Source organism: Malania oleifera, chromosome 2 (assembly GCF_029873635.1).
Source record: "Malania oleifera isolate guangnan ecotype guangnan chromosome 2, ASM2987363v1, whole genome shotgun sequence".
NCBI classification, from domain to species: Eukaryota; Viridiplantae; Streptophyta; class Magnoliopsida; order Santalales; family Ximeniaceae; genus Malania; species Malania oleifera.
This window is the reverse complement of record NC_080418.1, coordinates 119603829-119675917: the sequence shown is the minus strand read 5'-3', so window position 1 is coordinate 119675917 and position 72089 is coordinate 119603829. Positions and strand designations below refer to the sequence as shown.

The following is a 72089-nucleotide window of genomic DNA, read 5'->3' as shown; positions in this document are numbered from 1 at the left end:
TGGAATGATGTCAAATGACAAGGCTAGCCCTGTGGAAGACTGACTGGTTTATTTCGAGCAACATTTTTAGGTGTAGGAGCAGTAGTTGCACTACTAGTAACTTAATATTAAACATTTTGGACCATGCTTTTAAGGCCTGTTTCATTCAAGTTCCTAGGTACTATGGGCAGTGCATGTCAAATAGAACATCATAAGAAAAGACAATATTATAGGCATACGTGTAGATACGTGATTATAAATTTTTGTAATAATGTTTCATATGTGTAGGCATGTCGCCTAAAAAAGATAGCCTTTTGGTTTGAAATTTGACTTCGTTTGGTACATGCTTGAGCATGAATGTTGAGTTTTGTTTTTTTTTGGGGGGGGGGGGGGGGGGGGGTGGGGGAGGAGGGAAGGGAGATATAGGGTTCAAATTTCAGGAACAAAGTTCTGCGCTCTAATTATTTTCAACCTTCATGTATGCAGTTCCACTAACATGCTATGCTCATTTTGCAACAATTTTCATTGACAATTCATGAAATTTGACGTCATTTTCTTTTTTCTTTTGTGGTAAGTATGCAGTTCTTGACCTACTATACAGACATGAATTGTTTTCACATAAACCATGGTATATGTCCAATGAGTTAGTGTATATTTATAACATATGATTGTTATATTGAGTTCTTTAGTTGTTGTTGACTCAATATTCTATAATATAAACAATAGTAATCTGAGTATTGGAAGTCAAAAGAAAACATTTATCCAAGACACTCGATATTAGTATGTTCACAACGTTACATTCACCAATTCCATACACATCTAACCTATCAAATTAATGTAAAAATTTTGACAGAGTCCCCTTTAAAAATTTAGCATTTCCATCCACACACCTATTCAAATAAAACATTTATCCTACACAAGGCATACCAGTACGTTCACAACGTTACATTCACCACTTTTATACACATCAAACATATCAAATTACTATAAAAATTTCAGCAGAGTCTCCTTTACAAATTTAGCATTTCCATCCACGCACCTGTTCAACGAAAACATTTATTAAATACAATTGATACCAGTATGTTCACAACGTTACATCCACCAGTTACATACACATCCAAGCTATCAAATTACTATAAAAAAATTCGGCAGAGTCCCCTTCAGAACATTCAGCATATCCATCCATGCACCTGTACAAAGAAAAAATTTATCCTACATACCATTTGGCATACATGTTTGTTCACGACGTTACATCCACTAGTTACATACACATCCAAGCTATCAAATTACTATGGAGAATGAATAAATATTGGAAATTATACATAAATAATACAACAATCCTTTCAGATCAGAAGAAAAAAATATAATGTCATAGAAATGAAATAATAGACCGTTCATTTATGCAAATGAAATAATTGACATCCTCATGCTGTACAAAAGAATTAATACAACGTTCTATACAAGTTAAAAAATGAACAAATAGATGCTTCTAACTTCAAATAATACGATGAACTATACAAATGAAACAATGAACAAACATATGATGTACAAATTAAGTAATGAACAAATACATGATGTACAAATGAAAGAATGAACATATACATGTTGTACAAGTGAAATAATATGACAATGACCTCCTACTCAGTGCCGCAAGGAGGTCATCTCCGATGTCGGGGTGGCTGTTGTCTGTGTCTACCCTCTCCTGGCTACTCCTCCGCGTCTGGTGTCCGACCTCTTCGATGTGCTACATGCTCGTCATCTCCACCCATAGGTAGTGGATCATCTATCCCCATGCGAAGCGGACGGGGAACTAAGTCATATGAAGTCTCTGGATGTGACAACCCGAATAATATGGAATTTAAATAATAAAGAGGAAAGGAAATTACCAGAGGACTCGTCGACGAACACAGGGGATTCGTCGATGAGGGTATAAGAGAATTCATCGACGAAGACTGAATTTTGTTGACAAGGAAATACCGAGAGAGTTTTTGAGCCAACTGAATTTCGTCGACAAAATTATTAAAGGATTCTTCGATGAATGACGTGGCTCGTCGACGAAACTAGTTCTATAAATATTAAAAGTCTGAATTTTTAACTTCACCATTAAGCAATCTCTCTCCTCCCTTTGATTTCTCTCTCTCTCTTTCTTCGATTTTGGGATGGATTTATGCCGGTTCGACAATCCGCAGCCACCATGACGCTCCTGGGGAAGTTCTCTCCAAATCTGCCAGAGCGGATCGCTGGTGAAAGCAAGTTGGAAGTCATCCCTAAGTTGAGGTAAGATTTTTTAAGGCAAATTTGATCTTACAGTAGTTATAGGAAATGACGTACACGTAAAAATACTGAAGTTTAGTACTAGGGGTTTTCATTTTCAGGGTATTGATTAGGAAATTCTACGGGTGTTAGACCATGATATTTTAGGGGCTTTCTCAGTAGTCAGGTAAGGGAATAAAATAAAGCAGTCATTTTTCACACAAATTATTATTATTTATAAGCAAACTGATTTCCTAAAAATATGTGCGATATTTGAATATTATGGAATTAACGCACATTTGGGAAAAATACTATTATTATGTTGAAACGTGTATATATGTACGAGATGCTAGAAATTATGATTTTCAGAATACAATGTATAGTTTTATATAGCAAATGTGTGGCATGAATATTATTTTACGTGGAGAAATATTATGATATCATAATGATATGAATGCAATATGATTTGAGAAGTGTCACGCCCCGAACCCGAAAATGGGACCGGGGGTGAGAATGTAATCTAACTTGTCCCTGTATCCATTCAAACATCCAAGGATACAATACAATGGATGAGGGTCCGACCCCGTGGGGTTCCCATACACCCTAAACACATCCACACACAATCATATACGCAACGGAAAAAGGTTATCTATACACACATATGCAATACCATACCAGAGTCTATACACGAGCCAAACACAGCTCTATCAAAATGTACAACCGAGTGCCAAAATACAACTCAAAATGGCAACCCAACAAAATTATAGTCCTAGAACTTACCCAAACACTAAACGCAGTACACCGGCCACTACGCTCCCTACACCAGGACACTAGTTTCGGTTACTCGAAGGACCTGTAAAAATGTACGTATAGCAGGGGTGAGACACCTCTCAGTAAGGAAGAACATAGGTTATATCGGTGTGTGGCATTTGAGTGTTATCATGATACAACATACACGCAGTTGAATGCAATCCAGTACTAATTCACACAGTGCATACATGCACACACACCCACATGATTAGCAACTCGGTGTCGTCACACCCTTCTGCCCGAAGCCGGTTCGCGACATCTGGCATTCGTCTGGCCAACCCGTGAAGCACAGCGCCACCAGCACATGGCTAGTCCCCGACTCCCATGGCATCGTACCGATGCTAACTAGTGGATCCACACCCTTCAGCCTGATCTGCCGGTATAGGCTCACACCCTCGGATATAGAGTCAAACACTCTTGTCTACGTGGCAGGCGATAAACACACGCCCTCGGATATAGAACCGGACACTCTCAATACCTGGAACAATTTTGGAACCCAGTTCCTACTAGCATTTCAACATATCACACACATACCCGATCACCAGAAGGTCTCGCGCAACTCCCGATACATCTTTGTACTACCAGGATGTACCGTCAACATAGAACGATGCGCCTCCTCTAGAATCGTCCTTCTGATCTCATCAACGTTTGGAACACATAGTTTGGTCCCAAACCTCAACACACCTCCCTCAGAGATGTTAAACTCTGTAGTCAGTCCCTGCTGTACCTTTTCCATAACCTCTGCTAACTCTACATCACTAGCCTACGTGGCTTTGATACGCTCAAACAAAGTCAGTTGGACCACCAAAACAGCAAGATAAGCCTGATGATCACCAACTACCAACTCTATACCTGAGCTCTCCAAATCCCGTATGATATGACACTGAATTTCAATCATAGATACAGCCGTAGGCCCTGACTTTCGACTCAACGCATCAGCCACCACATTAGCCTTCCCTGGATGATAACTGATCGTGCAATCGTAGTCCTTAATCAACTCTAGCCAATGTCTCTGCCTCATGTTCAACTCCTTCTGCGTGAAAAAATACCTGAGGCTCTTATGGTCAGTGAAGATCTCACACTGCACCCCGTACAGATAGTGTCGCCAGATCTTCAGTGCATATACCACAACAGCCAATTCCAGATCATGCGTAGGGTAATTCTTCTCATACTTTTTCAATTGACAAGAAGCATACACCACCACCTTACCCTGCTGTATAAGCAAACATCTCAAACCTTTCAGATACGCATCGCTATAAATCACAAATCCACCATCCCACGAAGGAATGGTCAACACTGGAGCAGTAACTAGCTGATGCTTCAACTCCTAAAAGCACTGCTCGCAATCACTGGTCTACTCAAACTGAACTCCCTTCCTGGTCAATCATGTCATAGGTCCAGACAATTTAAAGAAGTCCTCTACAAACTGACGATAATAACCCGCCAGTCCTAGAAAACTCTGAACCTCTTACACATTCTTTGGCCTTACCCAGTCGACCACAGATTCAATATTGCTAGGATCAACTGATATACCATCCGCAGTAACCACATGGCCTAAGAATGCAATCTGACTCAACCAGAATTCACATTTCTTTAGCTTAGCATACAGCTTCTTCTCTCGCAGAATCTGAAATACTAACCTCAAATGTTCCATGTGCTCTTCCGTACTCCTCGAGTATACCAGAATGTCATCAATGAACACCACCATGAACTGATCTAGGTACTCATGGAAAACCCTGTTCATCAGATCCATGAACACCGCCAGTGCATTTGTCAACCCAAATGGCATGACTAAAAACTCATAATGGTCATATCTGGTTCGAAAAGCAGTCTTCACTACATCCTCCACTCTAACCCTCACCTAATGATACCCTGACCGCAAGTCGATCTTCGAAAAGACTCGTGTTCCCTGCAACTGGTCAAAAATATAATCTATACAAGGTAAAGGATAGCAATTTTTCATAATTACCTTATTAATCTCATGGTAATCAATGCACATTCGCATCGACCCATCCTTCTTCTTCACAAACAGTACTGGAGCTCCTCAGGGCGAAACACTAGGTCGAATGAAACTCCTGTCCAATAATTCCTGCAATTGCTTCTTCAACTCCCAAAATTCTACTGGATCCATCCGGTACAGAGCTTTAGAGATCTGTGCCTTACCGGGCAACAACTCTATCGCAAACTCCACCTCACGATCTAGAGGTAAACCGAGTAAATCATTTGGAAACACCTCTGGGAACTCATTGACTACTTGAATGTCTTCGATTCTTAACTCATCCCGCGGCGGTTCTTTCATACAAGCTAGGTACCCCTGACATCCATCCAAGAGTAGCCTCCTCGCCTGTAGTGTCGACAAAATCTGTGGCACTGGACGCACACACGATCCCACGAATTCGTACTCTTGCTCCCCAAGAGGTCTAAAAACTACCACCTTTCTACGACAGTTGATCACAGCATAACTAGAGAACAACCAATCCATCCCCAGAATGACGTTGAACCTCGACATGTCGTATACCACAAAATCCGCTGGTAGCAGCTTTCCTTGAATTTCCACTGGGCAGTCCACCAACATCTTCCTACAAAAAGATATACTCCCAGATGGCGTAGTAACAGATAAAACCTCATTCATATCTCAGGTCTCAACCCCACACTGTCCAACAAAATTTGCAAACACAAAGGAATGGGTCGCACCCGAATCAAACAAAATAGAAGCCTTATTCAAAAGCAATAATAAAGTATTTATCACCACATTACCTGCATGCTCAGCGTCCTCTCGAGTAAGTGAGTATACTTTGACCAAAGTTGTATTCACCTGAACGGTCCCCTGAGGTATCAAATTGCTCCCTTGGTTCCCACTGAATGCAGGCACATCTCGCCTCAGTGCTCGACAATCACGAGCCATGTGACCTGGTTGGCCACAGTTTTAGCAGTTACCCTCAAATGACTGGCACTCACCCTTGTGCCGGCTGTGGCACCTGGTACAACGACCACCAGTCTGACTCCCCTGAGAATCCTGGAGCTCAATATTCTGACGGTAGCCCGAGCCCTTGTTCCTTTTCCTCCACGATCCCTGATGAGATCCTGTTTGAGAACCAGAAGGTACTATCCTCTTCCTTGATTCCTCATCCGCCTCATCCTCTCGGATACCAGTCTCAATAACCGTGGCTTTATCCACCAATATTGAGAACTCACAGATCTGAAGCATACCCACCAGTCTGTGGATATCCTTCCTCAAACCCTTCTTGAACCTTCGAGTCTTCTCATACTCACTCGAGATCATACATGGTGCAAAAAGGGACACTTCTACGTACCGAGCCGCATATCCCTGCACCGTCATACTCCCCTGAGTCAGCGCAGAAAACTCATCTGCCTTTGCATCATGTACTGAAACCGGGAAGTATCTATCGAAGAACACCTCCTTGAAATAGCTCCACGTCATCTCCTCAGGACCGGCTCTTTGCTTCTCCAACAGACTCACCGCAGTCCACCGTCGACCCGCCTCCCCAAATAGCTAGAAGGTGGCATAAAGGACTTGTTGCCTATCCGTGCAGTGCAGGACCTCCAAGATCCTCTCAGTCTTCTCCATCTAATCCTCTACTATCGTCGGGTCAGGTCCTCCAAAGAACGTCGGAGGATACATGCGTGTGAACCTCTTAATGGTGCACCCCGCAGTAGTAGGAGAGCGCTCGCATCTCCTCACACTCCACCCGATCTCCCGCAATACCTACCTCGTCAAACCTCAAGGCACAGAAGGAGACTCATCACTCGCAGTCTCCTCGGAGCCACTTCCCAGGTTATTATCCTTGGGCTCCATGCTACAACACAACAGGAATCTATCAGTGTCCCTACAGCACATACAATTAACACAATGATCTACACTAATTGTATTAACTACTTACTGCCAGGTCTAGGTCTGTCCTATCACACCGACATGAAAGTCATCAATGATCTGCCCTGCTTTTACTGGAATCGTCATTCCAGGAAAAATACGGAATACTGTCAACAAATCCTGGTCTAACAACCGAACAACCCTCAACCAACTCTATCCATTTCCATATCCTATACTCTGGTATGTACTCACAACTAAGCCTAACCAAGTCTACAAGATCTAGTAACCTGGTTAGCTCTGATACCAAGTTGTCACGCCCCAAACCCGGAAATGGGACTCGGGGGTGAGAATGTAATCTAACCTATCCCTGTATCTCGTCAAACTTCCAAGGATACAGTACAATGGATGAGGGTCCGATCCTGTGGGGTTTCCAGGCACCCTAAACATATCCATACACAATCATATACGCAGCGGAAAAAAGGTCATCTATACACAGATATGCAGTACCATACCAGAGTCTATACACGAGCCAAACACAGCTTTATCAAAATGTACAACTAGGTGCCCAAATACAACTCAAAATGGCAACCCAACAAAATTACAATCCTAGCACTTACCCAAGCGCTAAACGCAGTACACCGGCTGTCGCGACGTCCCCTGAGCGCGTGTGCCCCGGGTGGCAAAATAAAAATGCTTTTAAAATTTTCAACAAAAAATATGGAATGTTGGAGTCGCCACTAACCTTTTAGTGTGGTTAGAACACATGATTACTACCCCGTTAGGGGTAGAATGGGTCTACGTTACCAGAGCTGGGGTCAGGAGTTCGATTACTCGAGGGGAAGGTACGAGCACCCCTTACGCGCCCGTTCTTACGAACGGTACCTAATTAATTTAGAATTATCCCTACATTAATCTAAAAAGTCTTTAAACTTACTCCTCTAGTAAATTTATTAATACACGTGCAAAGTGAATAAATAAATAAATAAGTAAATAAATAATACAAAAATTTATGTAAAATCTAAATATTTACATATTCCCTCAGAACTAAAGGTACGTGATGCCCGAAGGCTCATACCCCAGCATTAAAATCATAGAGATAATACACACAAAAATAAATAATGAAAATAAATACCGCAATACCTAATACAAAATATAAATACACCAAATAAGCAAAAATATTAAGAATATGTAATAATAGTAATAATAAAAAAGTAATAATGATAACAATAATGATAATATATCATATTAATAATAACAGATACTAAAATAATAACAACACATCACAATAATATCGTAATACCAATAAAAATAACTCTAAATATATAACATGGAAACACATAAAGCCCTATAATTAATATGTAAATATACAATATTATATATGAAAACAAATCAATCCTAAAATTAATATACCACATACAATAATAAGTATGGGAGCAACTAATGCAATTATGGAGACAAATCAACCCTAAAACTAATGTGCAAAGTGCAAAATGATAAATATGGAAATAATTGAAATTATGGACACAAATCGACCTAAAAATTAACAAATAAATACACAATAATAAATATGGAAAACAACCAATGAAATTAGGAAACAATCCAATCCTACAATCAATGTGCAAGCTATACAATACGGAGACAAACCAATTCTAAAATTAATACACAAGTCATATGGAAACAATTAAGCCCTAAACATGGAAACTAATAAAAATATTAAACACGCTTAAATAATATCATAGCATAATTACAATCATAAATGATGATAATCAAAAACCCTAAATGCTATGTAAATAACAAACACAGTGAAAGAAAAAAATGAATATATAATCAATAAGTATTACAATAATAATAATAAATATATGACAATGAGGAAAACAAAAAAAAAAACAAATTTTAACAACAATATACAATATCAAATACCACTCACACATATACCAGAAAAACTCAAACTTTAAATATTAGAACCCACATATAGATATTTTAATAATAATACAAGATAAATATATATAATAAAAATAGAAATTCTATATGGAAGACAACATGAACATAATATTGATAAATTTGTATAATAGCAATAATAATAACCATATACAAAATTAAATATCATAGACACCTACCCTTAAATATTAACTTCTAAACAAAATCAAAACATATGTATATCTATATGTATATGTGCCTGCAAAAATAAATAGCCATTTCAGTATCTCAGAATAAATTAAAATAAACAAGAATGTACAATAAAAAAAATAAATAAATAAAATAAAAAAATACGTGCTTGTGTGTGTTGGGTCAGTACAGTGTGTGCGTGTGTGTGTGTGTAGTAGGGGACTTACATAGGGACTTACTGTGGGAGATCTGAACAGGGAAGCGTGGAGTGGTGGTGGTGCTCGGCTGCGGTTGTGTTGCAGAGGGAAGCCTCGGGTCTGTTGTAGCAGATGGAGGTGCTCGGGTCTCGGTTGTTCACGGATGGTGCTGAAGCTGTAGCTGGTGATGGCTCACGGTTGCTGTGGATTTGCAGTGGCCAGGAGCAGGGGGCGACAGCGACAAGGCTGCTACTGTTCTGGTGTGGCGTGGATGGGCGGTCTGACGGTGTGATTCTGGTGTGGAGACGGTTCTCGGTTGCTGTGGAGAGGTCGGAGACAGCCTCGACTGGAGCTGTTGCTGGTGGCCGCCGCTGCTGGCGGCGTGAAGAGGGGAGGCCGAGTGATTGGTGCTGGGACTGATGTTGCTACTTTCGGCCGGAGATGGAGAGTGATGGCAGCTGCAATGGACGGGCTACTGGATGCGGGGCAGCGACAGGATAGAGGAATGAGATGAAAGAGACAGAGAGGATGGAAGACGAAGAAGAAAAAGAAGAAGAAAAGAAACAGCTTTTTGTTTTCTTGGTTTTCCTGGCCTATTGCGTGTTCGCCCCCCTTTGCCTTGGCCTGCGTCCCCTTTATAAAAAATTTAGAAACCCTAGACCCTTGTTCCTTCTTTTCCTTTCCTTTTTCTTTTTATTTTTTTTATACTTTTATGGTAATAATAGATATAGTAATAAATACTAATAATAATAGTGATAAAATAATAATAATAATAATAATAATAATAATAATAATAAGGTAATAATAAAAATAATAGTGGTAATAACAATAATAATAGTAATAATCCAAAATAATTATAGTAAATTAATAATAATAATAATAATAATAATAATAAATAAAAATAATTATAAGAAAGTAATAATAAAATAATGATAATAAAAATACTAATAATAATAATAATAATAAGAATAATGTTAATAATGATAATAAAAATACTAATAATAATAATAAAAAAATAAAAGGGAACCCTTTGTTCTATTTGGTTAGGGCAAAAATAGGATGTCTACACCGGCTACTACGCTCCCTACACTAGGACTCTAATTCCAGTTACAAAAATAACCAATATAAACATAGTTCCCCTTACCTTTTCCTCGGATAACAAATCCCGAACTCCAAGGTTCCTAGACAGCGAACCGAATTCCAAAACCTACAAATCATAGTACAAAATATGTTCACAAGACCGTTACCTACAAAACTACTGGATCATAATTGAAAATCGAGCCTTACATCGATTTTACGCCGAAACCCGAAAATCTTCGAAACGAGATTCCGATCCATAGAAATTGTAGAGAATCCTTCCACGATCCTCATGGTAACTTCAGATTTCCGATTCCATCAACGATCGGCGAAGAAATCTAGAGAGAGAGAGATTAGGGAGAGTTTTAGTGAGAGGGAGAGAGAGATATTTGAAGTTACTTAGCTTGGAAGAAATGAAAAATCCTATTTATAGTCCTTTGACGCGACCCAATTCATTGACGAAATGGTGCCTTCGTCGACGAATCTTTCACTAAATTCGTCGACGAATCGGTGGCCTCGTCAACGAATCCTGATATTCCTTTTTTCCGAAACTCCTCGACTTCATCTCGTTGATGAGAAAAGCATACACTTCATCGAAGAAATCTGGCTTCGTCGACGAAGCCTAGAAAATTTTCAATTTTGCCCCTCTCTTAATATTTAAACCCAGTTATCATGGTTCGGGTTCTTACAAGAAGTTATGGAAGTATACAGTACGTTATGATTCTGATAAATGCATGATAAAATGAATATTTTTAGAATAACGTATTTATGTATGATTTCGGCGCGAGGCCGTATTTGTGAGACGATCGGTGCGATGCCGTATTTATGTATGTTTTCGGCATGAGGCCATATTTATGTATGATTATGGTGCGAGGCCGTGTATATATGAAATGATTACGGCACGAGGCCGTATTTATAAAATATTTGGCACGAGGCCGTATTTATGAAATGTTCGGTGCGAGGCCATATTTATGAAATTATGAAAGATGTTATATTATCATGTACTATATGTTATCAGAACCCGGATGTTAGTTTAGTTTAGTTTTGGAGCTCGGTACCGTAGCTATATAGATCAGATATCTATGTTCAGATTAGTGCTAACCACTCCACGAGGGGGTGAGAGATGCATAGTTAATGTGGCTTTCAGTAGAGAGTGACGTCCACCTGGCAGTCCGGACTAGGGTATGGCGGGCCCATCGTACTTATAAACATATTTGACTCGACAGTGATCGGCCAGCCATTGTCGGGTCCCACCATCGGGCTGCACAACTCGTCATAGGGGGTAATACATGACATTAGTTAACTATTCATCCTAGGTATGTTTTCAGTATTATCAGTATAACAGATGTTTTACATACTGTATGATTTATTAGCAAGTATGAAAATATATGATTATTTAGTATATTATGATAAATGTCTACAGATATATAAAATGTATTGTATATATATAATTGCATCGAATGTTCATGTTGCCACACAACTGTATTTAGTTTATTTTTCCTTACTGAGATGTGTCTCACCCCCAACATTAATAAATTTTTCAGGAGACCCTGAGTGACCGGCAGGTCGTGACCGCCGTTGAGTCAGTGATATTACCCCGATAGGAGGGTAAAATTTTGTACTAGTGTTAGAATTGGTGTATTCCCAAGAGGGGGGGGGTGAATTGGAGTTTTAAACTTTTTCTCCTAGGTTAATATATCCAACAACAGTATATGCACAACCTAGGGCCTGTCTATGCAATTTCCAAATGTGTAGATAAATATAATGTGGAAATTAAGTCATACGCATCATTCACCCATAACATACATGTGCGGTAAATATAAAGTGCGGAAATGTAAGTGAACACACGATATGTTATCGGGGTTCGACCAACTGTGCCTACGTCCCCGCCTCAAGCTCGCAAGCTAGAGGATTCCACTAATAGCTCACTTAAGGGTGGAGCGTCACCGTTTACAATCAAGTCAAATTAATACAGGGCTGATCTCAACCTTAACCAGGTCAATTAGCGGGACTGACCTCAACCTACACGCCTTAACAGGACGACACACCTAGCTTTCCTAACCGGGTTTAAGCCAATCTGGGACTATTCCAGGGCTAGTCTCCCTCTTCAGGCCCATGCCTAGAAATACAACCAAAGTGTATTACAATTAAATGGTACAGTGATTGTGCTTTCATGTAAAGCAGATATGTACCCAGATGCGCGCAATAACATACACCACAATATGATTCAATATGTAAGCTCAATGTGGTCTAAGATGTCAACTCTCAAATAGATTTACTATCGTTGTAATGAGTGCGTGAGAGTGCAAAAGTAAATGATCTTTGCATCATAGGATATTCAATCTAAGTGCTCAAACAAAGATATTATCCAAACTTCATATATTTCAATCAACAAGTTTTCTCAATATATATATGTATATGAAGCTCTAGCAATGTATAAGTTTGGTTTGCAAAAAGATATTCAATCTTTGTATTCAGCAAAGGATATATGAGTTAACGAGTATTGCAACAAAGATTTTATCACATAAGCAAATATCTTATCAAATATTTTCAAGATAAAAATACAGTAGATATTTGAAAATGTTTTTGCAACCAAAATACAAATACAAACTTCTTAAGACATTGCAATGAATATGCAATACTCAGAAGTTCTATATAAGTCTTCTTAGGAAAGACTTATTAATAAAGTCCCCTAAGAATACTTAAGGTTTAGCTCTCAAAAATAAGTCAAACAATCCAAAGATAGGAGAGCAAACCAATCAATACAAATACTCAAAAAACAAATACTCAAAAATCAACTTACAAATGATGTAGGCAATATGGGAAGGTAAGATTGAGTGTGTGGAGCTTGGAAATTAGTATTATAGGGTTTTGATATTTCAAGGAATTTTCCTTAATCAAAGTGGCTAATCCCCAGTTAATTTTCTCAAATGAACTTATATATATAGGTAAGGGAGAAAATATGACCGTTGGGGACCTATTGGGTATTATTAGAAAAGATTAATGACATTTAAATCAATTTAACCCTGTTTAAAACATTTAACCACGGTAAAAAAATAGGAGCAACCCGAGAGGTCCGGTCGACCAGAAATGGTTCGGTCGACCAGGACTCAAATGGTTCGATCGACTAGGGGTATTTTGAACTGAGTGGTCGGTCGACCCAGGCAAGGCGATTTTCTAATTTTCCGAGGTTCGGTCAACCGGGCCTTTTTGGACTGCATGGTTCGGTCGACCAGACCGTTGGAAATTCTCCCGAGGACCCTCCGGTCGACCAGGTAGTTGGAGTACAAAAGTGGTCGGTCGACCAGGAGGTCAAAATTTTAACTTCCATGTGGTTCGGTCAACCGGGCCTTGGTCAAACTGTTGACCCAGGGCCGATTCGGTCGACCAGGCCAAATTGAACTGTGTTGGCCGGTCGACCGAAAGTGCACCAAGTGTGCATTTCGGTCCTGTATTGAACCAAACAAGTCCTATTCAAGTGTCTAACAAATATATGTGTAAATGTGTGTTTCCTATGGGCACTTGGGGTCCAAATTGAAGACACCGAAAAAGTCCGGTGTTGGTCGACCTTCGGTCGACCGAGGGGTACACCCTAAGGTCTTTCTAAGGTCCTTTCTCATTCATGGTTTGGTTTGAGCTTACGTAGTAAATCATACATGTGATGTGTGTGAGCTTATTACAAACCCAATACCTACTTACTATTACAAACCAATATAAATATATTACAATGAATATGATTTGGTCTTCAAGCTTTTCTTGCTCTGTGCACATCTTGATCTTATCACCCTTAGTTCCTGCACAAAACCTTAAACGCTCATTAGATACAATGAGTATTTGTCATAATCAAAACTGGGCGTGACCAATGAGGTCAACAACTAGGGTTAGAATTATTTTGTGATTGATCCTAGAGTTATTTTGATGTTATGGAGGATGTATATAAACACAGTATTATTATGTTGTAGTAAACTCTGGTATTATATTTTATGGTTGGATGGTTGAGATTTTATGTTTACCGCTGCTTAAGTTTTGCTGTGATTGACAGGTGTCCCCGTTACCCATGGGTTCGGGTTGATTTTTCCATTTATTATGTTATATTTTATGTGAAGGAATTTGAGGTCGTTACATTTGGTATCAAAACCTAAGATACTAGGTTCTGTAGACTCTAGAGTGCAACAGTACTAATACCAGAGTATAAGATAAGGGAATTTGAGGTCTGGTTTTGTAATCTAGATGCAGGACTTCTGTGGTGGTTTGTGTGATTTTCCTGGGGTGACGATTTTAGGAAAGTCATTGTAAACTATCGTCGGGTTGGGTATCTAGGTTGCAGGATTGAACCTTGAATTAAGATCAGGAGTGACGAGTTAATTAGGAGGATATATTATATGAGTTGAGTGACATGTATAGAAAAGGAGGTTTTGAGTTAAGTTACATGTTTTTCAAGATGGACCTTGGTGGCAATTGTGCCCATGCTAGTGGGAGTGAGGGTGTTGGACCCTCAAGCGCTGCGGGTAGTGATTCAAATATCGTCTTACGCAGGGTGGCATAACAAGTTATGGCAGAAATTGATATGAGTTCGAAGGAATTGGGTGGTCCATCAGCAGGCCATGGTAGTTCGATTGAGAAGATTATTAAGATGAGTAATGTGGCTTTCTCAGTAGGGACAAATCCTGTAGTTGTTGAAAACTGGGTGCAGGAGATAGAGAAAATATTTGCAGTGTTGTAGTGTTCAGAGGAGCAGAAGGTGCTGTTTGCCACCTGTAGACTAACTGGGGAGGCCGAGAGATGGTGGTCAGCAGTGAGACTTTTAGAGCAGTAGAGGACTATACCTGTGGAAATGACATGGGAGCAGTTTAAAGAAAAATTCTTCGATAGGTATTTTCCAACCTCGTCCAAGGAGGCTAAGATTGAGGAGTTCCTGAATCTGAAGCAAGGACAGCTATCAGTACAGCAGTACACGGTGAGGTTCATTAAGCTATCTCTCTTCGCCCCGTACATCATTCCAGATGAGATAAAGAAGGTACGATAGTTTGAAAGAGGCCAGAGGAGAGAAATATACAAGCAGGTATCGATACTGAAGTTGCAGGACTTCGCCAAGCTAGTTGACCGAGCCACTATAGCAGAAATTGGTGATCGGTTGGAGGTGGAAGAACAGAGATAGAAGAAGAGATTCACACCTTCTGGTTCCCAGCAGGGACTCGGCCGTGTTGCATGGAAGAGAGGTGGTTATTATAGAGACCAGAGATAGGAGACCAGAAATTATGGTTTCTAGGGTGTGCAGCCATCTCCAGCTTGCCCATCTTGCTGGAAAAGACACCTGGGGGAGTGTCATGCTGGGCGACGTGTCTGCTACAGGTGCAGTGAGCCAGGACATATGATGAGGAAGTGTCCAACACAAATTGGTGCTGCTCTTGCCCCTAGACTTGCTCGAGGAGGCTACCAGGCACCACGTGGAGGCCAGTAGAGGAATATGGCCCCAGCTAGAGTTTTCGCTCTGACGTCGGGCGACGTTGAGGTGGCCAGCGATGTGGTGACAGGTACGGTTAATGTGTTTTCATTTAAAGTTATTGCACTTTTTGATTTCAGTGCCACACACTCATTTGTGTCCTTGGGGTGTGTTAAATTATATGGGGTTGAAACACAATTATTAGATGTCAGGTTATTAGTGGCTACACCGATCGGGTCAGCAGTGAGATGTAGTAGGATGCTCCATGGTTGTCCAGTTGATGTTCAGGGGAGAATTTTATCTGTTGATTTAGTGGTGTTGGATATGCACATGTTTGATATCATCTTCGGCATGGATTGGCTAGCAGCTAATTCTGCTATTATAGACTGTCGTGCAAGAGAAGTGATATTCAGACCTCCAGGGAAACCAGAATTTAGACTTACAGGGTCACGAGTGCAATCTTCACCTTAGATGGTCTCAACTATTCAGGCAAGGAGACTGCTCCGGAATGGCTGTCTGGGATTCGTGACTTTTGTGAAGGAGATGTCAGAAAATGAATTAAAGCTTATTAATACGCCCATAGTGAAAGAATTTACAAACGTGTTTCCAGATGAATTACCAGGTTTGCCGCCTGATCGTGAAGTAGATTTTCCCATTGATCTACTTCCAGGTACAATGCCGATTTCTAAAGCACTGTATAGAATAGCACCGGCAGAGTTGGCAGAACTAAAAGACCAATTGCAGGATTTGCTCGATAAGGGCTTCACGACGTAGTGTATCTCCTTGGGGAGCTCCAGTACTATTTGTGAAGAAGAAGGACGGGTGTAACGACCTACTTAGTAAACTGGGTTTTTTTTTTTTTTATTCTATAATATTCTACATGCTCTGATATCATACTGGGGTAAACCAAATCATTAACCTAAGTAGTGAGAAGCATAAATCAAATAAACAGAACCATATGTATATATTTACAGTACCAATACCATCCAATACAATACCAAAGTACTACATGTTTCCCAAAATATGTACATATACTTGTTTTCCCAAAATATGCTCAACTAGCTAGGGTTTACAAAATCATTCCCAAAACATACTCACTCTCTGACAGGGCACCACTGAAGCCCCTCTATTTGCGAGTCTGATCTACTCGCCTACCTAGATCACCTGAAAAATGATTCAACACTAGGATGAGCCAACGCTCAGTTAGACGAAATATGCTATTACTAGTGTGTGGCAAAAGAGCTACTATATATCGTGAAATCTGTTTTCATATAAACATGAATAACTGGATACAAAAGTACAGTATAAATAATAAAATACACCACCCCTTTCCATATTGCTTAACATAACAGTATTATCAGTTATAATTCAAAGTACTTCCAGTGTACATCAGTATGGTCCCTGTTTCTGTAAATCCGTACGTATGTAATAGTAACTGAAACTGTTCCCTGTGGCTAACCAGGAATAAATCGCTAAACTCCATCAGTCGGTCTGCCCACCTCAACCCATATCTGGATGGGGAGCCTAACCTCTTCAAGGGCCTAGGTGATCGACCTTACCACGTGTTATCTAAATAGGTGGTTGCACTCATAAGTAACATAATATCTGTAGCAACGGTACCGTGCTCTATAGCTACAAGTCCAACAAGGTCTGATATCATATTAATATATTTCTATACATATCTATCTGATTTACCATGATTCTGAAGTAATCGTAATAACCATGATGCTGCATAAACTGTATTGTAATTCATATGTCGTAATATTACTGAATATTCATAACACTGAAACTACATAATCATAATACTGATATTCATGTAATTATGGTACTGAGATCTGTACAATCATGGTACTAAAATCCATAAGATCATGGTACTGAAATTTGCATAATCATAATACTGAAATTCGTAAAATCAAGAAACTAAATTTGTAAAACATATCCCCGTACCATATACATATTCACAAGCCACACCATACTAAATACATAATTTTCATAATTAAATAAACTGTATCATATTTTAAGAAATGTCTAGCATAGCATATTTCCCTCACCTTAACTTTGAAAAACCCCTATAATAAACTGGGCTAACACCCGCAAGGCCTCCTACACAACACCCTAAAACCAACATATGTCAGAACATAATATCAGTATTTCTCCGCCTACATTATTTTCTATAACTGCCATAAGGCCAAAAATGGACTAAAAGACCTTATCCTGAATTTGGGATGAAATCCAACTCTATTTTCCCGACGATCCGCTTCGGCAGACTTGTAGAGAACTCCGCCAGGAGTATTGTGGTAGCTTCGGATCATCGATCTAGCGACCGTTGGGGCCGAAATCGAAGAGAAAAGGGAGAAGGAGATGTAGAGAGAGAGAGAGAGAGAGAGAGGCTTGGTGAAAATGATAAAAATCCTAGGTTTTTACTATTTATAGGGTCAGGTTCGTCGACGAATCCTTCAGTAAATTCGTGGGCGAAGCCCTGTATTCATCGAAGAAATTCAGAGCAGCCCTAACCGTTTCTCGGTACTTTCTCGTTGACGAAGCTCTGTGTTCATCGACAAAATCCTTTATACCTTCGTTGACGAAGCCCGGGAAATTTTTTGAAATTTTTAGTTCCCTAAAAATGCAATGTCGTCGACGAACGCTCTACGGCCTCCTTTTGTTTCTGTATCTATTCTCTCTCCCTCTTATTATTATTAAAATGCTATTATTCTTCGTGGTCACTACAACGGGTCTATGAGGTTGTGCATAGATTACAGAGAGATTAATAAAGTAACAATCAAGAACAAGTATCCTCTACTCCGTATCGATGATTTGTTTGACTAGCTCCAGGGTACACAGGTGTATTCCAAGATCGATCTTAAGTCAGACTATCATCAGGTAAAGGTGAGAGCCGAAGATGTATCGAAGACGACTTTCAGGACCAGATATGGGCATTATGAGTTTCTGGTTATGCCATTTGGTCTAACAAATGCTCCTACAATATTTATGGATTTGATAAATAGGATTTTTCATCTGTATTTATTGACAATGTACTGGTTTATTCGAGGAGCTATGAGGAGTACAAGATACATTTGAGGTAGGTTTTGCATATGCTTAAAGAGAAGAAGTTGTATGCAAAATTCAGTAAATGTGACTTCTGGCTCAAGAAAGTTGTGTTTTTAGAGCATGTTATCTCAGGAGACGGAATTTCTATAGATCCCAGTAAGATTGAGGCAGTGGTGAACTGGGCTAGACAGAGGAACGTCCAGGAGATTAGGAGTTTCTTGGGGTTAGCCAGTTATTATCGTCGTTTTGTCCAGGGGTTCTCAGCTTTGTCAGGACCTTTGACACGATTGACGAAGAAGAATGCTACATTTGAATGGGACGACAACTGTGAGTAGAGTTTTCAGGAGCTGAAGTAGAGGTTAGTCACAGTGCCGGTATTGATCATCCCGTCTGGGGGTGAGGGTTATACTATCTATAGTGATGCGTCCTTGAAGGGACTTGACTGTGTGTTAATGCAGCATGACAGAGTAGTGGCGTATGCGTCTAGACAATTGAAAGAATATGAAAAGAACTACCCTATCCACGATCTTGAGTTGGCTGCAGTGGTACATGTGTTGAAAATTTGGAGGCATTATTTGTACGGTGAGCAGTGCGAGATTTTCTTCGACCACAAGAGCTTAAAGTATTTCTTCACCTAGAAGGAATTGAATATGAGACAGAGAAGGTGGTTAGATTTGATTAAAGATTTTGATTGTATTATCAGTTACCACCTAGGGAAAGCAAACGTGGTAGTTGATGCACTGAGCAGGAAGACTGGAGTATCAGCGTTGGCAGCTATGGAGATCCAGCGTCCGATCATGATGGATCTAGAGGTACTCGACATTGAATGGATAGACAATAATACTCCAGCATGTATTGCCAGCCTAGTGGTATAGCCTACTCTGCAGGAAAGAATTAAAGCCGCCCAGAAAGAAGATCCAGAATTACTAGAGGTGATGGACAAAGTGCAAAGTGGTCAGGGAGAGAAATTCTGCATTTCAGATGACGAAGCTTTGCGGTTCCGTTCCAGACTGTGTGTTCCTGCTGATGCTGACATTAGGAGGACTATTTTAGAGGAGGCCCACAGATCCTTGAATACAGTCCATCCTAGTAGTACGAAAATGTATAGAGATTTGTGAGAGTTTTATTGGTGGAGTGGTATGAAGAGGGAGATTGCAGAGTATGTAGCCTAGTGCTTGACGTGCCAGCACGTAAAAGCTGAGCACCAGAGGCTAGTAGGTCAGTTGCAGCCGCTATTTATCCTTAAGTGGAAGTGGGATCATATATCCATGGACTTTGTTTCAGGGTTTCCGTCGACATCGCATGGTCAAAATGCAATTTGGGTGATAGTAGAATGATTAACTAAGTCCACCCATTTTCTCCCTATCAAGATTAACTATTCCCTTAGCTAATTGGCAGAGATTTACGTTTAAGAAATAGTTCGTTCTCATGGAGTGCCAGTATCCATAGTGTCAGATCGAGACCCGCGATTCACGTTCGATTCTGGAGGAGCTTATAGGAAGCTTTGGGGTCTTAGTTTTCGTTTAGCACGGCATTCCATCCTCAGTCAGATGGACAGACTGAGAGGATGATACAGACACTAGAAGATATGCTCCGTGCATGTGTACTAGATTTTGGGGGTAGCTGGACTCAGTTTATGCCACTGGTGAAGTTCGCATATAATAACAGTTACCAGTCTAGTATTGGCATGGCACCATTTGAGGCACTATATAGTAGGAGATGTCAATCTCCTTTGTATTGGGATGAGATGGGTGAGTGGGCGTACGATAAGGTTCAGCTTATCAGGGAAAGAATTAGTGCAGCTCAAAGCCAACAAAAGAGTTATGCTGACAATAGCCGTAGAAATTTAAAGTTTGAGGCGGATGATCACGTATTTTTGAAGATAGCTCCGTTAAAAGGAGTTATGAGGTTTGGTAGGAAGGGTAAACTTAGCTCTAGGTTTATCAGTCCATTTGAGATTTTAGAAAAGGTGGGGCCGGTGGCTTACAGGCTAGCTTTGCCACCTACATTATCTAGAATACATGACGTATTCCATATATCTATGTTGAGGAAATACGTCCCAGATCCTTCTCATATTATTAGCTATGGTGAGATAGAGCTCAGTGATTCGTTAGTTTATGAGGAAGTACGAGTGCAGATTCTGGACAGAAAGGAATAGGAACTACGTAATAAGAAGATTCCTCTGGTAAAAGTTCTATGGAGGAATCATGCTATAGAAGAGGCTTCTTGGGAGCTCGAGGAACAGAACAGACAGAAATATCCGCAACTGTTCCAAGGAGTTTAAATGTAATTAGAAATGTGAGTAAATATGTAATGTTTCCTGTGCAGGTACATGTAATACTTTAGTTAGTATGTGATCTTTTAGTTTCGGGGGAAATTTCTTTTGGTATATGTAATTTCCCAAAACTTGAGTTGTAACCACGGTATTCCTCCGCCACAAGTGAGGGTAAGTAATTAAGTAAGTAGACAATTTTTCTTAAGGGATGATAAACTATGTGAATAGTAAATTTCGAGGATGAAATTTTATAAGGAGGGGAGGATGTGACAACCAAATAAAACGGAATTTAAATAATAAAGAGGAAAGGAAATTACCAGAGGACTCATTGACAAACATAAGGGATTCTTCGATAAGGGTATAAGAGAATTCGTCGACGAAGACTGAATTTTGTCAACGAGAAAATATTGAGAGAGTTTTTGAACCGATTGAATTTCATCGACGAGGACTGAATTTCGTCGATGAAATTATTAAAGGATTCGTCAATGAATGACGTGGCTCGTCAACGAATCCAGTTCTATAAATATCAAAAATCTGAATTTTTAACTTCACCATTATGTAATCTCTCTCCTCCTTTCGGGTTTCTCTCTCCCTCTCTTCGATTTTGGGCCGCATTTATGCCGGTTCGACAATCCGAAGCCACCACAACGCTCCTTAGGAAGCTCTCTCCAAATCTACTGAAGCGGATCGCTAGTGAAAGCAAGTTGGAAGTCATCCCTAAGTTAAGGTAAGGCTTTTTAAGATAAATTTGATCTTATGGTAGTTATAGGAAATGATGTACACGTAGAAATACTATAGTTTAGTACTAGGAGTTTTCATTTTCAAGGTATTGATCAGGAAATTCTACGGGTGTTAGATCAGGATATTTTAGGGGCTTTCTCAGTAGTCAAGTAAGGGAATAAACTAAAACAGTTATTTTTCATTCAAATTACTATTATTTATGAGCAAATTGATTTCTTGAAAATATGTACGATATTTGAATATTATGGAATTAATGCACATTTGGAAAAAATACAAACGTGTATATATGTATGAGATGCCAGAAATCATGATTTTCAGAACACAATGTGTAGTTTAATATTGCAAATGTGTGGTATGAATATTATTTTACGTGAAGAAATTTATGATATGATAATGATATAAATGCAATATGATTTGAGAAGTTATGGAAGTATACGGTATGTTATGATTCTCATAAATGCATGATAAAATGAATATTTTCATAATGACGTATTTATGTATGATTTCGGCGCGAGGCCGTATTTATAAGACAATCGGTGCGAGGCCGTATTTATGTATGTTTTTGGCGTAAGGCCGTATTAATGTATGATTCCCACGCGAGGCCATGTATATATGAAATTATTACGGCACAAGGCCGTATTTATAAAATGTTCAGCATGAGGCCATATTTATGAAATGTTCGGCGCGAGGTCGTATTTATGAAATTATGAAAGATGTTATATTATCATGTACTATATGTTATCATAACCCGGATGTTAGTTTAGTTCAGTTCAAGAGCTCGGTACCGTAACTATATAGATCAGATATCTATGTTCATATTAGTCCTAACCACTCCACGAGGGGGTGGGAGATGGATAGTCAATGTAGCTTTCAGTAAAGTGTGGACGTCCACCTGGCAATCCGGACCAGGGTATGGCGGGCTCATTGTACTTATAGACATATTTGACTCGGTAGTGGTCGGCCAGCCATTGTCGGGTCCCGCCTTCGGGCTGCACAACCCATCATGGGGGGTAATACATGATATTAGCTAGCTATTCATCCTAGGTATGTTTTCAGTATTATCAGTATAACAGATGTTTTACGTACGAGATGATTTATTAGCAAGTATGAAAATATATGATTATTCAGTATGTTATGATAAATGTCTACAGATATATGAAATGTACTGTGTATGTATAATTGCATCAAATATTCATGTTGCAACACAACTGTATTTAGTTTATTTTTCCTTACTGAGATGTGTCTCACCCCCAACATTAATATATTTTTTAGGAGACCCTGAGTGACCGGCGGGTCGTAACCACCATTGAGTCAGTGATATTACCCCGTTAGGAGGGTAAGATCCTGTACTAGGGTCAGAATTATTTTGTGATTGATCCTAGAGTTATTTTGACGTTATGGAGGATGTATATAAACACAGTATTATGATGTTGTAGTAAACTCTGATATTATGTTTTATGGTTGGATGGTTGAGATTTTATGCTTACTACTGCTTAAGTTTCCGATATGATTGACAGGTATCCCCATTACCCACGGGTTCGGATTGACTTTTCCATTTGTTATGTTATATTTTATCTTAAGGAATTTAAGGTCATTACACTGGATGGGTCTGAGGTGGCAACGTGGGTGCATCCACCTCATCCGCATGAAGAGGGTCATCTAGCAGGTACGACATCGACGGGGTGGCGGCAGAGTCAGATGGGGCGGCCACCTATCTACTGGATGAGCCTGCGATATCGTCAACTATCAATGCGGCATACGATGCGGACAACCCGAATACGTACGCCGCCTGTACAATGAGCGGCAAGAAGGCTGGACTCAAGAGACGACTGGAGAAAGTTGCTCGACCTCCTCGTACTGGAGCTGCTCGACCTCCTCGTGCTGTCAGGGCCCGACGTGGTGTAGAGATCCGTCGCCTATCCTCGTAGACAACGTCCAAACCTGCTCTCGCTAAATCGCTCACAACGAGATTTAAAGAGAGTTGGTCGGCCTAGTGTAGTATATCTGCTTGCAGCATACGAAAAAAGGTGTTAACACATTGACAACTTAACATAAATACTAAAAAATTATGTATTTGTTAAAGTATTCTTACGAGGCTCATGTAACCCACCGCGGTCTAGTCTACGAAGCGTCGTGTGATCGATCGATACCACGTGTAATATGGGTCCTCCAGACCCATCGAACCCTCCACCTCCACTCCTTGTACGATGTACTCCCACCGATGCCCCCACATAGTCACATACATCGCGTGCTCGGCAGCCCAATTTGTGTTCCCTCGACTGCGGCCATCAATCTTGTGTAGGTCGTCCCCATGTACATCGACCCCCAACGTCAAAAATCAGTCTGGAATGCCCTACCAAAAGCCGAATTGACGCATCACTTGGTTTGGAAGATGTCACTCGATAATATGTGTTGTCACCCCAATTTTAACCAGACCGTTTTGAAAAGGCCCTTGGTGCTAAAAAATTGAACTTGTATTCCCGGAATTAGAAGGATCTGATTAAGTCCCAGTTGAGTCTCGTCTTATTTTAAATTTTAGTTTAGGTTATTTTTAGTTGAGTCCTTTTCAAAATTGATTTCTTTTATTCTTTAAATTTGAGTCTTTTAACTTTTAAATTTTTAAAATGAGTTTTTTAATTTTTAAATGGAGTCTTTTAATTTTTAGATTGAGTCTTTCAATTAAGTATTTTATTAAGTCAGTTCTTAAATAGAGTTTCGAGTATTTTAAAATAGAATCCCGATATTTTTAAATTAAGCCACGGATATTTTAAAATCGAGTCTGTTAATTTTAAATTGAGTCTTTTAATTTTAAACTAGGTCTTTTAATTTTCTTGAAGATTAAGTCCCTTTTATTTTTGAGTCTTATTTTAAATTGAGTATGGTTCCTTTTTATTTCTGGGATTAAATTTTTTTTTTTTGGGCCTCTCCATTATTGGACATTAAAATCAAATACATGGGCCCTTTTAAATAAAGGCCCATATATGCACAACCTAGGGTTTTATAAACCAGGGAAAAGATGCTGCCTTGAAAACAAAAAAGAATAAAGGAGGCTATAGTGCGCAGCACACAGGGGCGGGAGGCAGAGACACCAAAAAAAAAAACCATCTTCTCTCTTCCTCCCTCACGCCCACCTCACGGCTGCCTGCAGCCAAAGCCCAGCAACTACAGCCACCGCCCAGCAGCCCCACAGCCTTTCCGACGCCCTCACGCACGTCATCTCGCCGGCAACCACAAGCACTACCTCAGGTCGCAGCTCCGGCGATAGCAGCAGCAGCTTTCAACCCTCCACAGCAGCACCAGCGGCCCTCTGCTGTCAGCACCGCCAGCCCCAGCACAGACACGCGAAGACGTACCATAACGCCGACCTTCCCTCTGCTCCTCTGCCGTCAACACCCACTGCCGTCGTCATCGCCGTCGTTCTCGCCGCCCGCCATCGCCGCCGCTCTCTGGCCTCCGCAGCACACTGCCCCAATCGCCTTTGCCGTCGTCCAGCCGCCTCGCCGTCACCGTCGCTGCCGCCTCCGGCTGTTCGCCATCGCCGTGCTTAGCCCCATTCATCAATTCCGGCGACAAAAGCAGCTCCGGCAACAACCTTCGCATTGGTGAGTCTCCTGGGCTCGCACGCACTGACACACACATGCACTCGACAAACACAGACCCATTCATGCACTCCATGCAAATACTCACACACGCAGCACCTATGCATGCATGCACTGTTTATATAAATACATACATATATATATATATACTTCATTATTTACTATTGTTAGGGTAGAACTTTTACTATTGAATATCTATAGTTAAAAAAAAAAACTTTTTTTTTTTTTTTTTGTATTTATTATATATGTTAATTTATTATTGTTGGGGAATTTTATAGTTGGAATTTGTCCTAATATTTAAATTTGAATTTTTTTATTATTGTATTTGTTACGTATATTAAATGATTTTTTTTATTGTCGTTTTATTATTATTATTATTATACTTGTTACTTATTTAGGGCATTCTTGTATCATTTAATGTTTTATCATGGTTATACCTATTCTTTTTTTTTTTTTTATTAGTCGCGTATTCATGGCGTATATATAATTGTTGTATTAGTTAAGGGTGGTATCATTATTCATTTTATTGTTTAGGTATATTTGCATTATTACTTAATGGTATATGTTCATGCTTGTTTTAATACGTTGTCTCTATTTTTTTATTTTAATCATGGTATGTTTTAATAAGAGTTTTGATCATTTGTCATTAGGGTTTTATTAAATCATATTCTTATCATACTATTTTATTATTAACATTGTGATATATGCGTAATTACATGTTATGATATTGTGGTTATTATTGTATTATTATAATATAGCGCTAGTATGCTATTATTTTCTCCATTCGTTTTTCATATTATCTTATTTGATATTTCGGGAAAGCTATAAAAAATCATAAATAGAGGAAATCAAGAGAAAATTCCAAAAATATTTTTGACTTAACTTTCGCTATTTTCTTTAATTATCTTTTCATTATTTAATTGCTCAAAGTTCGGGAGATATAAAAATATTACAAAAAAATTAGAAAAATAAAAAAAATTAAGAGAAATATTTTTGAGACCTAGAAATCATTTTTGATAACTTTTCATTCCGGATTAGATCCAAAACCTCTCAAACTAGTATTTTCAATACTTAGAAAAACCCGATAAAATTTTCCAAAATTTGGGAGTGTATTTTAGTAAATGTTTTCGATTTTTATCCATATAATTTTAATGAGGGTATAAGCTTTCGGGCTTCACGTACCCCGGTTCTGAGGGAATATATATATTATATATTTTTTTATGTGTATTTTGTAAATTCACTAGAGGAGTAATTTTAAAGACTTTTTAAATTAACTTAAGGATAATTCCAAATCAATTAGATACCGTTCGTAAGAACGGGGGCGTAGGGGGTGCTCGTACCTTTTTCTCGCGTAACCGAACTCCCGACCCCAGTTCTGGTAACGTAGACCCATTCTACGCTTAAAAGAGTAGTAATTAAGTGTTCTAATTACACTAGAAGGCTAGTGGCAACTCCGATTGTGATAACCCGAGAAAAAAAAATTAAAAAAATAAAAAATAAAATAATTAATTAAAATTATTAATTAATTAATTGGTTAAACACTATTAAATTAATGTATTAAATAAACAAATAAAAATAAATAGTATGAAAAAAAATTATTAATTAATTAAATGTTATTAAATTAAATAAATAAATAGTAAAAAAAAAAAAGAATGGAATAAAGATATATATATATATATATATATATATATATATATGTGTGTGTGTGTGTGTGTGTGTGTGTGTGTGTGTAAGCTTAATATATATATATACATAAGTTAAGTTAAGTATGTAAAAAAAAAAAAAAAGAAGTTAAGAAAGCTGAAAGCTTTCTTCTAGAGGCATCTGGCCACTCTCTGTGCTCTCTCCCACTCTCCGTATACTCTCCGTCTCCGCTTCTCTCTCTCCCCTCATTTTTCAATGAATATTCGATCAATCTAAAAACGGAAGGTGTCGCTGGGTTTCTAGCTCCGCCACTGACATTTCTACTGGAGCAGAATTTTCATAAGAATGACTTAAGCACTGCTCCTGGGAAAATATAGTTTTTCCCTAATTTCTCAATTTTTGGTTAAATCTGCTGTTGAATCTACGATCAGACACCATTACGGGGTCTTAATCGTCATTTTGGCGTAAGCAATTTTTTCAATTGGGATTTTCTAGGTCCTACTCCAAAGTGAGAGTGGGATTTGGAAAATTTGGTAATTTGGCTAAATTTAAGGGTATATATATTTATTTAGGAATTACGACCCTAGGAAATATTTAAATAATATTTTATTCAGGAATAATTTATTGAAGTTAGGAATTTTTGATTTAGGGTCCGGGTGAACGCCGCAGGTATTTTTCGGAGTCCCTGTTGGCGTAGTTCAAGAAATCAAGTAAGAGAAAATTATATATTAAATCGGATTTTATGAAATTAAAGGCAATAATTTATGTTATATTATATGTATGTTTTGGTGTGAATTATTAAAATGTCAGCCATGAAATTTATATTTTCTGAGCCTAAAATTGTCGATATAGTTATGTATATGTGAAAGTAAACGATTGAAAGTGAAAAGAATTTTCTGATGAATTAAATAAGAAATGAAAGGTATTTTGAGCATATAAATATTAAATATTAGTTGGCTTATTTTATAGGCAGTGTATGAATTTTATTGTTAAATTGTGTGGCATGAGTAAATAGAATGTTGTGTGCAAAAATATATGTTAAATGTATGAGATGCAGGTTAAGTAAGTAAAACAATGAGAATAAAATATGATATGGACAATGTTGTCTGTGTATGTTAAATGCAATCATGTAAAGGTACAACAGCTGAAAGCTGGGTTAGCAGATTCTAGCGCATTTCTATGTGGACTAACTGATGACAGCTAAAAGGAGCTGTGTTAGCAGATTCTAGCGCATTTTTATGTAGACTAACAAATGACGGCTAAAGAGCGGCTGTTGTATAAAGAAATGAAATGAAAATGTTATGAAATGAAATGACAAGGAATGACAATGCAATGAAATGAAATGTGAAATATGAATGATACAAATGGGAAAGAGTCACTTAAAGTGAAATGCAATGCAATGTTAAGCCATGAATATGAACAAATATGTATGATTGAATAATGATAGAAAGAACGATGTATTATAATATTAGAAGTATTTATGTACGTAGAACATGTAAGGGCTTGCTGAGTAAGGCGAGTGCACTAGTAACTTCAGATGTGGCAGTAGCTGCATAACACACTAGGGCAGTGGGAACCTACTTGTATGGGCAAGTAGAATTCCCTATCCTTAGGGCCTTTGCCGGTAAACTATTGTTGAATGCGTGAGTACGATATCAATTTAATACTTGAGGGCTTACTGAGTAAAGTGAGTGCTCTGGTATGTTATAATTATGACCTTAGGGTTACCTAAGTATTAAAGCAAAAGGGTGCTACTTGTATAGGTGGGTAATCAACCTTATCCTTCGGTAATCTCGTGGGTTAAACATTTGCATGTGTTTGATTAGGTTCAGGGAATGATTTCAGAAATTATGTTAACGATTTTCAAATATTAAATAATATGTCATATATAAACTCATGTTGGCCACACACTATTTTAATATATTGTTTCTTCCCTTACTGAAATGTGTCTCACTCGAATATGAAATTATCTTTTTCAGGAGTTCCTCGAGATCGAGTTTAGAGAGCTCGAGATTTTATAGCATTTTTTATAAATAAAAAGAGAAAATGGTATACTTGTATGTTAATTTTGATGTGTATATTTTATATTTTATGATTTATGTTTTAAGTTTTATAAGATATGGATGGTTGTGAAACATACTAGTATTAGTGGATAATGTTTTGGAGACATGTATATATTTGAATACCGGTGGATGATTAATTTATTATGGTTGGTAGTTAGAATTAGTAAACTCTGGTATTATGTTATATGAAGATTATGGGTTATATTTTCCGCTGCGTATATTATGGATTATGAATTATCAGGGATTTTATCAGGTATAATGCACCAGACCCGGGATTAAGGGTTCGCGGCGTTACACCGATATTCTTGTTTTTCCTAAAAAATTTAAAACACATTTTAATTTCGCCACCTCAGGGCACACGCGCTCCGAGATGTTGCTACAACATGAAAACAAATGAGTAGCACTCAGGCTACCTAGAGGTCCCTCCCAACTGCATAATCAGCGAGTAGGTCGGCTAAAATGTCAATTGTGTAGGGTAACCATATGAATTGCGCGTAAACATATGCAAGATGTAAGAGGTGTGTAGGGATATCAGATATATATGCAATACGGTGAGTCCACTTGAATGAGACTATACCTCGTGCTCTCGGTGCATGTCCAACTCGAACCTGTACCAGGGTAGCATATGTTGCACAACATTTGGTGCCAACAACTGATCCCTCCACCTATACAAAATAATACGTAAGTGAACAGATGTGACAACTAGTACATACTACAAATTAATATTTGTAGTACCCATACGACGAATACATTGTGAATGAACTTACTAGCCTCTATGCAAGTGGAGCTGGGTCAATCGGGCGACCGTCTTGGTCCCTCTCAATAAGACGCCGGACACCCCGGCGTGTAGGAGCTAAGGACGTGAATCTCTCCCACACCCAAACCTGTAGTAAGCGGACTGCTCCTCCGATCGGTGAGTAGGAGACGTCAGCAGTGCAACACATCTCCTAGTACAGCCACACTAACGTTGCGGAGCCTCATATTTTGAACACAATAACCTTTACTGTATTTAATATCATAATCACATAAACAACATGCATTCAAAATTTTAATTTTTACTATATCAAACAAACATGCTAAAGAACATAAAAATACAAGAACGATTATATGATTTGGCACAAAAAAATTTCATGCATATTTTTGTTTGGGCAATATGATAAAAAATATAATTGAAATACAAAAAAAAAAAAAAAAAAAACCCTAACCTTAAATAACGGCGTTTCTAAACGAAGCCTTCTGAACAAACTTAAACTCAACAGTTAGCCACAACGGTTATTCGATTATCAAACCAGCTATTCGATCAAATAAATTAATTTAAATTTTATGAACAAACTTAAATCTCAGAATGTGTCTTACCCCATTTCCTCGACTTTATATACGCACGCCCTCAATGGTTAGCCACAACGGTCACCTGCGCTTGTCCGGCCTTGTCTCCCCCAATGGTAACCTGCTGCTCCTCCCCATTTCTCTGCAAAAGTTGCATACTCCCCTCTATTCGCAAAGACAATGGAAGGAAGAAAAGCTGGCTAATGGCTGAAGCAAATCTCGCTGGTTCATCCAGCAAGATTTGTCACGTGTCGATCGCCGAATGGATGGGCATTAAATATGTGAAGCAAATCTCGCTAGATGAACCAGCGATATTTGCCACACGTTGAACGTTGGATGGATGTCCTTTAAATATCCAAAGCAAATCTCGCTGGATGAACCAGTGAGATTTGCCATGCGTCAAGGCTAGCATGCTCTATCAACTAAAAATCTCGCTACTTGGAGTAGCGAGATTTGCCACGCATCCACCCGAGTATCGTCTTTCAAAAGGAAATCTCACTACTCCGAAAATTTTGCTTGTTGGAGTAGCGAGATTACATCATATTCAAAAAAAAAAGTTAAAATGGGAAAAAACTCGTAGGAGCTGGATGTAATACGACTTGTCAAAGGCTTATATGATGCACAATAAGTAGGCTGATAGGTTTAGGTATAAGACAATATCACTAGGCCCTATGGGGCTACCACAAATCTAAAGTACTATGCTCTATTGGAGCTGATAGAAAACCCAATATAACATGTCTTCTTGATATAACCTATCAGGCTAAGAGAAACAAAGGGAACGTCCTTCTAGCACTAAAATAAATTTGATGTAACGTGCCTCCTTCATAATAACACCTCATCATCTTGAGGCTAATAGAGAACTTGATATGACATGCTCTCTTGAGACAAAAATAATTTCAAGTATGCCTTCAACAGGCTAAGAGAAGTCTGCAATAACATGGTCCCTTGGGGCTCATAGAAAACCGAACATGGCATGCTCCTTAGTGCCAAGAGAAGGTCGGAATAACATGATACTTAGGGGCTAATAGAATTTTTGAAATCTATTGGTGCACTATTTAGTTTCGTAAAACAATTCAAATGCTCCAGAAGTAAGTAAGTGAGTTCTTTCACTTGATTGGATTAAGTATTCATAATCCAAATGCACGGAGTTTTCTTGTAGGCTTAAGTCAAATAGACGATAAGAATATTGAAATTTTGAATGCATGTAAACCCACTATAATACATCATGACAAAATTGCATCATGCAAACTACACCAACATATAGGTAATCAATATCTTAGGCTAATCTCCGTACACAATCGTGGTGAATCAAATTACTACATTTGTTCATCAATCATAGTGGAGTATTAAGATTTATGTATATTAGTTTTATGTATTAATCCAAGTTGGCCCAAGCTCAACTCCCATAGCATGTTCATTAAGAGTCCCCCAACTGGCACACGAGACACCGACACCATGAGGTTGCACATATATTTCACAAACTTTAATGCCTACCTAAAAAGGCAAGTTCACAAATATCACATCAATCTTAGGAAATTAGTAAATGCGGATGTGTTTGTATAGTGTGCTTGTGTGTGTGTTTTATGACTAAAAATGAGGCACATGAGCTCATATAAGAGAAAGGTATACCTCCTTTTGACCGCCAATAATATGATAAAGACAATAGCCAAAACCCCAATTTATTGCATTAGCATCTTGCAAAAGAATTAGGTCGAATAGTTTATAGGGCTTTGCTTCAAAGACATATAATGGGAATCTCTCACTGTATAGTAAGGAAGTTAGTCTAAAATGAACTAATTTACTATATAGTTAATCTAGTGTGACGCCCCGATTTTCATATCATTTTGTTTTAAATCAACAATAATGAATCAACTGTCAGGTCACACTCTCTAATACCATATCAACATAATCCGACCTGAAATGGGTACCAAGTAAATAGTTTATCTCATACAAACAAACCAAACAATAGAAGTCAATATTTACAAACCATCTAAAATACAAATAATCATAGCTCTAACCATATATATACACACACATGTTTAAACACATTCTCAAAAATCAACAAAATACTATAGGAGAATCATACATCCCAAACTCATAACACTCACCTTATCTATGAAGATACCAGCTCCCTTTCATCTCGAAACTCTATCTACTCATCTGTCATGGTTTCTTGAAATGTTTAGATATTTGGATAAAACACCTCTTAGTAAAACAAAATAAATTATTTACAGTGTGTGGCAGCATGAGTTTAGTTATGTAATAATATACTCACTCAAGTGATTATATCATCTAAGAAGATATACATATATAAACTCATAATCATATAGATATATAACATAATCTTTTATAAGCTTTAATTCCATTTCTCAAACTCATACACATGCAACCAATATTTATCAACGTAAGTTTTCGAGAATAGGGGAGATTACATGCCCATACCTGTAGCACCCCTCTGCTCTAATTTCATTTGTAACCTTGCCTAAATAGTTTGGGTGCGGTTACAACTGATACTTATCAAGGCACTCACCTTACTTAGTAAGCCCTCGGGCGAAGAGTTTTACGTCGCCCTTATTATTTATGTAATTAAATTCATACTCTTTTATTCTTCATATTCATTTCACACTCTAGCTCATGAGTGTCCATGTGTACGTAAATCCACATATAGGTACTTTACATAATACAACAAATAACATAATTTCAACTTTCAACGCCTACTTACTTTCCATACTGAGCATTCCTCCCCATTGGCATCAGTACAAACTTCATAACATAATTTCTGTACTAAGCATACCTATAATACCCCCAACCCCGAAGGATCTAAGATATTTATTGTAACGCCCCAACCTGGGTCTGCCAGGGAGCATTGCGTCTCTCCTGCTCCATCTGGACCAGACAATAGGGGGCGGGCCTTATCAGACTAATAACTGGCCCCACAAACCAATACGTGTCATTTTCAGTGTGTTTTGTCCTCACTCACACACTTCCTGAGAAAACTTCCCAAGTGATCACCCATCCCAAGATTGCTCCAAGCCAAGCACGCTTAACTATGGAGTTCTTATGGGAAGGCTCCCGAAAAGAAAGGTGTACCTTGTTGATATGGGTAGTAACATCTAATCTTTTAAGTTTTTTCATCCATGGGGTATCACATTTACTTTTTACCATTGATTTACAACGGAAGTAATTAAACTCAATTACTATTAAACTAGAGCGCTAATTAACCATATTACAATCATTTATAAAAAGAAAAATTACACAAACATAAATATCTAGCATCATACTAATATTTCTAATCAAGCTTTATTTTTCTATTCTATTCCCACACGGCATGCTTGCTATGCCTGATTTAATATGTCCTTCAGAATTATCTAAAATGTAAAAATATGATTGGTTCTTTTTGAACTATAAGTTCAAAATTACACATGCTTGCCATGTGTTGACAAAGGTCGGTTGACCATTCATATATATTCGATCGACCAAGTTCGTTTTGAACTATAAGTTCGGTTGACCAAGAAGTTGGCAAAAGTGTATTTGTATAGGTTGGTCGATCGAGGAAGGTTAGTTCAAAAACAGTTTGGTCAACCAAGACATGGTCAACATTTTGACTCGGGGGTGAACAGTGGTTCGGTTGACCGTTGGGTTATAACACAATAGTGGTTGGTCAACTAAGAGTATTGAAAAGTCAAAAATTCATACGACAGTCGACCGAGGAAACTCAGTTCAAACTCAATCAGTTGACTAAGTCGGTCAAAAGTTTGACTTTGGGCACAGTGCTTCAGTCGATTGAACTGATTAAATCATGAAATTTTCAGTAGACCGAGGACATTAGGAAATTAATATTTTACCCAAAAAATCCAACGTCGGTTGATCAAAGGTCGACTGAAGTCTATTTTTGCCCCAAATTTGACCTTAATTTACTTTTAAACCTTTTGTATGATTTTAGTCCTTTAGGAAAAGGCTTTTTGTGAAGTGTGCTGGTCCCTAGAGTCTGTCTATGGTCATTCTGAGCATTTTATCCATATCATGCAGATGCATGCATTATTACAGACCAGAAATATATAAAAACTAAAATGCATATAGAAATTAAATCAAATGTCTTCTTCTTATTCTTTTCCTCTTCTGTGTCTTCATGGAAAGCGCTAGACGATTTGTTCTTTAAGTCTTTCGAGCTTCCATTTCTCGTTTACCTCATGTGTGTGCTGAATCATAAACCTATTTAAAAACACTAAATACACATATGAGATACGATTGATTTGTCAACATCAAAATAGAGATCGGACTCAAAAAGTCGAAAAAATGGTTACTTCCTTTCAGACATGGAATCTCTCTATCCAAGGATCAGTGTCCTAAAACATCGATTGAGATAGAGAACATGAAGGCAGTTCCTTATACATCAGTTGTAGGAAGCCTCATGTATGCTATGCTTTGCACTAGACCTAAGATCTGTTTTGCCATAGGCATGGTCAACAAATATCAGTCTAACCCAGGGTAGGAACACTAGATTGCGATAAAACATATAATCAAGTACCTGAAAAGGACGAGGGATTGTATGTTGGTTTATCAGGTAGATAGTCTAGTACCCATTAGGTACACAGGTTTAGATTTTTAGTTAGATAAGGATTCTAGAAAATCAACTTCAAGAAATGTATTTACCCTACGAGGTGGAGCCATTAGTTGGAGGAGTATCAAGCAATCATGTATTGCTGATTCCACTATGGAGACCGAATATGTGGCAGCCTCTGAGGCAGCTAAGGAGGTCGTTTGGCTTAAGAACTTTCTATTGGATCTAGGAGTGGTGCCTTTGGTACAATCGCCTATTACACTTTACTGTGATAATAGCACGGCGGTTGCTAACTCAAAGGAACCCAAGAACCACAAGAGGGCAAAACACATCAAGCGCAAGTATCACCTAATACGAGATATCGTGCAAAGAGGTGATGTAATGGTGATCAAGATTGCATCGACAAACAACCTGATAGACCCGTTTACAAAGAGCTTACAAGCTAGGACTTTTGATAGTCATGTAGAGGGAATGAGAGTGAGATGTATGACAACATGACTTTGAGTCTATTGTTAGGGATTTATGCTAAAAGATATGCTTTATGTAATCAATTTTAGTATTTATTAATAACTTTAGTTATTCCATTTTAATGAGAATCTTTGTGAGCAATGTTTGCCTAACATTATTTATTTAATGATTATGCATGTGTGTCTTTTATTTTATATAGTAGGTGATCTAGTGTGTAGAGTACGACTTTTACACAGAAGATCAGATCATCAATTCTTATAGAATATCAATTTATTGTTCACAGTCTTAAATGAAATTGAACACACCATTGGTAGGACTGTAGCACAAGGTTTCAATAGCACAAGGTCTGTCTTGACTATTGGGAATGGTACAGTTCCAACTCCTTGTGCTAATACACTTTGTATGTATTGAACAAGATCGTCTTTGGGTAATTGTTTTTATACTAACTATATAAAACAATTAATACCTCATGGTTATTATGAGTACTTATGTTCTTAATCCTGATATGATTATTGGACAAGTGCATATATTGTTTATTACTTTGATTCATAGAAGAGTGAGATTCTTTATGGGTCAAAATACTCAATGAGTTAGGTGATGACATTATATATGTGTATGGTGAACATTAATTATTGATGGAATCCACATCCCGGTATCGGGATTGATGATACCCCCTTGAGGAAGCTTATAAGTTTTGATTGTGTCAAACCCTGCAAGTGAATTTTGAATCCAGCACATCAAATAAATTAAGTGCAAGGTCTCAGGGAATTAATATGTCAATTAATTAAATTGTCAGTAATTTAATTTAATAGACAGGTATCTGTAATCTTTACGTAGAGAGATAAATAAGTATTTAATAATAAGAGCTCGAAATTTAATTTTGAATATGACAGGGAGTGCAATTATAATTCTTTAGTGGTATGAATGTAATTAAGGACGAATTCCGGTCGGATTAGGAATTCTTAATTATGTGGGAAGCCTTAGTCATATTTGCCTCGAGGTCCCTGTTGTAGCCTTTATATACACATGCTCCATTCAGCAAGAAGGGAGACGAGCAAACTCTCATTGAGGCAGACGTTTTTGTGAGAGAAGAAAACCCTAGCAGCCGCTTACAAGCCCACTCTCTCAGGAGTAAGGCGTGTTCAAGGAATATGGTAAAAGGTTCTTAGTTGTCTTCAAGAGCTCGTTTTCGTACTTGTAGATTTGGGATCAAACTAGACAGATCTCGTAGGTATAATCCTAATCACGTAATTAAGGATTGCATGATCTGATTATTTTTTTTGTTATTCGTATGCACTACAACCGGATCTTAGGGCTATTCCGCAAGTCCCTTCTGTAATGACCTTGTGCAAGCAAGAGGTAGGAAGAGGCAATGCCTATCAAAAGGGAGAGAAAAGGAGAAATGACTATGGCATTTTACCAAGTTTGTTAAATTGGTGACAAGAAGAAGGCTTTGGAATGAACTTCATAATAATAATAATAATAATAATAATAATAATAATAATAATAATAATAATAATAATAATAAAATCTTGCATGTGATATTTGTTGCTAATTCTGTCACAATAAGTCATTAAGTTTTTAAAATATAGTTTTCTTTGTCTAGTAGGAAATTATGTTTGTGATGATATTCTATCATTTAATGACAAAAATTATTGTTACAAATAAATTTTTAAATATTTAATAGTCGTTTGTGACAACATTTATGATAAATTTGATTGCTAAAATTTTCTTTAACAATTGAAAGCCTTTGTAGTTGCTAGGGATGGCAAAACAGGTTAACAGGCCGGATTCGGGTGGGTCACAAATGGGTCAAGGTTAAATGGGTTCGGGCGGATTCGAGTTCAGGTTGACCTATTTATTAACGGGTGACTACTATGTAAAGCCAAACACGCCCGTTTAATAAACGGGTTATCCATTTAAAAAATATAACTTATTTGTTTTAAATTTTTTAAACATTTCATATAAAATGACATTTAAAAAAAAAAACACTCCATTTTATTTTTAAACAGGTAATAAACGGGTCACCCACCGACCTGAACTTGTCTAACCTATTCAATAAATGGATCAGGTCCGAGTTGATCCGTTTATAAATGGGTCAACATGTATTAAACTGGTCACCCGTCAGATTTCGATCCATTTTGCCACCTCTAATAGTTGCTAATGCTGTTACTAAAGCCTGATTTTTTTAAAATGATGACTATTGTTATTTGCTTGATCTTGATTCTAATTAGACATACAAACTAAACTAGGTCGAATTTCCAATTCTAACCTTATGTTATGGGCTGTCTAAGAAAATAAGATGGTGAATTTGTAATTTTTCAAATTTAAAGAACAAACAATCTACACATGGATTAGTGAATATTTGAGTTTTGAAGGAATAAAAAGTGATGCCAAACTCAACACTCTATTAATTATTAGAAAAACATATAGGAGTTCTCACAAGCCATGTCAAAAAAGAGCAATTAATTTTAAAAAATCATTATATCCCAAATCTTTCTTTTGAATAAGAAAATTGGAAGACCAAACCTATAAAACCCATCTCAAAAAGCCATTTATATATTCTCATTACATGCATGTAAGTAGAATAAACCACTTAATAAATTCTACTATTAGAAAATAAATTCACTTTTCTTGTTTTAATTTTTAAACTATCGAAAACACCCTAATACCTACACCCTTATGCCCATCATAACTACTTCAACTCTTATCTATTTTCTATATAATTATTTTTTGAAAATAAATAAAATTTTAGAGAAAGTCATGGAACACTTACAACGAGAATTGGGAATTGGGATATATTTTTTTAGAAAAATGAAAATATTTAAGCTCATTAGTTGTGAAAAATATTTTTTATTTTTTATTTTAATTTTTAAAAGATTTACAAAAAATTAGCTAATTTTTTATTTTTAGGAAATAAATTAACAAAAATAAATAATTTTGACACTAGTTGCTTTTGGAAATATTTTATTTTTGATTTCTAAATGTTTAAATAATTACAAAAATGCCATCTTATTTTTTAATTTTTCAAATTTATATAGAAAAGTTGAAAAATAATATTTTTTATTAATTTTTTAGATTTCAAACTCTTTGCGCATGCGAGCATGAAAATCGGATTTAATACTTTAATTTGTATAACTTGTGTATAAAGTTTCTTCTAAAACAACAAAGACTCAACTTCAAGTCCCAAAATCTATAAATCCAATTATTGTCTTATACAAATTTAGAAAAACTAAAAAAAAAAAATTTATTTTTTTCTAATATTTTTAAATTTAGAAATAAAAAAAAATTACAACACACATTAGAAAAAAAAATTATTTTTTTTTACGTTTTTATTACAAATTTTTAGAAATTAAAAAATATAAAATAGAGAAAAAAAATATTTTCTCTTTTAAATCAACACAAACTAACTTCAAGTCCCAAAATTTATAAACTTAAATATTGTCTTATACAAATTTAGAAAAAGACAAGAAAACAAGTTACTTTTATCATTATTTTGAAATTTAAAATAAAAGATAAAAAATTTCTACACACATTTGAAAAAATCTTTATTTTTTACGTTTTTTATTACAAGTTTTTAAAAATTAAAAATTAGAAAATAGAAAAAAAACTATTTTATTTTCCACAACTAAACCACCATTCATGTTGTTTATGTTTACAAAAAACGAGGGCTTGATTAGATTTGGGAATTGGGATAGAAAGACTACATCAATGTCCGAATATACCAAAAGCAGGATTCACAATGGTGAAGCCTCCGTCCACCAGAAGATTATGGCCGCTCACATATTTAGCCTCGTCACTCCCCAGATAGAGCGCCGCCTCCGCCACATCCTCCGCCTTCAGAGTCACCCCTCTCAAATTCGAATACAACCCCGACACCCCCTCATCGTCCATCTCGAAGTACTCCATCGCCAGCTGCGTCGGCACCACGTACGGCGACACGCAGTTCACCCGAATCCCGTGCCGCCCTAGATCCACCGCCGCGTTCCGCGCCAGCCCCAGCACACCGTGCTTCGAACTCGTGTACGCGTGCGACGCCACCCCGCCCACGGTGGAGCACACGCTCGCCGTCATAATTATGGCACCGCGGCGGTTGGGGATCATCACCCGGGCGGCGTGCTTGGTGCCCAGGAAGGCGCCCACCAGGTTGACGCCCACGACGCGCTCGAAATCCGCCTTGTCGCCGTCGAGAATGGAGGGCTTGGCGGTACCCGTCACGCCGGCGTTGTTGAACATAATGTCGAGCGTGCCGTAGCTGGAGACGGCCGAGTTGACGGCGTTTTCGACTTGCGTTTCGTCGGTGACGTCGCAGTGGACGAAGGTGGAGGAGTTGAGCGGAAGGTCTCGGCAGACGGAACGGGCCAAGTCGTCTTCGACGTCTGCGATAACCACTCTGGCTCCGTGTTTGGTGAAGAGGCGTGCAGTGGCCTCGCCGATGCCTCTAGCGCCGCCGGTGATTAGCGCTACCTTCCCTTGTAGCCTATTGCACACTCAGTTGAGAAAATATATTGGGTAAAAACACTCGTTCCCCGAGAATCATAAATCTTTATTTCAAAAATAAATACTTCCCTTCCAAAAAAAAATTATTTTTTTTTATAAAATACAAAAGAGATTTATATATCTATTTTTTTATATCGCAAGTTTTTTAAAACTTTACTTAAATTTTTGAAACCGTGATAAAAAAAAAAAAAAAAAGTTAAATATTTCTTTTATCCAAATCCACTTAAATACTTAAAAAAGTTAACGTCTTTCTATTTGTTAAATTTTAGAAAAAGTTAGTATATTTTATCCAAATATTTTGTATTTTATGTTTTTTGGTTTTTATAAAAATTATAATTATTTTACTTTATTTTTTAGTTTTTAAAGATTTAAATAATAGATTTTGAGACTTAACTAGGATTCGTTAGGTTTAGAAGAAATTTATAAGTGAACTTCATATTAGGTTACGCAAAGTAAAAGTTAGAAATTTTAGAAAATTAATAAAAAGATATTTTGATCTTCTTTATAAATTTATAAAATTAAAAACTGAAAATGAGACTATTTTAGTGAGCAATATATTAAAATTATTTATTTTATTATTTATTTCATACAAATGTTACAAAATTAAAAAATTAACTAATTTTTTTTAAAAATAAAATAAAAAATGAGAACGTTTTTCCACAGTCCCTTAGTATTTTAGAGTTAACTGTGATCATGAGGTCAAATGAAAAAACAAAGAAAAAGCTCTAACATTCATTTCCTTCATGTAATCAATTTAAAAAACAAAGAAAAAACACTTAGATCCATTTCCTAACACTAGGTACTGGGCACTTAGATCCATTTCCTAACACTAAGTAGTGGGTAGCGGTGCGTACCTTCTTGCAGCGGTCGAGAGGAGACAGGCGCTTCCCATGCCCATGGATATGCAACTGAACTAGGTACCCTCTTCTCTCTCTCTCTCTCTCTCTCTCTCTCTCTCTCTCTCTTTTCCTATATATAGGGTACCTAGTTCAGTTGCATATATATATATATATATATATATATGATTGGAGGGGCCAGTACTGCTCTCACGGATGGCGTATGGGTACTGCTGACGATATGGAGTTTTTTCCAGTTTTTTCTTGATTTGTCTTTTTTTTTTTAAATATATATTAAATAATATCTTTTTATGAAAAATAATTCTTGAATTAATCCTAATGTAATCTTGCTTGGAGTATGTTACGTTTTATTCTGAAAATTATTTTTTCAAAAAAAAAAGTATTATTTAATATATTTTTTAAAAAATAATAATAAATGGTGAAAAATCTACCAGCTAGCTAGCTACCCACCCACCCACCTAGCCCAGTCCTCTTGTACACCTACCCACCCACCTAGTCCAGACCTCTTGTACCTTTTTTTTTTTTGTAAATTACGCACTAAGTATCCACGTGTCCGTTTTATGATCCACGTGACTAATCATGCGTCCCTTAAAGTTGACCCTACTACTCCAAAGGAAGGGTAAATTTAGGAGTCTAGGGGCGGAAACGAATCCGAGAGAATTTGAACACCTGCTCTCGTGAGAGGCACTCCCGCAGCCCGCACTACCACCTGAAGCACGCTCTGGGGGTTCTTATACTTTTACTCTATAAATTAAATGGTAGGAGAGTTAACATTAAATGGATCTTTGAGTGACAGCTAGTATGTGAGAGAGAGAGAGAGAGAGAGAGAGAGAGAGAGAGAGAGAGAGAGAGAGGGGTTTTACCTAATTTAAGCTTCTCCACGGCTTCAAACAGACGGTGAAGGGTAGGATGTTGGTCATCTCTGCCTTATCCATGGGTGATGGCAAGGCTTAACAATGGCTTGCTTGATGACAGTTTACCAAAGGGCTTGCAGAGGAAAATGAAGCTAGCATCTCTCGGATAGCCCAAGAGAGTGCAACTATCCTCAAGCCAATAGATGTGGCAACCATCTCACAATGCAACTATGCTTTTAGATAGCCTGGACTGCTTTCTGAGCCTAAGAAAAAGGAGATGGTTGGCACATAGACTATTATATCGGATGGTTGGCAAATAGATTATTATATCAGAAAAATATTCAGGAGCCATGTAGAATTCATCAATCATAAGTGGTGGATTGCAAATCTTGTGTGAAAAACTTGTCTTCACAAGTTTTTATCCCAATGATATTCTACCTAAGTATAGTCTTTTCGTCATCAATAACTAAAGCATCCTTTCCCCCTAAAAAATTAAATTAAAAAAATTATACAAACAGATATAAAAATATAGCATCAAGATGCTACAGTTGAATTATTCAGATATTACAGTATTTATAATACATAAATTATAATGTTATGGTTATTTTGAAAACATGATGAAAATAGTAAAGATAATTATAATATATGTATTTATACAGTATCAGATCCCTATGAAATATTACAGATAGATACAGTTTACAGAATACGGTACCGTTGCTAATACAGATAGAGTGCAACCATATATCTCAAATAGTGTGTGGGTACCGTCAAATCGTGCTCAGAGTGGATGCAGCTCCTCAGTTTTGGATTGAGGGGGCCGATTTGACAAGGTAGCAGCCATTCCCGCACTTAGGAGAGGATGCAATTTGGCCGGGCTGAGGTAGTGTAGAGTACAATGACTTACCTGATAGGCCAACTAGAGTTAACTCCCGCTTACGGGTCACACAACCCTGTCATGAGGGGTCAAATCATGACATACAGATTTTTAGGGAAAAACATAGTTATCTATATGTATCTGTTTACAGCATTTGATAAATATAGTATGATATTAGTAGTATGAAAGATAGAAAGTTCAGATGATATAGTTATATTTTAAGTTATGATAAATATGCAATATATTTTTACTGATTTGCCAAATTTTACAGCTTTTAAATGTTATAATTATAGTTACGCAACTTTGTCGCCACACACTAGTAATAGGATATTTTCACTTACTGAGCGTCGACTCATCCCATTATTCTAATATGTTCATGTGAACCAGTTAGGTGAGCATATCAGGCTTGTAGATAGGGAGACCTCTTTGATTGCCCTGTATATAGGGTAAGTTTGTATAGGGAGGCTGAGTTTTAAGGGAAATGGTATGTGTATTTATGATGTAAGAAAATACTGATTTTTGGTATTGTATGTATATATTTAAGGATATGTGATTTATGTTTTCCGATTTATCATTTTTTAAAAAAATTTATATATTAAATAATTTTTTTTTTTTTGAAAAAATAATTTCCAAAATGACACGTGGCAAATCTCGCTACTCCAAGTAGCGAGATTACGTCAGAGTCATTCCCGAAATTATTTTTTCAAAAAATGTATTATTAAATATATTTTAAAAAAAAGATAAATAGGGAAAAAACTCGAGTTTTTTCTTATTTTATTATTATTTTATAATATTTCGCAAAAATTTTCTTGTTTAAACAAATCTCACAGAATCATCCTGTGAGATTTAAACAGCCAGGGGAATTTAGGTACTGACGCATGGTGATCAAATCTCACATGATGGTCTTGCGAGATTTGTATGGATATTTGCGCGAGTTTAGTTTGTTGCTGGCACAAATCGCAGCTGCTTCTACCACTGCTGCCTCTCTCTGCCTCTCTCTCTCTCTCTCTCTCTCTCTCTCTCTCATACCTATCTTGACAAGATCCCCATATCTGGGTTAAACCCAAACACTATCCGTCACGTACCCCACCACGACGCTATTTCTCTTCGACCTCGCACAAAGCAGCTCCCTCCTGGTCCTCCTCGTCACCGCCCATCAGAGTATATACAATATAAAAATAAAAGAAAATAGCATAAAATTGGCAATTGAAACAAAAAATTGACAACATAAATAAATTTATTTTTACAATTTACTTTTTTATTATAGAAAAATAGAAATAAAAAATAAAAAATAATAGAGATACGAAACAAATCCTTAATTATTTACCCACTTTATTTTCTGCCTTATAATTAAATATATAATAGCCTCGGCATCCTCATGTTTATATAATAGCCTTATCATGTTTATATATATATCATGAGGATGCCGAGGCTATTATATATATACCATGAGGATGCGGGGCTATTATATATTTAATTAGAAGGCAAGAGAATAAAGTGGGTAAATAATTAAGGATTTATATATAAACATGATAAGGGGGCCGGTACAACTGCTCCCACGTTGAAAATGATGACAGATGAAGATAAGGGCGGTAAGTTCATAATAGTAATAATAATAATAATGGAGTGTTTGATTAGTCAAATGAACGTTTTTCAAGATTATGACTTTATTTTTAAAATTGTATTCTTTTTTTATTATAATATTTGTGATTAAAACGTGAAATGATCAAAAACATAATGAAATCTAAAAACTTTCATCCCACAATTATTGAGAAGATGGCCCACTATAAGGGACGATTTAATTTTGAAAATTAGCTTTCATTTTTTATTTTCATTTTTCATCAAATTACAAAAAGTAATTTTTTAAAAAAAAAATTACAAAATTTATATGAAATTAATGAATAAAAATAAACAGTTTTAACACAGTTGGCTTGTAAAAATAATTTTATTTTTCCTTTTTTTCAAATAATTACAAAAATATCATCTTAGCTTTTAATTTTTCAAATCTAGATAGGAAAGTTGAAAAATATTTTTTTTTTCATTATTTTTCTAAATTTCCAATCTTACTTTTTATATGAGAACATAGAATTTAGATCTTGAAGTTTAATTGGTGGATTATGCATAGAATTTTTTTAAAAAAATCCACACAAGTCCAAATTCAAACCCCAATCTATGATTCCAAATATTATGTCATATAAAATTTTAAAAATTAAAAGAATAGATTTTTTTTATGATTATATTCAAATATAAAATAATAAACAATAAATTATTTTTTACATTTAAACAAAATCTTTATTTTCTATCTTTTAAGAAAAATATTAAAATTTTAAAAATAAAATAATTTTTTTTAATAGTTTTTTGGAAACTTAAAAACTAAAAAAGGAAAAAGGAACAATAAGTCACGACAATGTGCATTAAAAAGTTTGGGCATATAATATAAGTATGATTCAAACTTTAATCATGTGAAACATGTTTTATGACACAAAACTATGAGATCTAATGAGATAAAACAAATAGCGTCTAATTGGAGTTGGTCCGAGATTATTACATTTTAAATCAAAATAAGATAAAATTGTGAGACCTAATAAGTTAATTTTAACATTGCGAGCTTCACCTCTTTCTTTTTCTTTTTCTTTTTTTATAACCCGAAACTCCTATTTAAACAAGCCCTTCCGATCCACCCATACGACAACAAACTAGGGAGATGAAGATATTTGTTGTCCGCCCATGGATTCGTCTCTAATAATTCACCAAGTAACACACAAGTGGAGAATTGAACTTGAAATCTTGAGGTTGTTAAGATCGAAATTCGCCCTTACCGCTTGAGCAAGAGCAAACCCAGTTGGAGAGGGTTTCACCTCATTTGATTAGCTCAAAGGTTATAAACATAATATTTTGTGTTGGCTGAATTTTAAATATTTTATGAAAGTGTTTTTCCCTATGATAGTGTTTGGAAGTATGATTTTGGAGTTCAAATTTAAATTGATACGAATTTAGAAAAAATTGAATGTAGGAATACAATTGAGTTGGCTTTTATACGACCCCATTAAGTAGATATTACAACAATATACAATCTAGTAGACATAGTAGAAGCTGGGCGTAATACAACTTGTGAAAGGCTCATATGATACACAGTAAGTAGGCTGATAGGTTTAGGTATAAGACAATATCACTAGGCCCTACGGGCTACCACAAATCTAAAGTACTATTGCCTGTATAGAAAACCCAATATAACACGTTTTCTTGATATAACCTGTCGGGCTAAGAGAGAGACAGAGTATATCCTTCTAGCACTAAAAGAAATTTGAAGTAACGTGCCTCCTTCATAATAACACCTCATCATCTTGAGGCTAATAGAGAACTTGATATGACATGAGCAAAGAGCTTTTTCCCAGTTTAATTTTTTTTTAAATATATAAATAATACCTCATTCTGAAAAATATTTTTCAGAATGACTCTGACATAATCTCGTTACTCGGAGTAGCGAGATTTACTTTTGAGACGTATGCTCGTGTGGATGCGTGGCAAATCTCGGTACTCCAAGTAGCGAGATTTTATGTTGATAAAGCATGCTGGCCTGGGCGCGTGACAAATCCCACTGGTTCATCCAGCGAGATTTGTTTCGGATACTTAATGCCCATCCAGTCGGCGTTCGACGCGTGGCAAATTTCGAGATTTTCTATTGATAAAGCATATTGGCCTGGACGCGTGGCAAATCTCACTGGTTCATCCAGCGAGATTTGCTTCAGCCATTACACAGCCCTTCCTCCTTCCATTGTCTTCGCGAACAGAGAGTAGTACGCATCCTTTGCAGAGAGACGGGGAGCAGAGCAGCAGGTTACCGTTGAAGGAGACAGAGGCCTGACGTGTTGCGCGGGTGACCGTTGCAACGAGAGGCTGCCTAATCGTTGAGGGCGTGCGTATATAAACTCGAGAAGATGGGGTAAGACACATTCTAAGATTTACTTTGTTCACAAATTTTAAATGAATTTATTTGATTGAAGAGTTCGTTTGATAATCCAAATTGAGTTTAGTGTGCTGTTCAGAAGGCTTCGCTCGGAAACGCATTTCTTTAAGGTTAGAGTTTTTTTTTTTATATTTGAATTTTATTTTTTATGATACTGCCCAAATAAAAACATGCATGAAATCTTTTTGTTTGAATTATATAATCGTTTTTGCATTTCTATGTTTTTTAGCATGTTTGTTTGCTATAGTAACAATTTTATTTCTGAATGCATGTTGTTTATTAAGTTTGTAGAATGAAATGCATGTTGCTTCTCATCCCTTATACATGAATCCCATTGGACTTTTATGCTCCCTTATAACATAATATAAATCAAGAAAAATAAAAATAATAATATTACCATATAATAATAACATAACACTAGCTGAAAATTTGAAACCATTTCATCCACATTATTTCAGTTAATTTTGTATGCAATATATATTTATATTTTTAAAATGTAGTATGATAATGTTTGGTAAATAGTCGAAATTGACCAAATTTAAGACGTACTAAAGCTTCTCTAATATTTAGAAATTTTGATTTATTTAAGGCTAAAATAAAGATGGTATGTTTTCCAAAATATGTGGAAACAAAAATTAAAAGAAAAAATTTTAATGTCATGTCCACAAGCAATTCCCATTATGTATACATATATTTTAATAGTAGATGAATATTTTGAATAAAACATTTTTTTGCCTTGTTTTCTAAAGTGAAAGATTTAAAATTGCAAAAATACCTAGCACATAATAATTCACTTAGATTGTATTAATTGGGTTGCAGAATATTTATTCTAAGAATAAAATGATAATAGTATAAAAATTTATGTATTTATAAAAATAAAATATTGTAATTATAAAACAAGTAATATTGTAAAGGTTTCTATTATTCTATCATGAAATAGAATATGATAAAACTGATATTCCAATGGTGAAATATGAGACTAATACTTTACTATTTATTTTGAGTTGTGGACTTACATAAATTTTAGATTCGTATTGCATATATATATATATATATATATATATATAAAGAGAGAGAAAGAGAGAGAGAATATTTCATTATTACATTGCTAAATCCGTATGTGTCTATAGCATGTTAATTGTGAGATGACAATTTATAAAGCATTACTCATTAAGTTGATGCCATTTCACATGACAAGGATTAGGAAAAAATCTTTTTTGTGTATGCAATGTAGAACAAGAGGTAATTATTTTAGATTTTATATTTTTTATTCTGTTATTTTGGTTTAGAACGGGAAACTTTACTATAAGAATCTCAAATTTTAATTGTAAGAATATTTCATAAAATTCAATTTTTTATAGTATGTTAACTGTTAGATGCGCCTAATCTAAGCATGATGCATTGTGTGAAGATCTCAATATTTAAATTTCATTTTCAAAATATTTTTTTTCTTTAAATACAAGTCAAATGTCTAAATAAAATATTTATTAGTCAAAAATATAATGGCATATTGGCGAATGAGGGCAACATAGATAAATTGCATAGTAAGTTTTAAAAATGTTTATGAATCACATTTAGCTTTTCAAAAATCTAATTATGCAGACAAAATTATTAAAATTTTAGCTTTAACTTGTATGACATATATAGACAAAGATTTTGATGAAATTTGAATAATATAATCATCAAAATTAAACCATTTGAAAAGTATTAAATTAATAAAACTTATAGGCTTGTGGTATGCTTTATGGATAAAATAAATTAAGAGAATTGGAAATAATTATTATTATTTTTTCTAGCTAATTGAGAGGCTTGATAAAAAATATAAAGAAGCTTAGTGCTTATTATGATAAAAATTATTTTTGGTATGATAAAATCATATGACTACAATAATAAAATTATAAAATAACACAACTTGAAAATATTATGATAAAAATAAATATTATTAAGTTTGTTTTACGTAATTATGACATGATACTTGAGAAAAATAAATATACTTTTAGATGACTTTTATCATTTTGAGTTATTTTTTAAAAAATTTATGAATGCTTTATTTTAACTACATTTTAAATTTATGTGATAGTTTATTCAATTTTAATTAAAATTATGTTTCAAATCATGGATATTAAAGTATCTTAACAATAGGTTGTTTAAACATTTGAAACTATAAATTTAATTTTTATTTTTTCAATAAATAACTAAAAAATCAACAATATGAATAAATAATTTTCATAATATGTTTATTCAGCGTACAAAAACGAATATAAAGAACAAAAAATAAGAATCAAAACTAGGGCTACAAATAAGTGAAGTATGGCTAGTAAGCTTGGTTTGTTTATTAAAAAATGAGTTCAAGTTCGACTTGAGCATAGAGTTTTCTATTTGAGCTCAGTTCGTTTCATATATGTAACTTAAACTCAAATCAATGAAAACTTATTTCACCTTAATGAACGAGTCAAGTTCAAGCGCAAGCTTGAACTCAAATTCAACTCGAGTGAAACTCGTTTTAAATTGATAAACGAATTAAGTTATCAAACTAATTAAATTAATTGATAATTAATAAATTATCAATTTATTTAGGAAAAGTTTTGGGAAAAGAAGAAAAATTTGCATATCGTTTTTATTTATCTAAATAAAGTTTATGATAGAGTAACTAGGGAAGTGTTTTGGTGAGTATTAAAAAAGAAGTGAGTTTGCTGTAGATATATGAATGTCACTAAGGGTATTTATGATAAAAAATATTATTACCTTATCTTTGGAGAGACCTCATATTTGAATGTGAATTTGCATTGGATTTAAATGAAATGTAATGAAAAATTATATTAAAAATTATTCAAATACATCCAAATCCAAATTTAAGATCTAAAATTTTTTTAACGAAATAAAGACACTCCAAAATCTATATACTCAAAAATTTAAAAGTTATAAGATAGTTTAATGATCGTAACAGAGTTATAAGATGGCTAAACTTAGTGAAATTAATTCTTGATTACTATAAGTAATACATATCACTTATACATACAATTTTATTTTGCGTAGGTCTTTTATATTTCCTGATCACCGATCTAAATGGGAGAAAGTTCAAGCAGTGCTCCGGTGACAGTATTGTTGCATATAGGGGGGGATATCATAATCGGAGCAGATAATGTTAGTTATAGTAGTCCTCCAGTTCGGCCAATTCGAATTGGCCATAAGTGTAAATTAAATAAATTATATACGAAGATATATAAATATTTGCATATTGATTCAGATCAATATGCATTGTGGGTGACCCCAAGTACCCTTTGCGAGGGTTCAATAATACAGTCTTCTACGAGGTTGTTCCCATATCTGATAATTATGGTCTACGCATTGTGTTTAACGCACACTGCGTAGGTGAAACATATTTAACGGTGCAATTATATGTCGAAACCATTCCTCAAATGGGTGTAATTGTGGTTAGGCAGCCAGAGGCGCCTGCCGAGCATTTGGATGAAGTCGAGGAAGACACCCAACAAACACGTCATCTTGATGTGAGTGCGGAGGTTGGTAGTATGCCTAGTGTCGATTTTAACAAATATCTGGGATCGTCATTTGAACCGCCGGCGTACGAAGCATCTGTTCTTGACACATATCCGCGGGGAGGTTGTGAGGACGTCCCAAGAGAGGGACCAGTATCATTGTTCGCCATTGTGAACGACGCATTAGACGAAGGCATGAATATTATGAACGATGTTCATCTTGAACATGAAGACACGTACGAGTAGGAAATGGGTGAAGGGTTAAATGAGGCCCTTGATGATGTGAACCCACCCCCCCCCCCCGATGACACGGATGATGCAACGTTCGACGCCCAATTCATGGATGAGCCTCCGATGTACAGTCATATTGACCTAGATGCTGCAGATTTAACTGCGGTGGATGAGCTTCCTATACGTGTGACTCGTTGGGATGAATCCTCTGAGTTGAGTAGGGCGATGCTCTTCGAGTCAAATGATCAGTTGATCGCCGCAGTGCGAATGTATCATGCTCGAACCCACCATGACTTCCACGTCATGTGATCTACCCCAAATTTATGGGTTGTTAGGTGTAAGGACCACTATTACGGATGGAGATTGCATGCAATGTATCAGATGAAACACCGATTATTCGAAATCACCCAATATGGTGGTCCGTACACATGTCTGGACAAACTTCTCTCGCAGGACCATAACCAAATCACATCGTCCCTCATTGCTAGGGAGATAATGAATAAGATAAGTGGAGATGCATCGACGTCGATCGCCACATTGAAGGAGTTCATAGATCGTCGCTTCGGCTATTCGATCTCTTATACGAAGGTTTGGTTGGACAAACATAAGGCAATTGCCCAAGTATGCGATTGGGAGAAATCTTATGAAATGTTGCCAAAGTGGATGGAAGCGATGTACACATACAATCTTGGGACTATAGTCATGTGCAGTATATGTCATCAAGAAGGACATAATCGCACGAGGTATCCGAGAAGGACATAACCCGAGAATGCAGCTGGACCTTCGCACTGACCTATCACTTATAGGTTAATGTAGATTCCTATTATTACCTTTAATTGCCATAAAAAGGGCGAAGGAATAATTCGAGGTGCTGCCACACGTCCACACTTCATGTCTTGTTGCATCCCATATATTGACCCCATTTACAAAAAAATAAAGATTCTGAATATTCCAAAGAGCCCTTGTCATTAATGCTACGTTTAGAGGATAATAAATTCCTCTAGCATCACAGTATGGACAGTCCATAATCTAAAACTCAGTAATTTCTTTGAGTTCCCTCATGTCCCTATTATTGTTATAGTGACTATTTAACATTGCTGCCTTTAGCAGGATTGATATAGGGTTATCTGATTCCAGTGTATTGACGGTGGGCGATCTTCATCGGTCCAGTAGGGTGTGGACCGATTCGCATGCTGACGTCTTATATTGCCGAGGGGGCATACAGGTCATACACGACAGGATAGGCGCAAACCCCGCATTGTTGATTGGATACGAGAGGCGGGCTTCAATGGGATATACCATATTGGCTATATCCAGTTGGATTGGCATCTAGTGACTGCCTTGGTGGAGCGATGGAGGCCGGAGACACACATGTTCTAGCTACCGCACGGGGAGGCGACTATTACCCTCCAGGATGTGGCAGTGTTGTTCGGGCTTCATATTGATGGGAGGCCCATCACTGGTCGTACTGTTGGACCAGTACAGGAGGGGGGCACCGGTCAAGGGGGAGCATTGCACCGCATGTGCGAGAGATTGTTAGAGGTAGTGCCTCCTGAGGGTGAGATGGTTGGTACCCGCATCCGTATATGGTTTCTTTAGGGCGAGATGTTTCGCCAGCTCCCAGCAGCTGCAGATGATCATACAGTAGCTTGCCACGTATGTGTCCACTTGCTATGATTGATATGTGAGACGCTATTCTGCGACCTCTCGGGGAGTTATGCGCACTTGATGTTCCTTCCACTCCTCGTGGAGCGAGCAGAGATACACTAGTACAGTTGGGGTTCCGCAACGTTAGTGTGGCTTTACCGAGAGATGTGCCACGCTGCTGACATGTCCCACTCACAAATCGGAGGAGCACTCCACTTATTGCAGGTTTGGGCGTGGGAGAGATTCACATCCTTAGCTCCTACGCGTCGTGGTCTCCAATGTCTTATTCAGAGGGACCAGGACAATCGCCCGATTAACCCAGCCCCACTCACATGGAGGTTAGTAACTTCATTCACAATGCATTCATGGTATGAGTACTACGAATATTAATTCGTAGTTCATACTAGTTGTTACACCTGTTCACTTACATATTAGTTTATATAGGTGGAGGGATCAGTTTTTGGAGCCAAATGTTGCGCAACATACGCTACCCTGGTACTAATTCGAGTTGGACATGCACTGGGAGTATGAGGTATAGTCCCATTTAAGTGTATTGACCGTATTGCATATTTTGCAAATATCCCTACCCACCTCTTACATTTAGCATATGTTTACGCTCAGTTCATATGGGTGCCCTACACAAATGACATTTTAGCCGACCTACTGGATGATTATGTAGTTGGGAGGGACCTCTGGGTAGCCCGAATGCCACTCATATGTTTTCATATTATCGAGTGGCATCTCCCAGACCGAGTGATACATCAGTTTAGCTTTCGACAGGGCATTCTAGACTGCTTTTTGACATCGGGGGACGATGTACGTGGAGACGACCTACATGAGATTGATGGTCGCGGTCGAGGGCACACGGATTGGGCTACCAAGCACGCGATGTACGTAAGTATGTGAGGGCATAGGCGGGAGTACATCGTACAGGGAGTGGAGGCGGATGGTCCAACGGGTCCAGAGGACCCATATTACACGTGGTATAGGTCGATCACACAACGCTTCGTAGATAGGACCGCGACGGTGTACATAAGCCTCATAAGAATACTCTAACGCATACCTAATTTTTTACCATTTATGTTAGGTTGTCAATGTCGTAACCATTTTTTTCGAATGCTGCAGGCGGATGTACTACACCAGGTCGACCTACTCTCTTCAGACCCCGCTGTGAGCGATTTAGCGAGAGCATGTTTGGACATTGTCTATGAGGACTGGCAACAGATCCCTACACCATGTCGGGACCCAGCACCACAAGGAGGTCGAGCAGCTCCAGTACGAGGAGGTTGTGTAGATTTATCCAATCGTTTGTCGAGTCCAGCCTTCTCACCTCCCATTGTATAGGCGGAGTACATATTCGGGCCGTTCGCACCGTATGCCCCATCGACAGCTGTCGATATTGTGGGCCCGTCCAGTAGACGGGAGGACGCTCCGTATGACTCTACCACCACCCCGTCGATGTCATACCTTCTAGACGACCCTCTCGATGCAGAGGAGGTGGATGCACCTGCATTGCCACCTCGGACTCGTCCAGAGATTTCATATGACTTAGCTCCCCGTCCGCTTCGCATGGAGATAGATGATCAAGTACCTATGGGCAGAGACTACGGACATGTAGCACATCGACGAGTCCGGACGCCAGACGTAGAGGAGCAGCCAGAAGAGGGCAGACGTAGATAGTAGCCACCTCGACATTGGAGACGACCTCCCTATGGCACCAAGTAGGAGATGATCGTCGTATTATTTCACTTGTACAACATGTATATGTTCATTCTTTCATTTGTACATCATGTATTTGTTCATTAATTCATTTGTAAGTCATGTATTTGTTCATAATTTCATTTGTATAGAGGACCCATATGTAAAATGGCAAGCATCTATTTGTTCATTTTTTAACTTGTATAGATTGTTGTATTAATTCTTCTGTATAGCATCAAGATGTCCATTATTTTAAATGAATAGATGATTGTTCTATTATTTCATTTGTACAACATTATATTTTCTCTTTTTCTTCCAATCTAAAGAAAATCGTTGTATTATTTATCTATAATCACAAATATTTATTCATTTCCCACAAGATGAATATGTGAATGAAATTTGGTTATGACCGGTACGAATGAACGTTTCATATTGTTTCCCATGGATATATACATGAAATTGGTGAATGTAACATTGTAAACATACTGGTATCAATTGTGTTTGATGAATGTTTTCTTTGAACAGGGGCGTGGATGGATATGCTCAATTTTTAAAGGGGATTCTACCGAAATTTTTATAGTATTTTGATAGGTTGAATGTGTACGAAACTGGTGAATGTAACTTTATGAACATACTGGTATCAATTGTAATTGATGAATGTTTTCTTTGAACAGGTGCGTGGATGAATATGCTCAGTTTTTAAAGAGGACTCTGCCAAAATTTTTATAGTAATTTGATAGGTTGAATGTGTACGAAACTGGTGAATTGAATTCTTATTTTCTCAATCTTCTTATAAGATATATTACTTTTGTAATAGAGCTCCTAAGTATAAAACTAAATTGATTTTTTGAAACCTTAGCTTCTAACCTTAATTCCAATTCCACTATCCTTTACCGCAGTTCCATTGCATGACTCATAAGCATAATTGCACAGTAATTATTATAACTGTAAATATCTTCTTTATTTTTGTTTATAGGTATTAAAGTATTTTTTCTCTATTCATTTGACATTTTCTTGATTTTTATAATTGTGTTAAATAAATTAGTTACCATATAATTTCGTATCATCTAGGCATTTCCAAACTTCAATTAAGATACTATCCAATCCTATAATTTTTCCATTTTTCATTTTTTTTATTGCAAACTTAACTTCGTTAACTCTAGTTTTATGAATAAATATCATATTTTAACCTCTTCATCATTTCTCAATTCCAAGTTTAAGTTTTCTACTTGATTTTCATTAAATAGCTTCGAAAAAATAACTTCTTCATCATTTTTTTAATGTCTTTTGTTTTTTCTTAACTAACACACTATTGTCCTCACTTTGTATACATTTTACATCACCTAAGTTCTACTCTTTCTTTCTCTAGTTCTAACAAGTTTAAATATGTCTTGTATTTATTATTTTTGTGTCCAATATAGTATATAAATTATTAAATAATATATGTTCTGCTAGATTAGTGACTTCTTTGCATCTTTTTCTCGCCTTTTAATACTTGTGTATTTTGCAAACCCAACACTATGATTAATTATCATTTGCTTTTATAACTGCAGTGAGATGTGCTCTCTTCCAATCCCCCACTTTTAGGATAAAAGCTATAATGATTTTTTATATGACCCAAAGCCTATTTAATATAGTTTTGGAGCTAGCAAAATATAAGTATTCCCATTTTGGAGTAAAAGTAATTCCATACATAAAAAGGGTAAAGGAAGATAAAGAAAAGCACACAAGCTTCTCTTCTTTGCCGACCATCAGTTTCTTGGAATCTTGGAGATGAAAATTAACAATTAAGCAAACAGAAGGTGAGGGGTCAGTGTCCATACAAAACTTTGAATATCAGATGCCAGTGTAATTAAAAATTTTAGGTACCAAGTCCATTAGCTTCCAATGTCTTCATGATTCTAAACTCTTCACTGTGTTGAGGAACATCCTATATACAAACCAAAAAACAAAAAAAGCATATATATTGTCAGCATTTATAGAATATCTAAATTTCCAACTACAATATTGTCTTTTCTTATGATGTTCTATTTGATATCCACTGCCCATAGTATCTAGGAACTTGAATGAAACAGGCCTTAAAAGCATGGTCCAAAATATTTAATATTAGGTTACTGGTAGTGCAGCTACTGCTCCTATACCTAAAAATGTTGCTCGAAATAGACTAACTAGTCTTCCACAGGGCTAGCCTTGTCATTTGACATCATTCCATTTGGGGCTTAGTAGTACATATACAAACATCAGACATAAATATGTGCATATATACACACAAAGACACATTCACAAAAACATATATACATAAGTATACATACATACATATATATATATATATATATGTATATATATATATATATTGCACTAGTATAATCATTTAGAATGAAATGAAAGGTGCATACTCCCAAGAAACATCTCCTACGAGCATCCAGTCCCCCTCCTTATCTTCATAAGTGAGCACAAATTTGGATGATCCATTTAAAAGCTTGGTGGCCTTTCTTGCTTTCTCACTCTCTCCACTCGAACCTAGTTACACAATCATAATTACATTTTAAAACTAGAACAGAATTATCTATGCAACTCATTGTTGTCCTAGTCCTACTAATTTGACTTTGAGGTCAAAATGTTTATGTCATCTTAAACCACTTGATTCTAAAAGCTAGTCGTTAGATTGAGGTGCAACAATGATTTAACAATAATCTCACATCAAAACTTTTAAGATTGAATTGAAAGAAAATAAGTAAATTACACATTACTGATAAAAAGTATAGAAAATAAAGAACACACTCACAAATGGAAGTGATGCCCGTGGTTGGATTAACAAACATGTCCTCTAGTGCTTGGGCTAAAGTCTTATAGCAAGCGTGAGCATTTAGATCCACTTTCCTCCCTATTGGCAATCCATCCATGTTAACCTTAACAAACCCAAGATGTCCCTTTTCCATAGCAGCGGTATTGTTCTTATTGCTACCATTGTACACTTTTTTTTTTAAGTATACTTCAATTTATCATCCTCGCATGTCTCATCTTCTTTAGAGGTCAGAGTCTTTGCCTAGTTAGCCAAGTTGTTCATCCTATAAGCCCTAATAGGCAGCCATCCCACAACCTGACTGCTCCCAAGGAACAAAATTAATTGTAGTAATGACTAATGAGTAATATATTAGTTGAGACATGGAGAGAGAGAATAAACAGTGACATGAAGCAACAATTAGCCCAATCTTTCAGTTTCAGCCATGATCCCAATCTTTTAACAATCCAAATTAATGGAGGCAGATCCTCATGAGTTACCCTTCTCAAAGTTAACTAAATTTGAATGGTTTCACGGTAGAAAGAAAGAGACAATGTAGGAGAGAGGGACAATTTCTCAATTACATGAAACTCCAAAGAAAAAATAACTCTAGAGGATTAGTTGATATATGCTTTCGCTGGTTGCTGAGAAGATTAATTTTGCAACAAAAATGGATTAATATTTTAATAAATGGGTTTTTCTTTGTAGGTTTTGAAATCCAAGATAATTAGAAACTTTACTTCGGTATTTTACATATGAAAATAATCAAGATTTTATTCTCTACTCGTCATCATTTCAATTTTCTCTGCAATTTATAAAAGGACGGTTAACCCTTAACAGAAGAAAATCGAACACCCATATCAATAAAATAAAAATGACATTAGAATTTATAGGAAAAATGGTGGAACAGAAACAGAGAGAGAGAGAGAGAGAGAGAGAGAGAGAGAGAGAGAGAGAGAGAGAGAGAGAGAGGATAATAAAGGAACAAACCCAAAATAGGAAATGCCAGAAATGCGGAATTTAAAATCCTAACTCCATCAAAGGGAACAAGATCACTAAAACTCATTGTCAGAGAAAAACAAATTAATAATGGTAAAAGAAAACATGAGACCGAAAAGAGAACCAAAAGCGAATAAAAGAAGCGTTATGCTTCTATAAATATTTATGCTGGCAATGCCAGCAATAGCAGCAACTTCTTGGGCAACAGAATCAGCGACTCTCTTTGTGCCAAAGATAGCAGCAACAAAAGAAGCAGAAGCTCTGTTTGGAACATGTTAAAGTATTTAAATATAAATTATTTTCAATTAATATTTAAATATTTTCTACTCAATAAAATAATAGAAGATTTCCCTATTTAATTAAATATAATTAGTGTATATTTATAGTGTATGACTGTTATATTAATTTTTGATAAAAAAATATTTTTAACTAAATTTCGAACTGTAATTTATTATATGTGAAAATTTAAATTAATAACTGATTCTTCCCTCCAATAATTCTGAAAATAATTTGATTAATCATTAATAAATAAATAATAAAGTGAAAACCAATAAATAGGTGCACAGAAAATATCGTTACTCCGGGTAGCGAGATTTAAATGTCAGATCCAATTTGATACAGACGCGTGGCAACCAAATCTCGCTACTCCAAGTAGCGAGATTTGCATAAGGTCATACACGTGGGAAATCTCGCTATTCCGAGTAGCGAGATTTGTTTAAATCTCACTACTTGAAGTAGCGAGATTATGTTAGAGTCATTCTGGGAAATACTTCTCAGAATGGGATATTATTTAATATATTTTTAAAAAAAAGTAAAACCGGGAAAAAACTCTCTTGAGGTGAAAAGAATTTCAAATATGCCTTCAACAGGCTAAGAGAAGTCTGCAATAACATGGTCCCTTGGGGCTCATAGAAAACCGAACATGGCATGCCGCTTGGTGCCAAGAGAAGGTTGGAATAACATGACACTTGGGGGCTAATAGAATTTTTTATATCTATTGGTGCACTATTTAGTTTCGTAAAACAATTTAAATGCCCCGAAAGTAAGTGAGTTCTTTCACTTGATTGGATTAAGCATTCATAATCCAAATACATGAAGTTTTCATGTAGGCTTAAGTCAAATAGACTATAAGAATATTGAAATTTTGAATGCATGTAAACCCACTATAATACATCATGACAAAATTGTGTCATGCAAACTACACCAACATATAGGTAATCAATATCTTAGGCTAGTCTCCGTACACAATCATGGTGAATCAAATTACTGCATTTGTTCATCAATCATAGTGGAGTGTTAGGATTTATGTATATTAGTTTTATGTATTAATCCAAGTTGACCCAAGTTCAATTGCATAGCATGTTCAGTAAGGGTCCCCCAACTAGCACACTAGACACTGACACCATGAGGTTGCACATATATTTCACACAATTTAATGCCAACCTAAAAAGGCAAGTTCACAAATATCACATCAATCTTAGGAAATTAGTAAATGTGGATGTGTTTGTATAGTGTTTGTGTGTGTGTGTGTGTTTTATGACTAAAAATGAGGCATATAAGCTCATATAAGAGAAAGGTATACCTCCTTTTGACCAACAATAATATGATAAAGAGAATAGCCAAAACCCCAATTTATTGCATTAGCATCTTGCAAAAGAATTAGATCGAATAGTTTACAAGTCTATGCTTCAAAGATGTATAATGGGAATCTCTCACTACATAGTAAGGAAGTTAGTCTAAAATGAACTAACCTAGTGTGACACCCTGATTTTCATATCATTTTTTTTTTAAATCAACAATAATGAATCAATTGTCACATTACACTCTCTGATACCATATCAACATAATCCAACCCGAAATGGGTACCAGGTAAACAGTTTATCTCATGCAAACAAACCTAATAATGGAAGTCAATATTTACAAACCATCCAAAATACAAATAACCAGAGCTCTAACCATCTCTCTCTCTCTCTCTCTCTCTCTCTCTCTATATATATATATATATATATATATATATATACACATGTTTAAACACATTCTTAAAAATCAACAAAATACTCTAGGGGAATCATACATCCCTAGCTCATAACACTTACCCTGTCTATCAAGGTACCAACTCCCTTTTATCTCGGAACTCTATCTACTCGTCTGTCACGGTTTCCTAAAATATTTAGATATTTGGGTGAGACGCCGCTTAGTAAGACGAAATAAATTATTTACAGTGTGTGACAGTATGAGTTTAGTTATGTAATAATATACTCATTCAAGTGATTATATCATCTAAGAAGATATACAAATATGAACTCATAATCATATAGATATATAACATAATCTTTTATAAGCTTTAATTCCATTTCTCAAACTCATACATATGCAACCAATATTTATCAGCGAAAGTTCCCGAGAATAAGGGAGATTACATGCCCATACATGTAGCGCCCCTCTGCTCTGATTTCATTTGTAACCTTGCCCAAATAGTTTGGGTGTGACTACAACTGATACTTATCAGGGTACTCACCTTACTCAATAAGCTCTCAGGCGGAGAGTTGTACTTTGCCCTTATTATTTATGTAATTAAATTCACACTCTTTTATTCCTCATATTCGTTTCACATTCTAACTTATGAGTGTCCACGTGTACGTAAATCCACATATAGGTATTTTATATAATACAACAGATCACATAATTTCAACTCTTAAAGCCTACTTACTTTCCATACTGAACATTCCTCCCCATTGGCATCAGTACAAACTTCATATTAGTACTGATCATACCTCCCCCGCCGGCATCAGTACAAACTTCATAACGTAATTTTCGTACTGAGCATACCTCCCCCATCGGCATCAGTATAAAATTCATAACATAAATTTTCGTACTGAGCATACCTCCCCCACTGGCATTAGTAGGAACTCATTTTCACAATTCGGCATAACCACATTCTCTGTATACAAACATAACTTAGAATAAAATTACAATTCCATATATATTCATAATTCAGTATTCACAATTCAATATTCATATTTTAGTATATTCGTTCATCTCATCACATCAGTAATATTCTCATAATAGTTTATATCTCATTTCACATATTTCAACATTTCTCAATAAAACATATCAATATTTCTTATTTCCTCATTTATCAAAGAAAGCATTTCTATACATGGATATCATATTCCAACCCTTTCCAGTAAAATACACATTGATATTTCACAATTCATCATTTTCATTATTTCAAATCTCATATCATCACAATTCAGTATATAAACAAAACTGGGTTTCCCTTATCTTTATTTTTGCATAAAACATTTCATCATATATATATATATATATTCTATTTTGTCACAATCCCAGTATAAAATATTATTCATATTCCTTATGCCACACAATTTCATTTGATATTCACAGGGAAAATATCATAATTTCATTTTCACATATTTACTCAACTAGTAATTTTAAAAATAATTGTTAGAATTTATTCCCCTTACCTGACTTACTGAAAGGCCCCCTAACAACCCTAATCCTACATCTGCGGCTTTCGAAACTCAAAACTCTAAAATCATATTTTCCCCATTTCAATCAACTCAACCCCAGAATTACAATTATTTTTAACATTTCCTAAGCTCACACGCTCCCATTAACTGGTTAAATTCTAAAAACGCGAGTTTGATCTGCTTCCCATATTTAAATTTAATTTCTAACATATTAAAAATACCATTATGATCATATCCCTACAGTTTAATCTAATTCCGAAATATTTCCCAAAAATTCCATTTAATCAATTCCCTACAATTTAACTTAATCCCAAAAATCTGATATAATCAAATACTCCAATTTAATAATCACCTATTATAATTTAACCGGTTGAATTTCTAAAATAATTGACATAATTTGTACTCCTCACCTTAGTCTTGGAGTGGTGCCTAGGATCCCCAAATCAAAAATCTGCTCTAACTAACATGACGAGGATCAAACCTAGGACCCTGTGGTGGTGTCTGATCGTCAATTTGGCTGGAGATTTGAGAGAAATTGAGAAGAGAGATAGAGAGAGAGAGAGAGAGAGAGAGAGATTACTTTATCCCAGGAGTGGTGCCTACGACGCTCCTACAACAAATTCACTCCAGTTAAAATGTCGGTGGCGGAGAATGGAATTCAGAGGTATTTTTCGTTCTCCGATCGGCGTATGTTTGGCCTAAGAAATCGAGAAGAGAAAGTGAGTTGACGAAGAGAGAGAGAGAGAGAGAGAGAGAGAGAGAGAGAGAGAGGGAGAGCTAGAGAGAGAGAGAAACGCAGAACTGAGATTTCAAATCTCAAGTTCCTGAACAATCAAGAAACTATAAGTTTACATATACAACTTATATAACATATAATATATTATATTATTATTACACAAAGATATATATATATATATATATATATATCTTATCCCAATAGGATTTTATTAGCATTATAATACTATTCACTAAATTTGTTTATTCATTTAATTTATTTTAATAATAATATTTTTTTTCTTTTTACACTTCCATGCATATTATTTTCTGGGGCATTACATTCTCCCCTCATAAAAATTTCATTCTCGGAATTTGTTGAATACAACCTCAAGTAAAATTCATCGTTAATCTAACAAGTTTTGAGTTAATCTTGTAAACAACTATATTAGAACTGGTAACTAACCTAAATCGTTGGATTATACATCTTGTCCTAATACACCTTACTTTAGCACCAACACTCAACAACTTCAATTTTCATCTCCAGTCTTCCAAAGATCTAACACCGAAATAACCTTAAAAGAATCAATAGATAACTATGCTTTGATTATGACATGACCCAAAAATTTTGTATCAGTTGTCCAGAACCCACATTTCATGTTTAGTATATAACTAATGCTCTCATAATGTTTGTAAAATTAATCATCAATGTTGTTCATGCTCTTTTTGAGTCTTTGAATACCCCAAAAATCATCCATAAAACTATAATGAATTGGTTCAAGGATGGTTGAATAACTTGATTCATTATATCTATGAAAATGTAAGGTGCATTAGTAACCCCAATTGGTAACACCAGAAACTTATAGTGATTATACTGTGTACTCAACTCTGTCTTTGGGATGTGTAATTTTCAAATCTTAATTAGTGATAATTTAATTGCAAATCAACCTTCAAAAATTTTGAAATTTTACCAATTAATCAAATAATCCACCAATCCCTAGAAGTCGATACCAATTTTTAATGTAATATGATTCAACTTCCAATGATTAATGCATAGCCTCAAGGTCCCATTATGTTTCTTAGTGAATAACACATGTGCAACTTATGATGATATACTAGGTCAAACAAATTCCTTGGCGAGAAAATCTTCTAGTTGCACTCTAGGTTGCCTTAGTCCAGTTAATGTCATTCTATATGAAGCAGTCGACATAGGCTCCGTTTCTAGTACCAAATCAATATTAAATTCAATCTCCACTTTGAGGTAACCCCGATAAATCATCTGGGAAGAATATCTAAAAAAATTCATCACCTATGACTAAAGAAGTTTGGAATTCGTTAACTCGTATATTTCTTTCATTGCTGTTACAACCCCAGACATGTGCCCAAATTCTATCCTTTCACAAACTCTCAAGATATCAAATATAAGAACTTGTTAGTTGGAAGGAAACCATCACTCCATTTGGATCTCTAAAGTACTACTTTCTTTTGAAAACAATCAACTAGGTGTATGATAAATAGATTATCACCAATGATTAGCCTCATATTTAAATAGATAACTTGCAATGATGACTCATACTCATACTCATCAAGAGCCATACCTGCTGGGACATCTCAGACCAAGATGTGTAATCATTTACTTGTCAGATCAAATGTATAAATGGCACTTCAAAACTCTCATCACAGTTTTGTAATCCATTTGAGTAAAAATTATATGAGCTTCTAAACATTCCCTAGAATTCTAATCATCCAATTCATTTTCAATGTCAAACTAATGCATAGGCTTACACTTTTAAATCAAGGTAAAATATCATTTTCCTACCAAATTGGTTTCTAGATTCTTTTTTTCTTACTTTAAACAATTTTTAAGGCTCAACTTCTAACCTATGGTGGCACACGTTGAATATCAAAACATAGTTGGAAAATATCCTTAATGAAAAACATAGATTGTAATTATGGCAAGTCTAAGTCCTAAAAATACTAACTTCAAGTCAACCATGATCTTACTTCAGTGACTGGACAAATATGCAATAAATACTTGTCTTGGTTTTTTGGTATAGAATACAATACTAATGAAGTTGTTTAGTCAGCTTTGATCGATGATTGGATATTGTCTAGCAGCATAAATCTTGTGGAAATGAACCAAGAAGGAAAAGGGTGATATTCATTTGTGCTAGAGAGTTGCTAATGGTAGAAGGATTAGATTCTGAAGATGGTTTCAAAAGCTACAATCAATTGCAAACAACAATAGAAGATTTCACATTGAGCTATATACAAATCAAATCCCAACCAAGCCGTTACCTAAGCAGTTAAATTGGTGTCCCATTGCCAAGTAGGATTTGCACAGGATAGAGCGAAAAGATAAAACTCCAGGTCCTAAAATGTATGGTTCTCCTTCTGGATAGCAAATTGCTAAAGGTTTGAGTATCTTTATGATTTTTTTCTTTTAAGTAAGTTGCTAAAGACGATTCTGTTAGGTGTTATTTGGTTTATAGGATCCTTCAGAATACTTGACAATGTGATGTCCATGACATCTTATTCTCATGTTTGTTTTCAAGTTATGGTGATAACATCATTTCCTAGGGAATAAAGAATTTCCACAAAACATAGGAGTCCAATTGTTGCCGACTTAATATCATACATTCTTATAGGCATCCTAATTTTAGGATTAAACTATGTTAGAATTGGTGTATTCCAAAGAGGAGGGGTGAATTGGAAATTTAAACTTTTCTCCTAGGTTAAGTCAGAAGTTAATATGATTCGGTAACTTAGGATCTTTCTACACAATTCCAAATGTGCCGATGAATAAAATATGTGAAATTTAAATCATGCACATCATTCATACTATAACATATACGTGCGGTAAATATAAAGTGCGAAAATATAAATAAACACATAATATGTTATCGGGGTTTGGCCAACTGTGCCTATGTCCCCCCCTCTAGCTCGTATGCCCGAGGATTCCACTAAAGGCTCACTTAAGGGTGGAGCAACACCGATTACAACTAGGTCAATTAGCACAGTGCTGATTTCAACCTTAACCGGGTCAATTAAGGGGCTGACCTTAACCAACACGCCTTACCAGGAGGCGCACCTAACTTTCCTAACCGGGTCTAAGCCAATCCGGGACTATTTTAAAGGGCTAGTCTCCCTCTTTAGGCCCTTGCTTGGAAATACAACAATATTTGCAATCAAATAATATTGGTACAGTGATTGTGCTTTCATGCAAAGCAGATATGTACCCAGATGCGCTCAGTCACATACATCACAAATGATTTAATATGGAAGCTCAGTGTGGTTTAAGATGTCCACTCACAAATAGATTTATTATCGTTGTAATCAGTGCATGAGAGTGCGAACACTACAATTTTTGTATCGCAAGATGTATTCAATCTAAGTGCTCAAACAAAGATATTAACCAAACAATATATATATATATATATATATATATATATATGTATACAAAGTTCTAGAAATGTATAAGTTTGGTTTGCAAAGAGAGTTTAATCTTTGTATTCAACTAGAGATATAAATCAATGAATATTGCAACAAAGATTTTTCTCACACAAACAAATATCTCTTTAAATATTTTTCAAGATAAAGCACACAAGATATTGGAAAGGGTTTTGAAATAGTTTTTGCAATCCAAAACAAATACAAACTTCCTAAGATATTGCAACACAAATGCAATACTCAAAAGCTTAAAGCAAGTCTTCTTAGGATAGGCTTATTAGCAAAACCCCCCTAAGAATACTTAGGTTTAGCTCTCGTAAAAATTATATCAATCAATCAAGAGTAGGAGAGCAAACCTATTGAGACTAATCAATCAACTTATAGAGCGTTTAATCAGGATGAGAAGGTAAGTATGAGTGTAGAAGGCTCAAAAATGAGTATTATAGGTTTTTAGATTTTCAAAGAATTTTCCCTAATCAAATATGCTAATCCAATGCTAATAATCTCAAATAAAGGGGTATATATAGACACCCCATGAAATAAAACCGTTTGGGACAAGTCTGGTATTATTAGAAAATATTAATGATGTATTAGCCATTTTAACCCTACTTTAAAAATATTAACCATGGTAAAAATTTACAGCAACTCGAGAGGCTCGGTCGACTAGAACCATTTCAGTCGACCAAAGTTCATATAGCTCGGTCGACCAGGACATTTTTTAACTTGGGACTCGGTCGACTGGAAGTGCATGTACGAGGTGTGTGATTATTACAACCAAAGCCCTAATTTACTATTACAGACCAATTATGCAAGAGAAACATATATTACAATCATAAATATAAATTGGTCTTCAAGCTTCATTTACTTTACGTGCATCTTGATCTTGACGATTGAGGTTCCTGCACATAATCTCAAATACTCATTAGAAACAATGAGTATTTGTCATAATCAAAACCGGGCGTGACCTATAAGGTCAACAAATTGTTCCCACTATTTTGGCCGACTTATGGAAATATGAAAATATGTAGTCGATGCACATTCACATCAACCCATTTTCTTTTTCACAAACAATACTGGCGCTCCCTAGGGTGACACCCTGGGCCTTATAGACCCCTTATCTAATAATTCTTATAACTGTTCCTTTAACTTTTTTAATTCTACCGATACCATTCAGTACGGAACTTTCGAAATTGGCGCTATCCTCAGAACCAGATCAATAACAAATTCTACCTCACGATCAGGAGATAGTCTCGACAAATCCTTGGGAAATATATCAGGAAAATCCCTCACTACCGAGATATCCTCTAGCCTCAACTCCCCTTTTGAAAGTTTTGGCTTTCAAAACTTGCATGATAATCACATATAATTTCCATTTTAACCGGTAGAATTTACAAAACAACTGGCTTAATCTATTTCCCTTACCCGTTCCTTAAAATTCTACCTAAAACGAACGAAAAAATGGAACCCTGTATTCCAGAAAGAATCCTAACTTAATCAGTTCAACCCTAGAATACCCAATATTCTAACATTTCCAAGTTCACACAGTTAAATAACTAATTATTCTTAAAAATAACTCTCTTACCCTAGTTTTGGAGTGGTGCCCAGGAATCCCAAATCACGATTCCACTTCGATTAACTTGGAGAGAATCGCCCCTAGAAGCTCGTGGTAGCTTCTAATCGTCAAATCAGGCTGCAATCGGGCCAAAATCAAAGAAGGCAAAGAGGTCGAAACCCTAGAGAGAGAGAGAGTGAAAAGAGGAATTTTTTGCGGATTTAAATGATCCAAAGCCTATTTATAAGCTGGTACTTGTCAACGAGTATAAAAGGTTCGTCGACAAGTCAAAAAAGAACACTCGTCGACGAATCCTTAAGTTTGAGATTTCCTACTCTCGGGATCTCCTCGTCAACGAGCACAGGGCACTCATCGACGAGTCCTTACTGTGCTGCTCTTTCAAATTTTCTTTCTTCTTCTTTTATTTATTTTTCTTTTATTTTCTGGGTTCGGGTTACTACACCCCATGTTAGAGTTGTAACCACATTTTCGTACATAGGAGATGTAAGTAGGGAATTTAACAGCATCAATGCCTTGTCTTCGTCCTCAAACTTCACATCAACCTGTTTCAGATTGCTGATGATCTGATTGAATACGTTGATGTGTTGATTCAGATCTGAACCCTCTGTCATCTCAAGCTCACATAGTCTTTGCTTAAGATACAACTTATTCGATAAAACTTGGACATATGCAGGCTCTCCAGTTTCATCCAAACTGCCACCGGCGATTCCTCATCCATGAGGTGTTACATCACGTCATCGACCAAACAAAATCTAATAGTAGTCACATCCTTCGCTTCCAACTCCTTCCAACTTGTGTCTTCCATGTCTTCTGGCTTCCTTCCGTATAGTGCCTTTACTATACCTTGTGCACCAACACGTCCTTAACCCTCCTCTTCCAAAATCCAAAATTTTCCATTCCATCGAACTTACCAATCTTGAACTTCACTGAAGAAATTCTAGCAATTGCAACCAATAGCTCCAATACCAATTGTTCATTCGAATGCGCAACAAAAACCCACAACTCGAATCAGAATGTGCAATGCAAGCAACCAACGATGAATATACAAAAACAATCAACCACAAAAAGAATAAAATAAAGCAATAAAAACACAAGAAACAACAAATTACGCGGTTCGGCAATGTGCCTACGTCCATGGGAGCAAGCGGCTGACTTTCACTATTAAATTCGTCAAGCTTACATCAAGCGTTACAAATATAGCTTATATATCAACCCTATGCGTACAGAAGACTTAGACTATATCTAAAACACTCCTATAGCAATCCCCGGAAGAAAATCTTCCGAAATCTCTCAATCTACTGATCTCCCAATTCAAAATCCATGATTTTCATCAAACAAAATCGTTGACAGTTTCAGCAAACCGTCGACGATTATCTACTGAGGCTAAACCGTCAACCAAATCGTCAACGATTTCTTCCTACAACCTAACTTCCTTGTTCTTTGCTTCACCATGCTTTTTCAGTGCATGTGTTCCACTCAATATGATCCACATATCCAACAACCCACTCTCCAATTCTATCAAAGAATTACAATTTGGCAGTTCACATCTGGTAACTACACCCCCAATCAAGCTACATCAAATCTACGAGTTCTTTGAGATTCGCTCCACTAGTGGCGACTTTATCCTCAATGAACACTTCTCATAATCTCCTCCGTGGGGTTGCATTCGCACAAAGATGCCATCGTCTCCATATGTGCCATGTTAGAAAAATTCCATAATATGACCTTTAACTATGTATTTTTTAATCATAATCATTATGTTTGGTTTAATAAAAAATTTATCAAACTCGATTGAGTGTTGAGAGTCCTTTATTTTATATAGAAGTCTATTAATGACTCAATCCGTCAAAGAGTCATAAACTTTTATATATATAACTTTTCCCTTACTTTGAGGTGAATGTACCTTGATTTAATGTTATACTTTCCTTAATGATACATTAATTCAACATGTTCTTGACTTTTTCGCAATGTATCTCTATTATTTATTGTACTTTTCATTAACTATAAAGGATACATATCTTTGGTCATTATATCTTAGATACCAATAAATATGGTACTTGACTTTAGTTAGTATATGTTGACTTTTGGGTATTCCCAAGAGGGGGGTGAATTGGGTATTTAAAAAATTCTTCCTAGGTTCAACTAATCTGGCAATAGTAATACTGAACTTAGGGTTTGTCTGTATACACATAAACCCAAATGCGCAGATAAATGTAAGGTACGGAAATTAAATCATACGCAACATTCACGCTATAACATACATATGCAGGAATATAAATTGCGGAAATATAAATAGTGCACACACGATATGTTAACGAGGTTCGGTCAACTGTGCCTACGTCCCTGCCTTGGCTCACCAGCATAAGGATTCCACTAATGCTCACTCAACGGGTGGAGCGGCACCAGTTACAACCAGGTCAATTAAGGGAGCTGACCTCAACCTACAACCGCACCTTATCAGGATGGTGCACCTAACTTTCCTAATCGGGTCTAAGTCAATATGGGATGATTCAACAGGGCTAGTCTCCCTCTTCAGGCCCACGCCCGGGATACAACAATCAATATAATTTGGCATACAAATAAACGCTTGTTAACTAAGTAGACTATGTCATGATTTAGCACAAGCATTAATCAATGCACATCAATACTATAAGATCCATAAGTTCAGTGATGTAAATGTCTGCAATTAACACTGGAGATAAAGAATATACTCAGTCAAGCACAAGAGTGTATCAATAACTTTTTCTTTGAAACAATGTATGAAATAATCTTAATATCAATTTAGGGTTTCAAAGATGCTAGCAAGATGATTCAAATAAACTCAAAAATATTTTCACTATGTACTCAGCACAAGAGATGTTTGAATGCAAGCTTATAAAAATATTTTGCACACAAAAAAGTATTGGCTAAGGAATCTTACAATATCAATGTAAAGACCCACAAGCCTCAAAGTTTTCTCCACACAAGATTTATTAGATTAAATCAGTGGGAAACCTTATGCTTAACTCTCAATATCAAAATCAAATAACAAATAACACAATGAGAATTTTAAGCAAATTGGAGTGGAATATAAACACTCAAAGCACTCTCATAAAGCTTGGATGATCAAATGAATAGGTGTATGAGAGTGTATGAGAGTAGTATGAGCAAAATAGGATTTTGAAATTTGAGAGAGTTTTGGCTTAATCCTTTTTGCTAATCTCGCCTAATTTGTGCAAATGAACTCATATATAAGGCAAGGCACAAATTATAACCATTGGGGGACACCAGGGGAATTATTAAATTATTTTAATTCTATTTAAAAAAAATTAACTCCATTTAACCCCTTTTAAATACGGTGAAAAATAAGACAACCCGAGAGTTTCGGGTGCCCGACCTGAGGTTTGGTTGCCCGAACAAACACAACAGAAAAAGTCATTTTTGAACGTTCGGGTGCCTAAAAAAGGGTTCGGTCTACTGAACCAAAAGCGATTTCAAAAGACCACGATTCGGCCGCCCGGTCCTGAGTTCGATAGCTCGAGGCAAATTTGAACGTGAAGTTCTTGCTGCCGAGTTGGTGGGAAAAGTCAGAATCGCAGTTTGGTCGCCTGAGGATGCTACGATCAAATTGGTTTGGTCGCCCGAAACCAAGTCAACCTTCTAACTGGTCAAGGGTTCGGTCGCTCGAGGTGTTTTGAACACCAGGGGTTTGATCACCCGAATCCTCACAATTTTACCCTCTAAGTCCTGTTTTACTTCAATTAATTCTCCTGATAATATAAGTGATATTGGGGACTATCTTATGTGTATGTGCAAGAACCTAAGGTCTTTTAAGGTTTTAGGCATTTTAACTTAGCCTAAAAAACCTGGCATCGGTTGACCGAATCTTGTCTAAAGTCTTTCGATTTCCAAATTATGTGTAGGGACCTAGGGTCGTTCTAAGGTCTTTGAGCTTATTAGTTCCTACATACATGATATGCATTCATTATTAGAGACATTTCCTATATTACTATTACAGATCCGAATTAAACTTAATATACAATTACAACAAGTGAATCTTCTAGGTCTTCTTTTGCCTATAAGTCATCATGTGCCATCATACGATCTTACTAATATGAACCTACATACAAACTTGATAAACATTAAATATCAGAGTATTTGTCATAATCAAAATGGGATATGACTCATAAGGTCAACAGTATACATATTAATCTATTTATGAATTAAGATATAATTTGATTCTTGATTAATTATATATATACACACACACATATACACCCTATAAGATCATAAAGATTACACATACATGTATATAAAATTTCTACATGCTCCTCTACATAAGTGGCAATACAATCTTTGTAAAGACTCCTTTGTTTCCCGTACTCTTTAATTTTCTCAATTTCTTACTCAATGACAAGAAATTATATAAGAGACTTGTCCCTCCATGTATTTGTCTATTTGTATTTTAGAAATAAGATATATGACAATGGATCCTATATTTATTGACATTGTACACTTTAGAAGTGAGTCCTATCAGGTATCGCCCGCATATTTTACATCTAAAAAAAGATATGAACAACATGGAAGATCTATCCCTGCATAATTTCCCCTCGACAACAAAGCAAATCCATCCACAATTTCTTCTATAGCCTTAGTTAGATTTGACTTTAAATGGGAGAATATATCTACACACAAGACTCAACCCATGAGGGATGAACATAGAATTATTAAAAAAAAAATGACTAGGTTTGCCTTCAAAGGAAAAGAAAGGCAATCATATTTTATGGAAAATATTTATTTTGTTAAACATTTATTTTTATTTATTTGTAAATAGTTATTAACAAAGCTATATAACTTCATTATATGCAATCTTTTATCTTAATAAGATAAATGTTTTAAATCAATATTTTAGTAGACAATATACTTACTGATTTTATGTATTTAAAATTTATTTATTTATACAAATAGATCGAGTAAAATGTACGTATACAATATATCAAGTCATTCAATTTCTATTTAGTGTCAAAAAGTAAAGTTAGCATTCTCAAGGTAATCTAATTTCATTATTTTCATCTCTAAATGGAAAAATAAAATTGTAAATATTTTATATTTTATAACTCTTGCAGGTTAATATCTAGTTATAACTTATTTCGCAATCAAAAGCTTTTAAATTATATAATATATTTTATTTATTATATAAGTCAAATAATATATTTTACAAAAGTACTCACTATTATATATATTTAATACATGTATTTTACATTAAATTTATAGAGTCGATCTTAGGTTTTAAGAACTTATAATTGAGTCGAGTTCGAGTTTAACAATTTTGAGATCGATCAAATTTGAGTTGTGTCGAATTTGACTATCCCACCGTGTCAACTCGACTCGTTTTAAGAACTTGTAATAAAATTGAGTTCGAGTTTAATAATTTTGAGATCGATTGAGTTCGAGTCGAGTCGAGTCGAGTTTGACTATCCCTCCGTGCCAACTCTACTAGAATCAATTCAAATACATAGCCTTCTAGGATAAGTATATAGTTAGGAGAAAACAT

At 36.1% G+C, this 72089-nt stretch overlaps 1 protein-coding gene across 1 annotated transcript; it reads right to left on the bottom strand.

Annotated features, from left to right (window-relative positions):
* Positions 1 to 39025: 39025 nt before the first annotated feature.
* LOC131149828 (borneol dehydrogenase, mitochondrial-like) lies at positions 39026 to 40999 on the bottom strand. Its single transcript, XM_058100595.1, has 2 exons — positions 40777 to 40999; positions 39026 to 39902 (listed from the first exon to the last, which is right to left on the bottom strand). Exons 1-2 carry the CDS (start codon positions 40818 to 40820, stop codon positions 39131 to 39133), a joined length of 816 nt encoding a protein of 271 aa, XP_057956578.1. The 5' UTR covers positions 40821 to 40999; the 3' UTR covers positions 39026 to 39130.
* Between the last annotated feature and the right edge of the window lie 31090 nt (positions 41000 to 72089).

Bases quoted from the DNA above. Each gene is read 5' to 3' on its own strand.
- LOC131149828 (XM_058100595.1), bottom strand. From the start codon at position 40,820: ATGGGCATGGGAAGCGCCTGTCTCCTCTCGACCGCTGCAAGAAG. The intron at 39,903-40,776 runs GTACGCACCGCT...AGTGTGCAATAG, and splicing joins CTCTCGACCGCTGCAAGAAG to GCTACAAGGGAAGGTAGCGC.